General features: G+C 32.3%; 5 protein-coding genes across 7 annotated transcripts; 2 read left to right on the top strand and 3 right to left on the bottom strand.

Moving 5' to 3' along the window:
• The first annotated feature begins 2857 nt into the window (after positions 1-2857).
• On the top strand, positions 2858-4916 carry LOC107025639 (probable glycosyltransferase At5g03795). The gene is made up of 4 exons (XM_015226402.2): positions 2858-3174; positions 3279-3511; positions 3593-3944; positions 4076-4916. Exons 1-4 carry the CDS (start codon positions 2890-2892, stop codon positions 4730-4732), a joined length of 1527 nt encoding a protein of 508 aa, XP_015081888.1. The 5' UTR covers positions 2858-2889; the 3' UTR covers positions 4733-4916.
• A 720-nt stretch (positions 4917-5636) lies between these two features.
• On the bottom strand, positions 5637-7892 carry LOC107024488 (aspartyl protease family protein 2-like). Its single transcript, XM_015225476.2, has one exon. The coding sequence runs from the start codon at positions 7499-7501 to the stop codon at positions 5852-5854; it is 1650 nt and encodes a 549-aa protein (XP_015080962.1). The 5' UTR covers positions 7502-7892; the 3' UTR covers positions 5637-5851.
• A 7237-nt stretch (positions 7893-15129) lies between these two features.
• Positions 15130-16914, bottom strand: LOC107024632 (2-alkenal reductase (NADP(+)-dependent)-like). The gene is made up of 6 exons (XM_015225622.1): positions 16592-16914; positions 16326-16506; positions 16077-16243; positions 15895-15977; positions 15675-15801; positions 15130-15572 (listed from the first exon to the last, which is right to left on the bottom strand). The coding sequence occupies exons 1-6, from the start codon at positions 16811-16813 to the stop codon at positions 15318-15320; spliced, it is 1035 nt and encodes a 344-aa protein (XP_015081108.1). The 5' UTR covers positions 16814-16914; the 3' UTR covers positions 15130-15317.
• Positions 16915-21013: 4099 nt separating this feature from the next.
• Positions 21014-23825, bottom strand: LOC107024475 (2-alkenal reductase (NADP(+)-dependent)-like). Of its 2 annotated transcripts, none has more exons than XR_001457352.2 (6): positions 23496-23814; positions 23226-23396; positions 21949-22115; positions 21771-21853; positions 21551-21677; positions 21014-21446 (listed from the first exon to the last, which is right to left on the bottom strand). XR_001457352.2 is itself a non-coding variant. In XM_015225461.2 (6 exons), exons 1-3 carry the CDS (start codon positions 23730-23732, stop codon positions 22039-22041), a joined length of 495 nt encoding a protein of 164 aa, XP_015080947.1. In that variant the 5' UTR covers positions 23733-23825; the 3' UTR covers positions 21014-21446; positions 21551-21677; positions 21771-21853; positions 21949-22038. The 2 variants fall into 2 exon arrangements, 1 of the variants encoding a protein (XP_015080947.1); XM_015225461.2 differs by having other exon boundaries at positions 23226-23406; positions 23496-23825.
• Positions 23826-26180: 2355 nt separating this feature from the next.
• LOC107026500 (putative methyltransferase NSUN6) lies at positions 26181-46112 on the top strand. Of its 2 annotated transcripts, XM_015227481.2 has the most exons (14): positions 26181-26290; positions 26367-26485; positions 27254-27405; positions 27511-27614; positions 29200-29347; positions 30955-31092; positions 32542-32604; positions 33605-33726; positions 37328-37529; positions 38007-38218; positions 42765-42865; positions 44578-44659; positions 44756-44817; positions 45628-46112. In XM_015227481.2, the coding sequence occupies exons 1-14, from the start codon at positions 26213-26215 to the stop codon at positions 45740-45742; spliced, it is 1698 nt and encodes a 565-aa protein (XP_015082967.1). In that variant the 5' UTR covers positions 26181-26212; the 3' UTR covers positions 45743-46112. The 2 variants fall into 2 exon arrangements, with proteins under 2 accessions (XP_015082967.1, XP_015082966.1); XM_015227480.2 differs by having other exon boundaries at positions 27254-27614.
• Positions 46113-53563: the final 7451 nt, after the last annotated feature.

The raw sequence follows: 53563 nt of genomic DNA, 5'->3' as shown, positions 1-53563 counted from the left end.
AAAAATTTATTCATGCATTTGATAAATTAATTTATTTTTGTTAAATATGTAGCTTTTAAAAGTTTTAAATAAAAGATGAATACAAATGACTAAATAAGTTGATTTGATTTTTAATATATTTTTTAAAAATAAAACACAAAATTTTGTACATAAAAACTTTTCATATGAGTATGATTAAATAAACACAAAATTAAGATTAAAATTTTAAATTATTTTAATATACTAAGTAATGAGTATATATGTTAGGGTGTTCATGTATTAATTTTATATAGAAAGAGGTGCAATCATTTATTTGAGAATGCAAGAAGTATATTTCAAATGAAAATATATTATCAGAGTATTCAATTTAATTAACTTTTGAATTTTATTATTCTATACACATAATATGTAAAGAGGTTTATTATCTATCAAATATTTTTACGTAGTTTATAAGAATCTATTTATCTTTATATTTCATATAAAAGATATAGATTAAAATATAGTAAACGAGTTAATAATTTTTTTTAAAAAAACATATTCTCATTCGAGGTTGAATATATTGAAACTTAATAATAGCATCACATTTTGGATAATATTCTTAAAAAACAAATTTGACAAATGATAACAATTATCTTTGATATAAATGCAACTAAAGAATCTAAGAATTTTTTAAAAAAACTACCCACCAATAAAATGACGACACGTGGATTGATCAATTTTTTTTAAAAAGCTTTATTTAAATAATTTTATAAATATAAAGACTTATTTTTGTTTTTTCTTTTATTTAAGGATTGAGTTCAATTTTTTTTAAAAAGCTCTATTTAAATAATTTTATAAATATAAAAACTTATTTTTGTTTTTTCTTTTATTTAATCCCCCGCCCGACCCATTCCCTCTTCACTGGCGCCGGCGGCAATTACGACGCCAGCAAATCATTGCCTTACCTCTTTCTTCTCCTTCATTCAATTTTATCTCTTTCACTGGCATAAGCAGTGCATCACCTTCGTGGCTTTGGTCGTGAAATGTTTATGATTATAACATTTTCTGGTAACAAATAATTCGCCGGATCAATATTTGAGACGTAGATCTATACAAGAAGAAAAAACAAGAGAAGAACCGTAAAGTGTGAGAGAAAGAGAGAGGGGCGGGTTGTGCATGTGCGTAACAAAATGAAAATGGTGGATAAGGAATTGAGCATAGTTGCAGGGGAAGAAGACTCTTTCTTCCTTTTCTATTTTTGTTAATTATTTCCTTTTAAGAAAATATTAATTTAGGTGTAAAAGTTAATGAAAAAAAGAGAAAAAAAAATTTTTTTTGATACCTTTACGCGCTTAAAAGGGTAAATCACACGTTTTTGGACATGTCAGCTTTGTGTCCAATAGGCATGACTTTTGAACCATTGAGGTGTTCAATAGGAACACCCTGTATTTGAGATATCTAAGTGAAATATGCGGACAACTTTGAGAGGCTGCATATGACTTAAGCCCGAAAAAAAAAAAACTTTAAGGGGTGTATGTGTGTCATCACACAATCATTTGTATGCATGTCACAACTCAAATTTGATTACATTTCTAAACTTAAAAATAATTACAAATATCTATTATACGTGATCTTACTTAGATTTTTGGCAAAAGTATGTCTATGTTTTCCAAGTAACAAGAAAGGGTGATATTAATTTCATTTTTAGCACCTTATGTTCTCATATTACGTACACATTTCATTCATATATTCCTTTTGATTTGCTTATATGAAAATACTTTAATTAGAAAAGAACTTATCACATGAATAAGGTAGGAGATTCAACACCTACTAAGAATATTAAAGTTTGTATTGATACTAATTAATTATTATTGAATTTAATGTCGCTATAAGATTTAGAGATACTTATAACGAGTGTTATGTCTTGCTCTAAATAATATATTTAGCGGTAATTAAACTAGTGTAATTAATTAATTATTATTAAAAAAATTATTTTTTATATAGTGATCCCTTCTACTAAAGGAGTACTCCTTCCATCCCAGCTTGTTGACATTTTTGTCTGTCTTGAACTTTGTAAAATCAAACAATATTACATAAATTAACACTAAATATTTGTAACTAAAATGGTCAAAATGTAATGAAACCTTTATGGAACTAGTACAACAAGCATTTTAAAAGAGTTCATGGATTAAAGAAAATAATAAATGGTCAAAACAGTAAAGTTCATTTAAGGAAAACACCAAATACTCCTTATAAGTTATATCCAATAATTGTGATTTATTATTAATGTTGCACATTTTTTTAAGAAATTATAAATAGAAGGTTAATTTTATTATATTATTATTTAAATATAATAAAAGGAAGTGCTAAATGGCTATAAAATTTAGCCAGAATTTAGCCGAAAAATAAGAAAAATATGATATCTTTTTATTTTAAAAAAAATTAATCTTTTTTTTATTTTTTAGTTAAAATGTATTAAAGTTAAAAGAATAAACATATTTCAAAAGGTAAAATAACATTAAAAATATTATTCTGGCCAAAAAGATTTTTCCTCTGATAAATATGATGTCTTGAAAAATGTAATGAAGGTATCTTAATAACTAAAGTAAAATCATATATTGATTTCATTAAGTGAACAAATATTGTTGGACTATTCAACATAATATAGTGAACAACTATTATTAGACGGAGATAATACTTTGAAAACAATAAAGTACTCAATGGATCAAGATTCAAGACGCAAAAGCCAATACAACTATGAATCTTGACGTTTAAGGAAGCTTAGCAAGACTTGCAATTTCCCATATGACTTTCTTTTCCCAACACTATAGTGAAAAAAAAAATGCAGCAACAATCACTGACCAACAAATCAATGCCTAAGTACTTGGCTTATTTTCCTCTAAAACTTTTGAATCATACTATAGTGATAGGATGTGGTGTCCCAAGAAACTCCAATTGCCTTCATGTTTGTCCTCTTTTTCTTATACTTTGGCTTTCTTGATTTTCATCCCTTTGGTTCTTGTTTTAGTCCTTGTTTGTACATTAGGCCCTCAGAGTTCTTATGTACTATCATTTAGTTCTTCTTCTTGGACATGGAGATCAGTTGGATTATTAAGGTCTTTGACAAGTTATGAAGAGAGAGATCAGCATTTACAAGAAGTTGGTCTACTTACTTTCAACAACTCAGCAAAAGACTCATTTTCTAATCGACCCCTCGCAGTATATATATTTCACTTGTTATTATTTTGTTCTGTTTTCCATATATATAAGGTTACTTATCTGATAATGTTGATTTGTCCTTTGTTTTGCTACCTTATTAGGAAGGAGTTGAAGATACTTGGAAGGATGAAATGAATGAAGGAGAAAAGCATCGCGATGAAACGACTGGAATAGTTAAAAGGTATAACAGGTTGGAAAGGGTTGAGGCCATTTTAGCAAAAGCAAGGTCATCAATAAGAGAAGCTGCTAGAAATGGAAGCATGATATCGAATCATAAAGATCCTGATTATGTTCCTCAAGGTCCTATTTATCGGAACACAAATGCCTTTCACAGGTAATAGTTCTACTATGTGTATGTATAGTAGTAGTATTCGCGTTGATTTTACATTGACATACTTAATATTTGTACTACTAGGAGCTATCTTGAAATGGAAAAGAAGTTCAAGATATATGTGTATGAGGAAGGTGAACTTCCAATATTCCATAATGGTCCATGTAGGAGTATATATTCAACAGAAGGAAGGTTCATTTATGAAATGGAAAAGGGAAATATGTACAGAACAAAAAATCCAGATGAGGCCTTAGTTTATTTCCTCCCATTTAGTGTGGTTGTAATGGTTAGATACCTATATGTCTCTGGTGGCCCTGACAGCAGACATGTCATTGGTAGAACAGTTGCTGATTATATTCATGTCATTTCTTCAAGACATTCCTTCTGGAATACAAGTCTTGGTGCTGATCACTTCATGCTCTCCTGCCATGATTGGGTAAGCAAATTGTAATCGAGTTGAACTACAGGAAACTGTTTAGAATACGCGAGTAAACATTCTTTAGTATGTATAAGTTAAATCCTTCTTATGTGATATCTACCATTGAGATCAAAAATGTCTTTTTTTAGGGACCACACACGACTTCATACGTGCCACATCTCTTCAACAATTCAATAAGAGTTCTATGCAATGCGAATACTACAGAAGGATTTAATCCTCAGAAAGATGTATCATTACCTGAAATTAATCTCAAGACGGATGATACAATAGGAATCATTGGAGGTCCATCTCCATCAAGACGATCAATTCTTGCTTTCTTTGCTGGTGGTTTACATGGTGCCATAAGGAACAACTTGATGCAACAATGGAAAGGAAAAGACCAAGATGTTTTAGTTTACGAAGAACTACCATCAGGAGAATCTTATGAATCTATGTTGAAGAACAGCAAGTTTTGCCTGTGCCCGAGTGGCTATGAGGTTGCAAGCCCAAGAGTTGTTGAAGCAATTTACGCGGAGTGTGTTCCTGTGTTGATTTCAGATGGTTATGTGCCACCATTTAGTGATGTCTTGAACTGGAATGCTTTTTCTGTGAAGGTGGCTGTGGAAGACATACCGAACATCAAGAAGATACTGATGAGTATTTCTCAGACTCAGTATTTGAGAATGCAGAGGAGAGTGAAACAAGTTCAAAGGCATTTTGTGATGAATGGACCTCCAAAAAGATTTGATCTTTTCCACATGATTGTTCATTCTATTTGGCTAAGAAGATTGAATATGAGAGTTTAGGATTAAGCACTTAAATGTAGGTTGACAAGCTGGAAATCCTGCACAAGTGATCAATTTTGACCATTTGTAGTTCACATTTCTGCTTTCTACACACTTGTTTTGCCTTTTGCACTTTATTCTTGTTAAACTACTGCTCTCAACTTTGGATAAGTGTGCCTACTGTTAACTATACTTCATCAATGTATTCCATTATGGCTCATACACAAGCAGCTGGAACAGTAGAACACTTTATACTCTAGAGTTCTTACTGAGCCATCTATTTCAACTTCAGTGTACAGGTTTACTCGACATCTGTGCTCGTGAGCTATAGTAAGCTGCTCGACAGATTAGTACTTAAAGTGAGCAACCTGGCTGGACACTATTGTCTATCGTCATAAAAACAAGTTTTTATGTAATTGGAAAGAGAGTCTAAAAGAATACAAGCAAATAAGTATGGTGGTCCTTCAATATATAATAAGGCCTAAAGTCTTAACAGCTAAATTATGGAGAATTTCGACTTCTCATCAATGAAGTTTCAAGGACTATAGGTTTTTGCCATTGCCTCTAGGTCCAAATACAGCAATGGATATGTTGGAACATGTTCTTTTGGGAAGTTCAGCTGCTACAGAGACTGCAGGTACTCTTAGTGACTTCATACACAACGGGGATGCTGGTTATGGTGGAATAGAGAAACAAAAACTGCTCCTTTTGATGCACATTTATAACGCGATTCATGCCTATTGTTATGAAGTTCTTAGCAAAACAGTCGTGGTCTCGTGGCAGACTGGATCAATAGGTCTATAGAGAAGGGAATGAATTAGCTGATGCTATGAACTTTTTTACTGTAGTACTAGTACCATTAGGAATCAGATAAGCACTTCACACAACCAGATTCAAAGTATAAATTGAACTATAAATGCAAGGATTCAGACTTTCAAAATGTGAATAAATCTTCAATAATAGTTCTGTTACATAGTTGCCAAGCAACATAAAATCATCTACAGTTAAAAAATTTAAGGGGAAGTACAGTTTAATCTACAATGTATTTTTATGTTCAGGAAAGAATGAACACAATATTTTTCCATCCCACTATGTGTACAATTTTCCCACCTTCCACCCCAAGAATTCTAGACAAAAAAATCAAACATCAGCACATCTTGTTGGTGCATATCCCAGTCTGGACCTCTTGGTGTCATATAAGATATGAAAATTCTGCTGTTGATAGTTTCCAATTATCGACAAAGCAGACCGAGGAGTCCCAAGAATTGCCAAACAAACGATATCGGGTTCAAGTTTGATGAAGTAGTTCTCTACTGGAAAATTCCATACAGCTCCATCACCAAACACAATTCCAAACGAGGGAAATTCAACGTTCTTCACTCCGGACACATTGTAACATGGATTCAAAATAGGGAAGTCTTGTACAATGGGATAGCTCTTGACCTTCTTGACAAATGCCTCTTTTATAATCTCATAGGCTGGTTCAGCAAAGTAACTCAATGTGGTTCCTGAATCAATGATTGTACCACCAACACCTTCTGGAGACAAATTCCACGTCTCCTTCGGTATATTCAGTACCTCTCCTCCAACTATGACAGATTTTATCTGCACATAGTAGAAAGTCTCTGCAGGGTTGTCTTTGCCACCAACCAATGAAGTAAAGTTCAATTGTGGATGCTTCAAAAGATCCTTATCTTCACCAAAAATCAATTTGCTGCTTACACTAGAATTGCTATTCCTATCCACAAGGCAGTACGAAAAAGAATGACCGTACAAAGATTGAAGCTGAGAGGCAAAGGAAAGTGGCCCTCTCCCAAGTCCTAACAAACCAGCAGCACCATGAAACAACCCTCTATTCCAATGACCACAACCAAACATCACATCTTCCACCTTCCTAAACTCACTCCCACTCGGGGTCGTGAGGTTAACAGTAAACGTTTCTAGAGCGAAATCGCCAGTCGTATTGGAGCTATCACCATACCAATAGTAATAAGGGCAAGTCTGATTCTCAGACTTACATGGCTGTGGAGGATCAGGGGATGTAACAAATTGACACCTAGGTTCATGACAACTTATATTTCTAAAAGAACTAGAGTCTTTAGGATCATAATGGGGGCCATTTTGTTCAAAACAATCATAACAAGGAACACATTGAAGCCAATTAAGATCACTACCAGTATCAAGAATCAAAGAAAAATGCTTAGGAGGTGTACCCACAAATACATCCATGAAATACTCTCCTGAACCAAGACTCACCCCTGACTCCAAAGTTGCCATGAGCTTCCCAGAGAGCTCATAAGACAGAGATTCCAGTGGCGGCGAGGCGGCGGCTACCGGAGCATGAGCAGGAGCAATCTCATGTTTTTCACTACTTTTTGCAAGTCTTGAATTAGTATTCTGATTTTTCTTCTCAACAATCCTTGTATGCAATGTCTGAATCCTACTCAAATCCCCAAAAACTGAGTCTTTAGCCTCAATTTTTTCTGATCTGTGCCTTAAATGAAACTTCACAGATTCTTCTTTTTGCTGGTTAGAAACATCTGAGACATCTTCAGACCCATCTAGTTCTTGAGCTATTGAATGAGTCGTTGATTTCTCAGAAACCCCATAGTTGCAATCTGAGTTTGCAGAAGAAGAAACACCATTGAAGCTTGGATGCTCAGGTAATACAATCCCAGAAACACTAGAATTCATATTTCTAAAACTGTAAAATCCTCCAGATGCCACCACACAACCAGATGAAAACAAGAACAGAAACAACAAAATGAAAAAATGAAACTTTGTCACCATCACTAATACTCCAAAAATCCTCCCTTTTTTTCACTTCCCTTCAAGTTAATACAACAAAATGAAAAAAACCCCAAGAACCCAGAAACAAAAAATGGATTAGAACTCAGAAAGATGAATAAAACAGGAAAAAAATCCAATCTTTTTCTAACTTTAACACAAAAATACTTCAATTTCTATTGGGGAAATGGAGAAAAGAAAAGGGAGGAGAGACAAAGTTAAGGAAAACATAAGTGAAAAAAAAATACTTATGTACTATACACCAATAAAGAGGGTGATTTGGGTGTTGGTTTATGAGGTTTGTCTGTAGAAAAAAAGTTTTTAACAAATGGAGGAGTTGAAGTTTGAATAACGACTTTGAATGTCGTCTAGCTTTTCATCTACCAGTGTGTCCATTTACGCGCTTTCCACAATCCTCATCTATATTTTAATGATATATTTCTTCGCGCTTCACTCGATCATTAAAATAAGTATAATAAATATAAATATATATTTAAATTTATATAAAATTAAAAAAATTAAACACACATTCTAAATAGCATAGTATGCATCTTACCTGGCATAATATGAAGCATTTCAAGTGTATATTACACGAATTGTTATGTAGCATCTATATTTATTTGTTCAACTTTATCTAAATTTAAGTGTATACCTGTACATACACATTCAAAATTAGAAGACCTAAATATTAGTTGAAATCGAGTTAAATGACACGTTTATGTATTATACCCTTAAAGTAATGAAATTTATTAAAATTCAATTTCAAACATTAAATATTTAAACTTCAACTGAATTTAAACATTAATAATAATATATTATTAGCATTTAGCAAGATGAAACTCTGTTATATAACAAGGTGAAACTTAAGCATTTATGATAAGTCAATTGAAATGGAGATCGAAAGATAAAATTATTTAATTATTTTTTAAGTAAAATTTGGTCTTCAATGGAATAATAAAGTGTATTTGATGTGAGTTCATGGGGAAAAAGATTATTGTAATTAATAAGATTGTTTTTGTACAGACAGCAAACTTGAAAAAAAAAATTAAAAAAAATTCCTAGCTTCTGCATAGCTGTCTTTGACAATGTCAGTCCCTTCTTGTGATGCCATGCAATGCAATGATGCTAATTTTCTTCTAAACTACTATTTTTTCACTTCATTTTGGAGGAAAAATACTTGAATAAAACCCCTATGAACTTGAGTGATATCTAGTTAAAATTATGTAAGTATTATTAATTCAAAAAATAATTATAAGAAAAATTATATATTGTTTTATGTATTACTCTCTCCGTCTCATCTTATGTGGCACCATTTGAATCGACACGGAGTTTAAGAAATAAATGAAGACTTTGAATTGTTTACCAAATTGTCCTTCAAAAGTTGACTCACTTTTCTCTCTCCTCCTAAATGTATTAGAGTATTATTTAAAATTAAGTGGGACCAACAAGGGTAAAAGAGGAATTGTACCTTTAAATACTTATCATATAAGAAAATGTGACATTCTATTTGGGACGGACCAATGGAAAATGATGTCACATAAAATGGGACGGAGGGAGTAATTGTTTCATTTTTATTATAATAGAAACATTTTTAGTGGTAATAAATGTACACATTAACATATCAAAAATCGGTGTTAAAGTCTTTATCGGCATTAGTTAATTGTGATTGAATTCAATTTCGCTAAAGGTTTTAGGGACATATATAAAGAGTGTTAATTCTTGCTAAAAGTACATATTTAGCGACAATTTAGATATTGTCATTGATTAATTGTCGCTAAAGATCATTTTTAATATAGTATTTCTAGTAGATATAAGAAATATTCTTTCATAACTTATACATATATTAATTATGTAGATTTCTAAATTACAAATTAATTATCATGTTAAAAAAAAAAATATACATTAATTAAGTAACTGCTTGTTTACACTAGGAATTGAATTGACTTTTGAGGAAGAAAATGTGGATTATATATATATATATTTATTGTAATAATATGGTGTATATTAGAAATAAAGAAATATAATTTTAATGCAAAGCAATGTGTTTTGGGCACTTGGTCAAATCAAAAGAAAACCAGTTTTTGGTCAATTGTTGGGAACAATTTTTTCTTCTTTTTTTGGTCAAAGATCAGCTTGAGAAATTTAATCTGAGATTTTTCCTTTATAAAGACGAAAAATTAGAATTAGGGATAAAATCAATTTTCATCCTTTAGTTAGTATTAGTAAATTTAATTTTTTTCACCAATATGGATTGTGGTGCAGTGATAAAACTGATTTGTTGAGAGCGGTACACCCAAATAGGTCCTGTGATATTTTTATGGATTCATTACGAAGAAAATATCATATTTATTTATTTATATATAATTATTTAGTGACACCATTTCTATTTTACTTTTATTGGATACATTTAAAACTTTGTTGTGAAGAAAAATCAATTAAAAATAAAAATTAATGAGATTCACTAAAGATAATTTAATAGATATAACATAAACTTTTTTTAAATAGTCACTTGATTATTGAAAAAAAAATCAAAATTCATAATTAGGAAATTGAAAACAAAAAGAAAATGACAGATTTTTTAAAATATTAACATTGGTGGAACTGCAAACCAAGAGTAGAAGTATAAATAGTTAAATACTAATGTTTGTCTGCCATTAACATAGTATTCCCTCACATGTCAATTTTGTATAACATGTTTCATTTTTCAAGATTTAAATAAGATAATTTTTAATTTTTAGTTATTTTAAATTATCAATTATTTTATTTTATAATGTACTGTACTTAATTAATAAATATATTATTTTAGAAAAGTAAAATTTTATATACAAATATTTGATAAAATTTAAATATTTTAACTCTTAAAAAATTAAATTATATCACAAAAATCGAGATACAGAATATACGTCCAGATTTATTCAAAATTCAAAGTTCTATCAAAGCGAGGAATAGGACCGATAGAGGACTATGAGAAAACGACCAACAATTTGCTTTTTATATTTTCAATTCTCTTACCCCAATTATTTTCTATAGTTGTTCCATGATGTTGATCATATGTGGAAAAAAAATATTTGAACCTACCCATTTCTCATTCCATAAATATATATATATATATTGAATTTAAAAATAAATATTCGTACTTGATATTTTGTATCAAATAAATAGTGTTTGATCATGAATATAAAATGAAATTCACTTCAATCAGAGTTGTCAAAGTTGAAATTGTATATGATTATAATTTATGCAATAAATATTTAAAAAATACATGAAATATAATTTAGATGAACTTTTTTATATATATAGAAAATTTTAGGGTAAATTTGAAAAAGAAAAATTGATAAAAGTAAAAAATGGATTCTTGGTGGTTTTGAAAATTTGAAATTATTAATAGTCAAATATTGATTTTTAAATACAATGAAAAGAAAATCTTTTAAAAATTTCATCGTCAAATGGGATCTTAATAATTAATTTATTAAAAAAACTATATTTTTATATTTATTGATTTAATAATAAACATCAAATATGTTTGCAAGCTTTACCCTCCCAACACTTAGCCCGCCCTCGCACGGGTGGAGTTAGGGTAATGGAGGGATGCATTTGAATCTCTTCGTCGAAAGAATACAATATTCATATGATATATAATAAATTTCTTTTTTTAATTTTTTTATTTTTGTATATTATTTTTTTATATTTTTTGAATTCTTTTAGTAAAAAACTTTTACTTGTCACGATAGACTCTTTTGTATGAAGTTTGAATATTTTCCTCAATGGAAATTTTGGAATTATACGAAGTATAAAGAGCGTATAATGGAAACTTTTATGTCAAATTTATGATACAACAATTGAGAATTGAGTGGTAACTTTGATATAACACCCTGGATTTATTTATTTTATCAAGAAATAAGATGAGGTTGTGCTATTATAAAAGAAATTGTGGTGTGACAATTAAAGTTTTTTCTTTTTAAATTAAAAGTATTAGATTTGAATATTGAAATATGAAAAAAAAATATTTGATAGAAAATATTTTTCTTCGATTGAAATTTTAGTATCGAACTTTAATATATATTTCAAACATCAAACGAGAGACAATAGAAGTGTATGCAAATAGTCAATAACTAATCCACTTGGAATTTTTGAGGGCCAACACATTTGAACAAGATTACCTTTGACTGAGGACAACTAAATAATCTTTAATTTTTATTTTTTTGGGATTAAGATTGATGATTGACCCTAAATTAATTAATTCTTATAGGCACACTTCAAGTCATGACACACATCCCACATTTAAGGGAAATTTTATTTTGTCTCCAAATAAAAATTAATATTCGAAATTTCTGTAATTAACGTTTTTTTAATAAACTTTTCTTAAAAGGTCATGTGAAAATCATTTTAAAGTATTTTTTGTAAACTACAACGAAAATGAAGCTATATTGACCACTACAATAGGTTTGACCAAACAAAGAATACGCAGAATACATTATATTTTATTTAGATTATTGTACTTCGTTTTTTATTAAATGTAGGCATTCAAACACTATGATGATGAGAAATAAAAAATAGGTTAAGACTTTAATGATTCTGTTAAAGATATATTTTCTTCGTTTTTTTTAGTTGTTATGAATTTTTTTGAAAATTAAATTATATAAATTTTACTTTATTTAAAGACGTATTTTTTGCATATTGATATTTAAAATTTGTAAATTGTAGTATTTCTTTATAATTTTTGAATAAATAATTTTTTAATTTTAAAATGCTGAGTTAATTAACATGACAACTAAAAATACGGAGGGAGCATGGTCTAAGATAATCGTCATTTTAAAAAATTATGATATTACTAATTAGTATCTCTTTTTCGCTCTTAGTAATAATTATCTTTGAAAGTAATAACGTTGACTAATTAACATAGTAAACAACACATATTGTGACATCATATACTTACTCTGTCCAACAATATTTGTCTATTATTGTCCAACAATATAAGAGTAATTTTACTTTATTTGAATATAATAAATATAATGTCTTGAAAAATATAAATAAAATAATTATAATTAATAATAAAAATAAATTAGAAATTAAAAGTAAAAATTATCCATTAATTTCATTAAGTAAACAAATATTATTATACATTCTAAAATTGTAGTATAACAGACAACTATAATATAGTGATTGCTTCGATTAAATCTCTTTTTATTTATTGTAGATAGATTAACGAGAGAATAATTATTAAACGCGTTAACATTACAAATTATTAAAAATAATAATAAGGGTATGATAGTTAAAACACATTCTTCCTTCATCCCAAAACATTTTTCACAATTTCTTTTTTCTTTTAGTGAAATGATATGAACTTTGATAAATATTAATTTAAGATATTTTTTTGCGTGTTATGAGAAAAATGTTATTTTTACAATACTTTGTTAGCTTTTGAACACCTAAATTTTAATTTTAAAATATGAAATTAATTTAATTCAATTTACTTAACTATTAAATTTAGCCCAATTAACTCTTGTAAGATAAATGTAATAACTATTTTGAAATTGAGGAAGTAATAATTTCTTAAAAAACATATAAATAAAAGAATGTGACAAATAAAGTGATCCGAAGAGAATAGCAATCTTCGGTATTCATGTTTTAAGTGAAAATCTTTATATGACATGAAGTTATTACTCTTTTACAGTGTCAAATTATACTAGAACATGATAAATTTTAATAAACACATACAGTAGAAAAGAGATTATTTAAAATATTTAAAGAAAGAATTTTGTTCTACCTTAATTGGGTATTTTTTTCTTCTTAGTTTAGAAAATAATTGAAGCCAATAAAAAAAAAGGAAGAACTCATTTTGTTTAGAACTAAACCAAGTATATTTTTTGGTAAAACTTACTCGAACTAGGGATTTACACCAAGTCAATACATGCATGTCATGTCCAGTAAATCACATTTTCTAAAATGATCATAACTTAGCTTCAGAGGTTGATATACATATGTAAGCACTCCCAGAATATTTTTTGGTGCAGATCTTTGTAATTGTACAAGGGAATCCTCCCACGAAGGCTTCCTTTTATTCTTTAGCGCACCAGCAACTGTAATAATTGCAAGCGGCAACCCCATGCATTCTTTCACAACATTTTTTTGCTATGTGATTACGAAAAGGACATCAACTGAATTTCCAGTTTTCTGTCTGATAAGATTCCAATTTCTATGATCTTTCGAGCCTCCATTGTTCCACAAACATTTCAGAGACGTGTAGTCAACTTCAAGTGGTGCAGGATAAGAGAAATTAAATGAATGTTACCTTCAATTTGAAGACTAATCGCAACTAGTTTAATTCTCTTAGATCACCTACTCAGCGAATAACATCATTGTGTTTGTTACCAAGCAAAAATGATTTCCTAAAAAAAATTATTTCAAATATATTTATATATTATCTAGCAAAATATTATGAAACCAGAATAGTATAGTATGGGAATGAAATTCCAAAGTGGCAAGGGGTGGGCATTGGGGGATTGCCTGGGTGGCAGCGCAGAGCTATGAAGTTCTCAGAGAAATTACACTCTTAGTCTTGATTTGCAATTGTAAGCTTCCGCATGACGCCCTTACCAATTGCAGTGGTAAGGGTATGCTAAAAACTACGTACACGGCGCACACAATTGATTCCTAGCCTTCACATTTTGTGAGGCTTGAACCGGGTGGGGCTAGACGGACCCTTTTTGACAACTCTATCCAAGTCCATGCCAATATTATTTTCCTAAAATGTTGAAAAGTCTTTGGTAATATACACAACTGATTTTCAGGTAGCAAAAGCAGCAAGATTGGACAAGTTTGAGCTTTCTGACAAGATCAAGTTAATACCAGAGTCTGGACTGGTTGCTGCAGCTCTGAAATTGAAACGGGAACCTCTGAAGGTTGTTCGATACAAGAATGAGTTAAAAAAGTTAATATGAATGAACCATACTTCCTTGTCAAGTTACACTCCATACTACAATAAAATTGTGAATTACATGGGGATTTTCCTGAAAACTCGCGGGAAATTAACTTGCCAGTTAAACATCCAAGTTGTCCGTCCTGTTGAAGTGCAATTACATGTCTCTTTTTTCTGTTGCATTAATGTTGAAGCAGCTGTATGCATCTTTCCATATGGTTGTCCTGTTAAGCAGTGAGGTATAATAGATTTGTTACTCACCTCGCCAGCTTCAGTTATTTATTTTATCGAACTTCACAGATGGAGGAATACAGTTATCCAGAATTAATGGTGCAAATGCTGACAGTAAACTGAAATCAAACAACATACAAGGCATGAAAAATGATCGCTAATTAACCTTTTACATTGTTATATTTCTAAAGCTTATTAGATTCATGCTTTAGTTTCACACAAAAATCAAAATGAAGGCTATTGAATTGTGATCGATTTGTGAGAATGGATGTATCGTAGATTGTATTTGGTTAGTTTTTCACAAATTGTAGAATTTTCATATTTATGAGGAGGGCAAAATACAACTAAGACATCCTAATTGTTCATTCAAACAAAATTTTAAACTGCAAATCAACATAATTCATATTTCAAATCATTATTTGAAATTAAATCATGCACAATACAAACGAATATTCTAAGGGGAAATTAGATACTCAACAAATGTCACAAACATCGATCTTTTCTTTTGATCCGTCACAAATACAATGAAACGTTCTTATATATATATATATCTCCTCTTATAGAAGTCATACAACATTTTCATAAAAAATAATTTAGCAATAGTAAACAAGCATAAATAGATACATATATAATCTATTTTAGCTTGTTTAATCATTCTCATAATAATTTTTAAGGAGTAACTTGGAGAATTACTTTTCCAACATTGGAGCTACTAAATAGAGATGTTAAACTCTCCAAAAAGCTCTCAATTCCATTATAGATTTTGTGCTTAGACTTTATTTTGCCTCCTTTCAAGTGAACTTCCATCTCCTTTATAAATTCCTCAAAGTGATTAAAATAGGAAGGCACCATAAATCCTTTCATCATAACTTCTTTACCCACCATGTTCAATAAATTCCTAACTCCTTCTCTTTCTGTCCAAACCTACAAAGTCCACCGATTTGTTTTTTTAGATATGTCGAGTCAGTATGTAAGTTCTGAATGCTAGATATATATATATAATTATGATATATAGTACAAAAGTACCTTGTTATACTCGGATATCATTCCACAAAGCGCAATACGAGCTCCATGGTTGACGTGATTAAGGACAGCCTCAAGCATTTTACCACCAACATTGTCAAAATATACCTCAATTCCATTCGGAAAATATCTATAAGAAAATAACGTAAATTTTAAGTTATAGTAAGGTATTATTAACCCAAAATAAGGAGAAAAAAAGGATATAAAAATAAAAATAGTTTACTTGGTTAATGCAGCATCATAATCTGTCTCTATACGGTAATTAAAAGCTTCATCATACCCACACTCTTCTTTCAACAACTTCACCTACAAAAATAAAAATAACAATATAGTACTATAATTTGAATATTTATTTTTAGTATAATGGACAAGTAAAAGTGAACAGGTGGAGAGAGTTATATATACCTTATGATCAGAGCCTACACTTCCAACAACTCGACAACCTTTAACTTTAGCTAGCTGTCCAGCTATGATTCCAACTCCTCCGGCTGCAGCCGATATGTAAACATTAGATCCGGCTTTAGCATTTCCAATCTTCTCTATGCCCACCCACGCTGTTATCCCTGGCATTCCTATGTAATAACGTATACAGAATCAGAGTCAAAATTTGAAGTTTATATGTTGAGAAATGCAAAACTTTAAAAATTAGTATACCTAAGCAACTAAGATAATCCGGCAAGGCAACTCCATCGGCATGATTAATTTTCTGAAGCAAATTAGAAGGCAGAACACCAAATTCAGCAACAGGGCAAACACGGCTCATTACTAACTCTCCCTCTGAAAAATTTGTATCCTTAGATCGAACCACCTTCCCGATTCCAAATGCTGTTATCACCTGCAATTTTTCATATATTATAAAAAAAATCATATTCGATCAAACTAAGATACATAAAATGAAACAGAGTGAGTACGTAGTACACCTGGCCGAGAGGGATTTGAGGAAGTGAGAGGCCATCATGGAGGCCACTCAATTGAGTGCGCATGTATGGATCGATAGAGACATAGAGGATTTGGAATGCTACATGATCATCGGGGATCGATAGAGTCAGAGTGCGTAGCTTAATATGGTCAGAATTGGGAACACCAGTTGGTGCATAACTAGCAACATACCACTCTCTGCTCTCCAATTCTGCCGTAGCCATTTTTTTGGGTAGCAACAACAATACTAGTCGTGAAAATTAGATAAATATTACTACGATAACTAAACAAAGAGGCCAGAGGAAATGGAAAAGTAAGTGGATGCAAGAAAGTATTATTTTCAGTTCTTAATTTCACGTATACGAAAGAAGCAATTTATAGAAGGAGGTGTTGGGTATACAGTTAATGGAAAACACAGGAATTTGAAAATTTGAGAATTTGAAGAGTAAAAAATTTAAATTTTTTTAATTTTTAGGCCATTCTTATGCCCCACGCACCTAGACGCCCTCGTCAATTTTTATTTTTATTTTATATTTCAAATTTAATTTTTTTTCATTTTTACGCCATCCTTATCCCCTATTCCACTCACACAGTTTATTTCCGTCAAAAAAATTAAGAAAAAAAATCATTTTTGGGAAGTATTTCATTTTTTAAAAAAGTTATTTCTATGCCACCCCCTACCCGCTCTCCCCCCTCCTTCCTAGGCTACCCTATCATTTAAAAAAAAATATTTTTTCGAAAAATATTTCAAATTTGATTTTTTTTTCATTTTTACGTCACCCCTACTCTTCGCTACCCCCTACCCCACCCCTCACCTAGGCCATTTCCATCAATAAAAAAAAAAATTTAGAAATTATTTCAAATTTAAAAAAAATTCAGTTTTTACGCCACCCCAACCCCGGGCGACTCAGACAATTTTTCTTTAAAACGTATTGTTTTTGAAATATTTTTTTTTGGGTCTGATCAAATTTTGGAACGGTCATCGGGGTCTTGTCCTACTATGAATGTTGTCGTCGGGTCCTAGATCAATTATCGGAGTTGATTTTCAAATTGGAAAATATTTTCTAAAGAGTATTTTTTTAGTCTCAAGTAAAATAAAGATATTTTTAAAAATCTTTTTCATTCACAAATCAAACATTAAAAAATATTTACTACTCTCCAATCAAACATGAAAAATAAGTTGAAAATCCACTTGTTTTTCAAAAAAGAATATTTTCTATGAAATTATTTTTTATTAAGAAATATTTTCCTTCATACCAAACACATGCATAATATAAAATGTAGCAATAAATTGCAAGAAAGAGTAGAAAAAACTAAATGACACAAAAAATGAACAAACTTTTAAAGGATGGGCACCAAGAAAGGAAAGAATGAGAGCAAACGAAAATACATATAATAAGAAAATAGAAAAGGATCAAAATTGCCCCTGAACTATGTCAAATAGATTATTTATACCCTTCGTTATATTTTGGAATAAAAAATATCCCTATAGTTATCCTAAGAGACTACATATACCCTCAAGAGTTAACACCCCACATTTTTATTGACTTCGCAAGCCACGTGGGACTAATCCTTCCACCTAACCATTGCAAACTAAGATTCAATACAAAAGAACTAGACCTTTAGCGGCGATAATAGTCGTCGCAAAAGCCTAGAAAATCGTCACTAAAAGTTTTTAACATTAAATTCTAATTTTGTGTTTTTTTCTTCATTATTTAAAAAACAAAAAAAAAATGATATCAATTAAGTAGGAGTTTGAAGATATTATGTCTTATTTTTATGTCATATGTAAATGTATAAAATGTATAATGATGCATTATATAGTAGGAGATGTGAATCAAGAAGTAATTTTCATGATTTTTCGTAATAATATTTGATGTTTTTAATATTAGTACTGCAAGTTATTTTAGAAAATTAGGTTGCAATCGGAAATTAATTGTCATATTTTTTTGTTGAAAATATAGGTTTTACTAGCGTATGGTTGTTGGAGCCTTAGTCGCCACTAAAAGTCACTCATAACCCTGACAATATTTTGGGATTTTGTGGCGACTTTGTTGCCACTAAAGGTCAAGTTCTCTTGTAGTGAATTTTAGTTGGCATCACTTAGGTGGAGGGATTAGTCCTATATGGCTTGTCACGTCACTGAAAAATTTGGGTGTTAACTCTTGAGAGTATTTGTGGTCTTCTAGGATAACGGCGAAAATATTTTTTATCCTAAAATGTAATGAAGGGTATAAGTGATCTATTTCACATAGTTCATGAATAATTTTAAACCTTTTCTGATAAGAAAATTGAGATACTGATTGCAGAATAAAACTCAATAGAAAAAAAATGAGAATTGTAGTCAAAAGATACAGATAAGTTAGGGAAAGGCCACACGAGGGTTAGTTGGGCTTAGTTCCAGGATCTTCTTGATTAGAAGGCCACTAAATCAAGCACACACACTAATAAGGAGATTGATTTTCGACTTATTTTTTTCATTGTTTTGTAACATCTAAGTATTCTATATAGTGATTAATGATAACTAATTATGAAAGATTTAATTTGTTGACGTTAGATCATAAATTGTGTTCAGTCCAAAAAAAAAAAAAGGAAACAAAACTTAACAAATTGGCTTCAAACTCCATTTGTTTGGCAAATTTTTGGAGCTAAGGGTTGATGTGAAAGGAGCAAGTTATTCTTAATTTGTTCACATATTGGCGCATAATTTTCTTTTTAATTTGTTTAAAAAAGAATTATTTTTTTTTTGGTAATATTTTAACTTTTATTTTTTATGTGACATGTTTAAGAGCACAAGATTAAAGGACAATTTTGTATATTTGACATAACTTTAATCTAGAACCACAAAATTTAAAAAAGAACTTATTTATTTTCTTAAACTTCGTATCATTCAAACTACATCAGGCTTTTTGAAACGAAGGAAGTAGAAGCCTTTAAGCAAACGGCACTTGCATTTTGCAATCAGATAGTCTTCTCTTAAACGGCATTTGCATTTTGCAATTAGATACAATATGTAACAAACATCTATTTTCAAGTATGAGATTGAATATAAAAATGTAGCAATAAATTGTATGAAAGAGTAGAAAACCTAAATGAAGCAAAAATGAACAAAGTTTTAAAGGGATGGGCAGGAAGAAAGGAAAGAATGGGAGCAAACTACAAATACAGAACAAGATAATTGGATTAATTTCAGTTTCAAGGGTCGTCTTGACCATAAAGCTACTAAATCAATCGCTTGGATCTTTAAATTTTTTCTACATATTATGCATCGATAAATTTGAAAAAAACTTTTCAATTAGTAAAAAATACAATAGTAATTGTTTATTTTATTTAATGTGGAACTCCTTGCAATAATTGAAAAATAGAATAATATTTAGTTAATTGTAGAATCGTTTCTAATGTGATCACCTATTTTGTTGACTTGTTTATATCTTGACAATTATGATGAACCCACATTACTAATTCTTACATTTACCTTTTTTATTCCCCTTTCTATCTTTTACTCTCTCCTTATTGAATATTCTAATTTCTAAAGTCTATCAAATAGACAAATCTTTGCATTATACAAAATCTATTATTATGTGCTTATAAAAATATCAAAATTATTTTTTGGTGTATCTTTAAAATTTCAAGTATTATACGAAATAAATATTATTTTATTGTTTACTTATCTTCACTTGTAGGATTACATTAAATATATTATAGTCACTCAATTTATAATGACAATTGACAACTAAAAAGAATAAGGTCTCCCTATAAAATTTAATCTTAGACCCTCCAAACTTATTGAGCTCGATCCTAATTAGGTCTTATGTTTAACCCGCGTGGAAACTTAATGAGCAAGCAAGTGACTATGTTAATAGGTCACCTCAAAAGGAAAATTATGATAGTACCCTTGGTCGTCCTAGGGAACTCCTTATATAGAATGAGGAAAGAGAACTACAAAAAAATAATTTTGTTATATCATTTTCAAACGATTGAGTGATCATATAAACAAGGCCAAATACATATTCCTGTTGTAAATCTCTCAAAATAGATCCCGTCAATCATATTATATATATCTTTTAGAAAAGAAACCTAGGATTTTGGGATTTTTGTTACTTAAGTTTGAGACGTGATTTCTTCAATGTTGTTGCAAAAATTTCAAATGATTTTGTTGATTTAAGACATAATTTTCACGAGATATAGTCCTTGTTCTTGAATGAGGGTGCAGTTGCGTTTGTAGCTTGCTTTAACACATGTTTGATATTATACACATAAAATATACATTTTGTTGAGTTTATGGCTTACCTATAACACATGTTTGATATGTCATATGCATATACATAAGTAGTAACATATACACTTATTGTTTGTTCGATTCAATTATTATTTGAAATCATATTCAGACAAACATTCTAAATAGAGATTAGATATTCAACAAATATCACTAACGTTGATCTTTTAATCTGTCACAAGTATAATCAAACATTATTACATATATCTCCTCTTATAGAAGTCATACAACATTTTCATAAAAAATAATTTAGCAATAGTAAACAAGCATAAATAGATACATACATTGTCTATTTTTTGCTTGTTTAATGATTGTGAGAATCACTTTTAAGGAGTAACATGAAGAATTACTTTTCCAACATTGGAGCTACTAAATAGAGATGTTAAACTCTCCAAAAAGCTCTCAATACCATTATAGATTTTGTGCTTAGACTTTATTTTGCCTTCTTTCAAGTGAACTTCCATCTCCTTTACAAATTCCTCAAAGTGATTATAATATGAACCAACCATAAACCCTTTCATCATAACTTCTTTACCCACCATGTTCAATAAATTCCTAACTCCTTCTCTTTCTGTCCAAACCTACAAAGTCCACCGATTTGTTTTTATAGATATATCGAGTCAGTATGTAAGTTCTGAATGCTATATATATATATATATAATTATGATATATAGTACCAAAATACCTTGTTATACTCGGATATCATTCCACAAAGTGCAATACGAGCTCCATGGTTGACGTGATTAAGGACAGCCTCAAGCATTTTACCACCAACATTGTCAAAATATACATCAATTCCATTCGGAAAATATCTATAAGAAAGTAACGTAAATTTTAAGTTATAGTAAGGTACTATTAACCCAAAATAAGGAGAAAAAAAGGCTGTAAACATAAAAATAGTTTACTTGGTTAATGCAGCATCATAATCTGTCTCTATACGGTAATTAAAAGCTTCATCATACCCACACTCTTCTTTCAACAACTTCACCTACAAAAATAAAATAACAATATACTATAATTTGAATATTTATTTTTAATATAATGAACAAGTAAAAGTGAATAGATGGACAGAGTTATATATACCTTATGATCAGAGCCTACACTTCCGACAACTCGACAACCTTTAACTTTAGCTAGCTGTCCAGCTATGATTCCAACTCCTCCGGCTGCAGCCTATATATAAACATTTGATCCCTCTTTAGCATTTCCAATTTTTTCTATGCCCACCCACGCTGTTATTCCAGGCATTCCTGTGTAATAACGAGTAGGGGTGACAATTTCAGTTCATATACGTGAAATGAAATCATTTTACTCATATTTTCTTTTCTTTTATTAAATGAATTTAATATGATTTTCAACCTATTTAAACTCATATAAATATGGATTAACATGAGAATCCATATCCAGCCCATATAAATAATTTTATTTTTTTTGGAAAACAAAAAATTTTTAGGGATCGGTTGATGGAAGTGTTAGGATCGGAAATAAGCAGGTGTAAATGCGGAAACTAGCAAAGCAAACCTCAAAAGATCACGAGTAAGAAGACAACGGGAAATATACCGAAAGACATAAAGATTTAACGTGGTTCGGTCAATCGACCTACGTCCACAAAGGAGATGAGCAATCCACTATAAATATGAGAGTACAAAATACAGAGGGAAACAACCTCAACCAATTCACTCGGAATACATGGAGGTTCACACAAGTGATAACGTATCAAGTTTGTGACCCACAAATTCTCCCTCTAACCAAAACTCTCAAAGCCCTTTAAGACTACATTGTGAATGCTGATTAAGTTAGAAGGAACATTCCTCTATTTATAGAATCCTAAACCTTTTCCTACAAGAAAAGAATTAGTCAATCAAAAAACCTTTTTCTAAAAGGAAAATCTATTTTATGGTAAGAGATTTAGGGCAAATAAAACCCAACAGGAAGGTCGGCCCGAGCCCGGGGGTTCCTAAGGGAGGGGGCAAATTTTTATTTTTATTTTTGAAAAAATAGATTTTTTTTTTGTTTTTGAAAAAAAAAATTAGGTGTAGATTAGTGGAAGGTGGGTGAGTAGGCAGGGGGTGGGGATAATTTTAAAAAAAATGAAGAATAGATTTATTAAAACAAAAAAATCTGGGAGTCAATTGGTGGAAAGTAGGGGTCCGGCTTTTGGGGTAGGGTAGTGAAAGGTTTGGGGGGGGGGGTCTGTGAGGATGGATAATTTTTTAAAAAAAAATAAAACAAGTTTGTTTAATGGGTTAGAACCATTTTATCTAAAATCATATTTGCAGATATTATATTTGAATGGATTATAATCAAAATCAAAAAACTTTAAAAATTAGAGAAATGTAAAACTTTAAAAAATAGTATACCTAAGCAACTAAGATAATCCGGCAAGGCAACTCCATCGGCATGATTAATTTTCTGAAGCAAATTAGAAGGCAGAACACCAGATTCAGCAACAGGGCAAATACGGCTCATTACTATTTCTCCCTCTGAAAAATTTGTATCCTTAGATCGAATCACCTTCCCGATTCCAAATGCTGTTATCACCTGCAAGTGGCACAATTAAGATTACAAGATATAATATAGCATTTTTCTTAAAGCTAAATCAAATTAGATACGTAAATCGAAATGTAGACCTGGCCGAGTGAAATTTGAGGAAGATGGAGGCCATCGTTGAGACCACTCAATTGAGTGCGGACGTATGGATCAACGGAGACATAAAGGATTTTAAATGCTACATTTCCATGTGGGATGGAATCTGCTTGTAGCGATAAAGTGAGAGTGCGTAGCTTAATATGGTCAGAATTGGGAACACCAATTGGTGCATAACTAGCGACGTACCACTCTCTGCTCTGCACTTCCGCTGTAGCCATTGTTGAGTAATTGAGGGTCAGTCTCTGAAAATAGTAGTGCTGATATTTTTGCGGTCCCCAAATAAGATGTTAGTGGGGTGGTGGTCCTTGTGCTGGATTTTCATAGTCCAAACCAAAAAGGGTCGGTCATATTATGTGGTAACGGAAAAGAGTAGTATCATATTATTTGTCCAATATTAAATACTCTTTACATTAAAGTATAGTAGTTCTAAATTATCATTAACAAGAACAATTTAGTAAATTACATTCTAATATTTTTTTAAAAAAATTATATCAAGTTAATACGAATCAAGTGAACTCCATACTATCGGGCAACAAAGCTTACACTTGTTCACTAATTATGACGGTTCACCAGAAATCTTTTCCACGAGGAGCGGTACGTACGTATGATATCATCATGACCCCTCTTTTCGTATGAAAAGGAGGGAGCAAATGATTTTTGGTCGATAAGTGCATGTGCACGTATTATGGATAGATTTTAGGAATCACATAGTTTTAATATGAAATTATAATTTATCCCTCTTTAGTTTGTAATTACATTAATATCTTAAAAAGTAAACATAAACCAGATACATAATATGTAGTTCGAATACATTATAACATAAATTGAATGCATAAAATGTAGCTCAAATTTCATAAAAAACTAGCTCGAATACGTATTATGCAGCTCAGATACATTATAAAATAAACTAGATACATAATATGTAGCTCAAATACATTAAGTATTGATTCAGATACATTAAGAAAATAAGGAATTTTAGAAATAGAAGAGGATATTGAAAATAAGGGAAAAATAAGACGTGTATTTCAATAATTTTTTCTTTTTAATTTCACGAGAAAATGGCTAAAATGGGCTTTAATGTACAAATAATGCTTTATTTTGATCCTTAATTATTTCATTTGATTAAAATGAACCTTAATGTATGATAAAAATGTTAATTTCCTTAATACATTTTACGATTGAAATAATCCTTTAAATGTGTTCATTCTGATCCTTTATAGTACTTAAATTAATAGATTTATCCAAAAACACATGTTAAGTTTAATTATGGACTCCACTGGCTAGTCTAAAATAGACAACTTACATAAATATATTATAATAAAAAAATATTTATTATTTATAGCAATAACATTTTTTTCACTTAATCACTCTTAATTTATTTATAATACAAGTTTAATACATATTATAAAGAATCATTTATATTCACATATAATACAAGTTTTAATGATGGATAATGCATTTATCACACATTTTAATACACTTATAATACAATGTGACAATATTTTATCAAACAAACATAGGATATCATAATTCACTTTTAATACATATTACAGATTTATCACAGTATTGCTATAAATGGTAATAAACAAAAAGTATCGCTAAAATCAGTAATTATTTTTAAAAATGTATTAATTTATGTAATTTTTTCTAGTAAAATTCAATGCTAATGTCTTCTTTGTTAGTTTCATAGAAAAATCCACGAAATCTAATTCTCTTTTCTTTTCTTTCTCTAACAAAATCTATCATTTTCTCTTGCTTAAAACAAAAATGGGTATTACATTAGCAGAATAATATTTTAGAAAAAGAAAATAATAAATTTTGTTGGAGAAATTAGAGAAAATGATATTAGATTTTATGAAGTTCTTTCTTTGAAGCTAACAAAAAAAGACAACAATGATAAATTTGTTAGCCACATTAATAAAATTAACACTTTTTAAAAAAAAAAATAAATATATTAGGTTGAAGATAAAGGACCAAAATAACACCTTCTATCATACATTAAGAACTATAATATACTAAAGATCAAAATAAACATCTTCGTTATACATTAAGGACTATTCTTATACAATAAAATATATTAAGAACCAAGATAAAACATTAACCATTCATTAAGGCCTATTTTTTTTGGTTCTCAAAATCATAAAGAAAAAATTACTTGAATGGGAGTTTTTTAATAAATAATTATTGATTTTAACGATACTTTTTATTTATTACCATTTATAGCAACATATAACAATACTATATTAAATATGTAATATGTATTAAAAGTGTATTAAGTATGCAATACTATTTTTAAAAATATATTTTGTTTGTTTAGTAAGAAATTGACTCATTGTACTATAAATGTATTAAAATGTGTGATAAATTAATTTTCTATCAATAAAACTTGAATTATATGTTAATAATAAATTGTTCTTTGTAGTATGTATTAAAACTGTATTATAAATATATTAATAAAGTGATCAAGTGAAATAAAATGTTAATGATATAAATGGTAAATATTTTTTTTATTTATAGTATATTTATGTAAGTTCCCAAAAATTAAATACATGCAGTTTGTGCTTGAACATGACCCGAGTTCCTTTTTTATCTTTCCTGGGGTAATTGATGACCCGAGAATACTGGTTTCGGGTTTGTATATAAACATCGCAATGCTTTGGAAAACTCTTCCCCCCTCCTCCGCCTGTAAATTGAATGAATGCTGAAAGGGAGGGACTTCATCAAAGCCATTCGTAGAATCTTCTTCACTCTCCACAGCAACACTTCCATTTCTCAGGTAACAAAACTCTCTTCTCTCTCTGTCTCTGCCGTAATCACACAGTTTAAACGGTTTATGCTGATATTGTGTACAGATGGATCAATCAACGCGTTACCATTACAGTCCAACTTTGAAATGGAACCCTATGGTTGAAGAATACTTCATCAAAGCTTACGGAGCTGATCATTTCTCTCGGATTTCAACTGCTCTCACGTATGCTATTTGCCTCATCTACCTTATACGTATTACTACCATTTTGCAATCTGTCATTTCCACTTTACACGTTTTCTATTGTTATGTATTTGTTAGATAACTTTTACTTTAAATTTAGTAGTTGAGTTCTACTTTGAATTGATAAGAAGTTCTTAGATTTGATGTAATAGAGCTGAGCTCAATATCTGTGTTTGTAGGTCCTGGTATTCAGTATTACAAATCTAATGCTAAGAAATTTTGGCAAAATGAGGTTGAGATAAATAAGAGATTAATAGTAAAGGAATATTAGTAATTATATTCGTTATTCATGTGGATTCAGAGTAGAAGATGCTTGTAAGGAAAGTTGGAGAGTATAGCTGTTGTTAAATTCAAATTTGTGATAAAAATTCATTGTATTAGCACAAAGAAGTTTTCTACTGTGTTGTTTCATGTTATAGACTTGTTGCAATCTTTCACAATCTATACAAGTTTAGACTATTTTACTTTTGTCAATATCATCTTGGTACAGAAAGTTGAACAGAGTGTTTCTATCACCGTTAATAAAATAAGTACTCCCCCTTTTGTTTACGATTTCTTCTTGTTTCCAACTGTATATATAAACATGTTTCTTTGCTTTGTTTGTTATATTTGAACGCCTTAACTGCAGGCACGAAAAGTGTCCCTGATATTTCCTTTATGTTGTAGATGTTTCCTTCATGTGGGATTTCGGTGGTATGTTGTTATTGTATATGTTTCCTTCTAACATTCAAATGGTAATGCTTTTCTTAGGCGCCCATCATGTTACTCTTGTATCCGTGTGAATACGCTCAAATCAACAAGTGATGCTGTTATTGAGAAGCTTTTGGAAATTTTTAAGGAAAGAGGAATGCACGATGTTGCAGTTCAAGAATCTTCTACCACATGGGAGCCAGATAACTGTTGTAAGGCAACCTTAAAATGCACTGGAAGTGTAGAATCTCTTAAGGCCATCAAAAGTATCTCAAAGTGTCAATTTCCTGGCTTGGATTATGTGGTTTTTGTTAAAGGTTCAGGACCGCATGCAATTCATTATGGGGACAATGAAGGCAAACCTCTTAAGGAGGTAATTGTGAGCCGAAAGTGCGCAGAGGCAGTTCTTCGTGGTGCCCAAGTGAGTAATTATTCAGACCTATATAAACCTAGTTAGCTATAGGAATTCACTTTGAGTTGAATGGAGAAGTTCATCGTCTTTCTCCCGTGTAATGTAGATACTAGGTATATTTCAACCTGCAGATAGGAGGAAAAATGCCAAATCATGATGATATTTCTAACTTTTACCATGTGATGTGTTGTGTATGTAGTTGTCTATATTGCTACTTAAGTACGTGCATGCAAATTCATGATGCTGATCTTGATATATGAGAGTGTCTAACACTATGTTTGGATCATTGTTGTCCATTGTATTGTATTGTATCGTTACTATGCCTACAATATTTGTTTTGATTATTACTTAAAATGTATTGTATTGTATTGTTAAATTTCGTTGTTACGTAACAATGAAAAACCCTATTTTATGGAACAACCAATTTGGTGTGTTCTAATTATTACTTAATTTCTTTTTCCAATTATATATTTACATAATATTTCAAAATACTATTTTACCCTTTATCTTAATTATTTAAATTTAGTCAAACCTACTTACCTAGAATAATTAGGATATTTTAGTAAATTTATAAATTACAATACAATACAATAGATCAAACCAAACAATTAAAATATTATTAAACAACAACAAACAATACAGTCTAGCCAAACATTGTATCTACATACAATACAGAACAATAGAGTACAATACAATACAATACATTATGAAAAAATGGGTAACAATGATCCAAACAAAGTGTAAGTGTTGTACATCCTTACCTATTATCTTCTCTATTATGTTAAAACACTTGACTGTTTTCCAGACAACATATATACCTTTGTTTTCAGCAACATTATAGCCCAAAACCTGAGCTAATAAGACAAAGAAATTGAGAGTCTAAAGTCTATGGCTTGAATGAATCAGTAACAACGGATTAGTGGAAAGAGTTATTAAGAGATGCATAGGGAGGGAGTGATCCATCAATCATTAGTTGACCTTCCCGTTGAACCAGTGACGGTGCTTTCAGCGGAGCTGTTTAAGTTTTTGAATTCCATCTCTAGTTCTATTTGGAAGTATTTTCTGAAAGTGCACTGGAAAAGAACTTACAAAGAAGAAGGAAAAATAGAAAAAAAAATCATAATAGAAGAAGGAAATGTACTGTTGCATAAATTGGAGGACTTCTAAGAATTAAGGTTATGCAATCATGTGAGTATCATATTCGACAATTTGTTCTTCTCTTAATTTATACTGTCTTATTCAGGGGTGTAAATTTTGACTGGTACTTCAAGTAGTACTTACCCTTCTTCTCCATCTATGCACATTTTATCTGGAGCTATGTAATAGGTTCATACCTTTGTCAAGATTAGTGACATCTTGACCTTCAATATCACTTGATATTATGCATAAGTTTTTTTGTCTATAGGGGCACAAATATACCAACAGGAGACGCATGTTCCTGCAAGTTGGCAATTACCAAAACAATGGCATTGGAACACCGGGAGATTTTCTTCTTTGATTTGCTAGAAATTTCTTGTAAAGAGTGCATGTGCTTTTGTTAAATTACAAATTAGTACCTGACACAATCTTACCATCTACTCGTCATATTTCCCAGGTGTATGTGCCTGGTGTTTTGGCATGCAGTGCTCATGTTGAAAGAGGTGATGCAGTTGCAGTTTCAGTTGCTGTGGAACAGTATGGTCCAGATGGTGGATGGGGTGTTGCAATGACACGCGGGACTGTTCTACAAGGATCACAGGAAGGTAAACTAACTTCTTGTTTAGCACCTTTTCATATCCAATAAAGGGTACTTTCTGAATTCTTATACTGATTTGACCCCAAAGGCATTAATGTGTTCCTCTGTGGAAAAGTTTGCTGAGGAACTTACTATTTCTTTGACATAAACTTGACATGTACGTGTAACTGCAGTATACATTTTGGTCATGCTTTTGGTGTTTCCTCATTTTCACTTTTGCCCATATATGACAGTGCATCAGTTAATTAATGATTTTGTATGGGTAACATCTGCATCAACTTGTAGTTTTTTAATAAGGTTAAAGCTTATTATTGAATGGGCATCAGGAAGATGTCAAGTTACAAAAGGTGTGACCAGTTAGCTTTAGTACAGAAGGGCAAAAAATAAATGAATTTCAGCACTAGTACAAGTAGCCTAAGCTAAAGCTAAGGAGCTAACAAAATCCAAAAACATGTCAACACTATTGACAAGTGAAAGAAAATTCCAACTGAACAGATAAACTTAACACTTAATCTTTAGAGAGTGGGTCGGAATTGAAATTCCATCAAAGTATCTGCAATTCCTTTCATTCCAGATAACCCAATAATGGATTGCTGGGATCATCCTCCAGACTTTTTTGATGGCTTTGTCAACTCTCCAAGAGATTCAGCTGATGCAGGACTCCTTCATCGACCTGGGCATACTCCAGGAAAGGCCATATAAAGATAAGAAGAAGTTCAAAATATCGTTGTGATAGGGCAGTGCGTGAATAGGCGGCTTACACTCTCAAAATTCTTGTTTGCATATATAACATCTGCTTACTAGAGTAATTTTCCTTCTGCTAAGATTATCTAGTGTCAAGTAAGCATTATTGAGAGCTGCCCAGGCTAAGCATGTAAGTTTGATTGGTATCCTGGTCCTCCAGAGTCCAGAAATGCTTCCATGGCCAATCCTCCAGAATTCCACCCTGTGAACTTATTAGATTATAACTTTCCTGGACTGTGTATTCCCCCTTTTTAGATGTAGCCCAATTGATTTTGTCTACTTGGTAAGCCAGTTGGTTTCCAACTAGAGTTAGAACTGGGTGTAAGCCAGTTGGGTTGATGCAGAAAATGTTTCATTTTCTGGGATGACGGTATGCGCTTAATGCACAAAATTCAGATAGTTATTTCTCAATGAATGAGAATCTCCTTAATGTGATAGTCATTGACTCCTTATTTTGGCGAATTTCTTGCAAATGAAAATCTAGTTTTGCGGTAAGATATTTGAACTATTAGCTTCATCTCACACCAATGTAATCTGGAAGGTTTTTAATGTTTTCAGAAATATCATCCTTCTCAGATGATTATGGTGGGACATACTGCATTTTTATGGTTAAATACCAAGATAATTTTTCATCTAGTCTGATTTTGTGTATACAAGTTTGCTATATTCTTTTTTATTTATTACTTGCAGAAAAGGTATGCTATGGTCTTTCTGAAATATACTCCAGATCTGCTTGATTTGTTGAAATGTTGTCTTCTCTCATACACAATCAAATTTTGCAGTATATAAAATCTATGGCATCTTTTTATTATTTTAAAGTTGTATGACATCCATCCAGTCAATTGAGTGACTAATCTCAGTTTCGATTAGATCCTTATTATTTTGAAAGAGATGGCTTCTACATTGGCCAAGCAACAGCAATGATGTCAAGAGCTGGGATGTTTCGTGTTACTGAGGGGGTTGCGGTGGATATGAAGGAAAGAGTATACAGACTACCCTCCTTTTATGGTATAAGTTTCTCGCCTTCTTCAGTATTTTTTGAAATCATTTACAGGATATTATGTGCATAAATCTTTATGGCATACTCTGGTTTGTCACACTTGATGATGAGAATCTGCTTCAACTTAATAAGTGTTGTTACCTTCTAGTTTTAAAGAATATCTACAGTCCAGCATTTTTTAACTTGCTACTTACTTCTGGTCTGACTGGAGTATCTCTGCCTTCCTATATATGGGATTTTCCCCCATCATGAATGAAATTATTTCTTACTTGATAAAAAAGGGTTTACCTTTTTTCTTTGGGTAACTGTTTCAATTTCAATTCTGTTTCTCATCCCTGTCGAGGATTGCTGTGGCGCATTTACTCTTTTAGCTGATATTTTTAGTCTAAGTCATGGTTCTGAACTGGAAATGAGGAACTTTAACATACTCAAGTTCACGATGACAGAAGTGATGTAAGATGTCTATGAGAATCAGAAAGAACAGAAGTATAGTATGCCAATATGGCGGTCTTTTGTTAGTTTGGTGCATAGATTTTACTTTTTAGAGTATAGTAAAAGTTGATGAACCTCCTTTGTGATGACTGATTAGATGTCATCCATTTATCATGGAGGTTAGAAAAAATAGAGTTTATTTCCGTGTGATTTTACTAATTTTGTATTAGAAGCTTTAATTTTTTTGCCTTTCTAAATTGCAGTAATAAGATTGTGGAGAAATTTTCTGGCCACATCTTGGAAGGCAAATTAAAACCAAATTTCTGGTTAGACCCAGGATTGATTTTACATGAATGATATTTTGCCGTTAGAGACCCTTCCAAGCTCTCTCTAAATGTGTTTATCATGATAGTCAGTTGCTTATTTATTTTCCTGAGAATGGAGAAGGGGTGAATTGGTCCCATTAGTTGTCAAAAAGCAGTGTACATGATGATTTCTGGTCACAAACTCACAGTCACTAAACAATATAAGTTTCCATTTCAAGATTTGGTCACTTTAAGAAGGTAGGCTCTTTGGAGGGATACCATATTTGCAAATTTTCAACTCAATTGGTTAGAGTCCGACAATATTGCAAATCACTAGCTTCCTGCAGTTAGTTTTTGGGTAGATTCTATTGCCACTTCCCTTGTATAAAAAAAATGGAATGTTTTAGTAGTCTAGAGCTGTGAGGGATGCAGAAGGAATGAGCCATACCTTTGTTGTTATCAGTGTACTTAACAGGTCTTTTCTGATCGTTAAAAGTATCTTTATTTATGACAAAGGAAACACTTCGTACACTTGTCATCTCCATGAGTGATTTTGTCAGTGTTGCCTATTGTCTTTTTGCACAGTGGTTTTCTGAATATGAAAAGAAAAAAAGAAGGAAACATTATACACAGGAATATACTTTCAAGTGATTTTGGATTTTCTGTAAATAGCAACTTCTTTTTGCAGTTGTGAGATTGATTATAATATCTTGCTTTCAGATTTGCTTGAGGGCGAGATTTTTCTTCAGAACCTTCCAAGCATAATAACTGCACATGCCTTAGGTATGCCCAATTTCTCAGGCATTTTCTTTTGTATAACAGTGAGTCTATATCATTACATTATATGCACACTATATATTCTTATGGTAACTCATGCATTTTGAACTTTGTTTCTTGGTTACTGACTATATGCTGCAAGTTTGAAGTATTCGTATTGTAAGAACAATGAGTTCACATTAGTTTTAAGTGCCAGTTCAAATTTGAAGAGGAATGGTAAACAATTGATTTGGTTGATTATTATGCGTTAAGATCAAATGATGGAATTGGTAAATTGATTAAATGGATATGCTATTTCCACTTTCCTCTGAAAGATGAACTCTTAAGATTACTTTCTCTGAGAATAAGATTTAATCCTCTAAAAAGTAAAGCGAAATACAGACGTCTTCGTACAATTTATATCTCTCAACTCTGATCCATGGTGATGCTGCATCAGTTTTATCTCCTTGACTTGATACTTGCTTTCTTTGATTCTGATATCAGTATAATGCCCTAACAAACTTCTATAATGCCCTAACAAACTTCACCATCCCTTGTATTAACCTGTTTTTTGCTCTTGTAAATTCTACTATACATGGCTATCATTGATCTTGAGCGATGCTGTCCAACTTAAACATCAGCTTTAACAAGACCACTCGAGAGTAACTACTGAGTGTCGATAAAGTATTGCATGTGCTGGCACTTGCTAGCAAATGCACATTATGTTCTGACTATGGTGATTAAGCTATAGTTTTTGCTGGATATCTCAGTCTATAGCCTAATACATTTTATGGTGTGGAAAATGGAATTTTGGTTTTGTAATAAGGTAACTTGCTCTAAATCCTGCATTTGTGATAACTTGAAGATGTATTCCCCTTTCTTTCTATGCACGAAGTTTCTTCTTCTTTTGTCTATTCTCAACACTCTAATACAACCTATCATGTAACTTCTGCAAAAAATAGCTTGGTTAAGTGAGTATTTTTCTCATTTCCAATGACATGTTTCTTCTTCCAACAAATTGTTCTAGATCCTCAACCAGGAGAGAGAATATTAGACATGTGTGCAGCTCCAGGGGGGAAAACCACAGCAATAGCAAGCCTTATGAAGGACAAAGGGGAGGTTGTTGCTGTTGACAGATCTCATAATAAGGTGCACCTTCTGAACTTGGCAGGTGATTATAAGTGTATTATCGTCTATAATACTTGGACATCTTTAACTTCACAGTATTTTGGATTCCGTGGTGCTAATCGAAATGATTTTACATGGATGGTTGTCACCTGGGTTAAAGGTGTCCTTAAATTGCTGAGACTTGCACCATGGAAGTCTGATCTGCTCGTTGGTTGCATTTTCTTAAGAATAGTGTATCATTTTACTTTGAGTAATAGAAATAATGACATGTAAGCTGACATATCCCTTACTTGAAGCAAATTTATTCAATAACATACACCTTTATAGATGACACTTGTTCAGGTGCTGCTTTGGTGACTTGGAGAAATCCAGGTATTACTAGCCTATGATTGGTAGTTGAAGAATTAGCTTTTATGGAGTGATTTAGGTGCATATTTTATACATCTGTGGAGACGTTAATTTACTTCCCCCATAATGAAGGAACTCATATTCCTCTTCAGATAAAGAAAGCGCCCCTGGTTACCTGCAGTGATGGTTTGAGCAACATGAACATTTTTGGATGGTCGACAATGTAAAGAATATCATAGTTCACAGATGTGTCCAATCCTCTTACAATCGCTACACTTGGGGTTGAGATATTTAAAACGACTTCTCTTCGATTCTACATAAACTGAGATGTATGATTTTTTATTGTTTGAGATACGAGAACAGAGGAGTCAATGGTTGGTGATGAGATCAGCATGTGACTAGATAGCGACAAGGCAAAGTGATTGAGAGAATCCATCCACTGTAGGAACGATATAAGATAAAAAAGAAGGGGGAATGGGCATAAAGAACCTCAAAGTACAGAATCAGAGTCTCCTATTGAAGTGGCTATGGAGGTTTGTCTCAGGGGAACAAGGTTTGTGGAAAGATGCCATAGCATCCAGAATCCAGATACACAACGGAAGACTTATGGATCACTAAGGAAGTTAGAAACCTTTATGGGGTAGGTCTGTGGAGAGCAATCAGGAATCAGTGGCCTAAAATGTGGGGAAATTCAATAATTGTAATAGGAAATGGAGGGAGGACATCATTCTGAAACGATGTGTGGGTTGGTCAATACCCCTTAAAACAATTGTACCCTGTGATCTATAATCTGAACCAACAGGAGGCAACAGTAGCAAATGTCAGGGACAACCAAAGATGGAATCTCTCTTTCAGGATAAGGTTGAATGGCTGGGGGATAGACAACCTAACAAATTTCTGGAATTCTCTGGAGCAGGCCAATAACCTTCACAATAATGAAGATAATCTACACTGGTTGAGGGCCAATAATGGGAATTTCACTGTAAAATCAGTTTACAGACACCTTGATAGGCCAGCTGCAATGCTCTTACCATGGCCTTGGAAGAAAATATGGAAAGTTAGAGTACCTCACAAGGTTGCTTGTTTCACCTGGTTGATAGCCAGGCAAGCAATACTAACTCGGACAATCTAATGAAAAGGGGAAAGCAATTATGTTCCAAGGTGTTTTTTTTTGTGAAAGAGAAATAGAGATTTCTTCTCTTCATCCATTGTAGAGTGACAGAGAAACTGTGGTAAGTGTTTTTCAACTTGAGGGGTATCAGTTAGTCCATGCTAAGGCATACCTCAGAAGCTCTAACATGCTGGAATAGAGAAGGAAATATGTCAGGCCACAACGACGGATGGAATATTGTCCTTGTTTGCATCTGCTGGATAATATAGAAGGAAAGAAACCAAAGATGTTTTCAAAACAAGAGCATTCCTTTTAGAGTTTGAAGTTGAATTGTCTTATAACCTTTTATTTTTGGTGCAACTTCTATGTCCTCCCAAAAAGGTAAAGGATATTACTCATTTTCTAGATAGTTTAGGAGGGATATAGATGATAGAGATTTTTGGTTTTGCTTACTGTAAACTCCTGATGTAATTACTACTAAATACGCTATTGGTGTATTTTGTCTATAAAATATAAACTTCCTCAAAAAAAATAAATAAGGAAGTCCTATAAGTGTAAGAACTAGAAACATTTCCTTTGTTATTAATGTTGTTTTTCAACACTAGTAATGACTGATATCAACTTCTCAAATTCCTCAATGGCTGTCTGTACCAATCCCAAATAAGAAGACATCTAATTTCTGCTTCCTTAAGTTAGTCATCTGAATCACATCATAGAAACGAGATATGCTATTTAGCACCAAACAATTTCTCGACTTTGTTAGCTCTCTAATACTAGTTTGAAGATTGTAAAGGAGCTAACAACTTTTGCTTATTTTCTCTGTGAGGCCTTTTGTCTATTCTGTAATTATGCGTCTGCTTGATGCTTGTTAATGAACTACCTTTCTTCATCAAAAAAAGAAAAAGAAATGTGATATGCAATTAATGTATAAAGTACGAACCTTCTCCCAAATTAAAGGTATCAACTTGCGATCAATAGATTGCCATAAATGACTGAACAACCGAGTATCAACCTTCCCCTTTGACCTCGGGCCTTCTCATCACACTGGCTTCCCTTTTTAGTTTAGTGATCTTGGACACATGACCTTGCACTACAACTCACTAAGGAGCACAAATTAAATAGATAGAACTTCCCATTGAGGGTTCCAAAGTAATCATAAGACTTGGATTCCCGATCCCGTGTATTTGGAACTAAAATGTGAAATCTGACAGACATGGTTGGATTGAAGAGAGTTCTGGGGAAACAAAATAGTAAACAATCAATATTCTGGAAGGGAACAGTATCAGTTCTGTCTAAAAACCCGTCGAAGAGTTGCTTAAACTGCTAGTGCCCTGCGATAAATCTGAAGAGTAAAGCTTGTTCATTCATGCAACACACACAGTAAAAGGAGAAACTAGAGAAGCCGATGGAACTGGAGACAAATGTTTGGAAAGTGAAAATATGACCAGATCTGTAAATCTGGTTATCGGAACTGTTGGAAATGGGTGGGCTCAGTTCAGAATCACCAGTTGTCTCTACCTCAGTTGAGGTGGAGGTCGCCAGAAAAGAATGCTTGGTGACTGTCCCTGACGTCGCTGATTATCGCACGAGGTTTTTTTTACCAAAGATCTGATATCATGTGAGAAATATGGCATAAGAGAAATTATTGAGGGTTTTTTTAAAGTGGGTTACTCTCATCATTGTTTGAATGATGAATTTGTTTTTGTGAATATATAGTTACCTTTATATCAAAAGAAAAAGTATAGGCACGAGAAAAAAATATCATTAAGATGTGTGTTGACAATTGCTTACAGCGAACCTTTTACATTCCATAACCAAGTATGATATATATATTCAAACTACCTAACAGAACTCTTATTGCCAAAGTCTTCCAGCATTGATAGGAAAGCCTACCTAATGCTTGTATTTGAGGTTAAAAATGCATTCATTTTAGGTAAAGTCCTTCTGCTCCAAATACTCTTACCTCATCATTTCATAATTAGTAAATAAAGAACTTTTGAAGTACATAAAAAGAAATTCCTGTGTCTAAGAAGAAGCTGTAAATTTTTGCACTTCTCCAGCTCCGAATTCAAACCTTCTTCCAATTTTTGAATTGTACAGAAGAGGGCCAAATTTTGCTGGTCCACTTCTTTGAAGAGATCTAATTGTGTTACAATTATACAGGTGCTTGGAATTCAGAAATTAGCGGCTGAGATGGGTTTAAGCTGTATAACTACATATAAGCTTGACGCACTGAAGTCTGTTTGCCATGGAGCTGAATCTGATAGTTTGCCTAACACATGCAGTGCTGAGGATGCGCGAACACCAGATTTATTATCCTCTGGTATAGATGGATTTGATGCAAAGTTGCTATTCGAAAAGAATTGTGAGTAGTTCGAAAACTTCCAATTTTATTCCAGTTCGGTGATGTGTTATTAATGTTGTATTCTGTTTGTTGTATATCTATTTAAAAAGAACAATCTTTTGGTGTTTCTTTTAGCTTGTCAAGAGGTTTTGGCATCTACTTGTTTATTTTTTGGGATCTCATAAAACAAGGAGCGTCCCTACTAGTGATTCCACTTGATTGATGTGCGTTGACCATGCCTAACCCATTATCTTGTGGGTGGGTTATAATATTTTGGTGGTCAGTATTGCCAGCTCTACATCTACTGATCTACATGTGTGTATAATAAACAACGGATATTTATTGGTTAAATTTTGTAATATTAATTCAAGAACATTTGTACAAGATCAGGATGCTCTTAATTAAAGAACATTTTTACAAGATCATATTCTGTAAATTCAGTTTAAAAATGTTTACTGAAAGTTCCAGTTAACTAGAGTAACTAAACAAATCTCTCAGTCAATGATTTGCAGCTGAAGGATGGTCAGTACCCTAGTAAAGCTGAATTACGAAAACGTATTAGGCAACTAAAAAATGGGCCAGGAAGGAATCACACTGCTGGTGGGAGGGTTGAAAAGTCTAAAGGGTTTTCTCCCAATAGCTTTGATCGTGTGCTGCTTGATGCTCCTTGCTCTGCATTAGGTTTAAGACCTCGTCTCTTTGCTGGAGAGGTAAGATAGTTTCTGAATTGTCTCATTTCCAAGTATTCTTGCTCCTCTTTTCTTCTCTGAAACTAGTATTCATGCTCTTTTTGCTATGCTAAAAGTTTCTCCACCATTTCTTTTTATTGGATTTGGATGAAATAGCATGTTCTGCTTATGTAGGAATGGTTACAAGGTGCATGGAGATAGTCATATAAAAGTAGATGGAAAAAAGAAGATAAAAGTTGATGTGTATCTTTCCTCTCAGTTTTTTTATGGACTATTGTATGATATATAGAGCGAAAACTGGCTTACGCTATTCTCTTTTAATAGACGAGCACTATTGCTTGTGTTTAGTAATTGAGAATGGGTGTTAGTGTGGAAGACGATTATGAAAGGAAGTGGGAGATGACGAGAAACCACAAGATGAGATCAGGAAAGACACAAGATTTTTAATGATATTTTGTATGGGAAAGTTTTCAAAAAGATACAACCCAACATAAAATGTCACACCATGTAGCCCAATACAACATTATACCTAGGAAACATTATACATGATATATCAACCCATATTTTTGTATAAACACCTTCATAGACTTCTTTTTTTCCTTTGTAAAAAAAAATGTGTTTAGTAGTCTTGAAAGGTGCTTATACACAAATATGGGCTAAACCGAGTAATAAACTAAAAATATGGGCTACATGGTGTAAACATTTTCTCCCAGTAGACATACAACAACATACCAGTGTAGTCCCATAAGTGGGGTCTGGGGAGGTTAGAGTCTACGTAGACCTTACCCCTACCTCAGAGTTGGGGAGGCTATTTTCTCGGCTCAAGGAAAAATAGTCCAAAGCAGTCCAAAAAAGGAAGTAACAGAACCTACGGAGCTTATGACGATCCGTCGAGTCTGTGATGGTCCGTAGGTGGCATCGTAGTGAGGAGAGAAGCTGCTGAAGGAAGATGGGGAAGTCTGACCTAGTGTGGGATTACGGAAGTTCATGACGGACCGTCATAGCCACGACGGTCCGTCCTGCTGGTTCGTCGTAATGATCAGAGAGTTGTCCCAGTACCCAAACTCCAAGAAGTTAAATTATTATGGAACGGAGACCCTCGACGGACCGCCGTGCTTGGAACGGTCCGTCATACCTGTTCGTTGAATCAACCATAGAAACTCCGACCAATAGAAAGGAGATTTTGGGATTTGGGGAAGTGATGTGGATCAGTTGACAGAGAAGAGGATGAGAAAGGCAGGAAGTTGGAAATGGGAGAAAGAGGAAAAGAAAACGGTTTAAATGAAGGGGTGGGTAGTTTAAAAGGTTGGAAACTTTTAAAATTCCCCAGCCGGGTCGGGTCGGGTTGCTGGTTAATGACGCAACGAGTCCCCGACGACGGTCCGTCGCAGATGCGACGGTCCGTCATGGGTTCCTCGCGGATGCCCTAATTTTGAAAATAAATGAAAAACGTACCTGGCACGACGGATTCATGCGACGGTCAGTCGCAAGCGTGACGGTCCGTCGATGTATCCGTCAGTGAATGTTGCGGAGTGATTTTCAGCAGAATTTCCTGGTGATGTGCTACCTGCAAATTTAAAACCCATTAGTAGAAAACGCTACCATTACTAGAAAGAAAACTATAGTTGGGTTAGAGGATACGTATTGGGTTGCCTCCCAACTAGCGCCTGATTTAACGTCGCGGCACGACTGAAGACACTTGATTACTCAGACTTCATCAAGATGGTATGCCTCGATCACTTCATTCGCCGATTCAGCATGCCCGAAATAGATTTTTATTCATTGTCCATTCACCTTAAACCGCACACTCTCCTTGGTTTCCAACTCAACTGCTCCATGAGAGAATAGTTGGGTAATCAAGTAAGGGCCAGTCCATTTGGACTTGAGCTTGCCCGGAAACAAGCGCAACCTAAAATTGTATAAAAAACACCAAATTCCCAACCATAAACTCTCGTTTTTCAATTTTTAGGTCATGGTACTTCTTCATCTTTTCTTAGTAGAGGGCTGAGCTTTTAATAAGCTTTCAGGCGATATTCATCGAGATCATTCAACCTAGTTAACCGTTGTTCTGCAGCTTCGTTCCAATCCATTTTCAACTTCTTCATAGCCCACATGGCTTTATGGTCTAATTCAACCGAAAGATGACAAGCTTTCCCATATACAAGTTGGTACGGGGACATACCTATGGGAGTCTTATACGCTGTCTGGTAGGCCCAAAGAGCATCATCAAGCCTCCTTGACCAATCCGTTCTACTAGCGTTCACTGTTTTTGACAATATCTGTTTGATCTCCCTGTTTGACACTTCAACTTGCCCACTAGTTTGAGGATGGTAAGGAGTGGCCACATTATGGCGAACCCCATATTTCTCCAATAATCCCTTGAACAATTTGTTGCAAAAGTGGGATCCCCTATCACTAATAATTGCCCTTGGGGTACCAAATCGAGAGAATATATTCTTTTTCAAGAATGCAGTGACACTCTTCCCTTCATTGTTTGCGAGGGCGATAGCTTCCACCTATTTAGATACATAATCAATCGCCACTAAAATATACTTCATTCCATGAGAACTCACAAAAGGACCCATAAAGTCAATACCCCAAACAACAAATAACTCAATCACAAGAATGGGGTTTAGAGGGAGCTCTTGCTTTCTTGAAATGCCGCCATCTCTTTGGCATCTATCACATGATTTGGCAAACTCATGAGCATCTTGATGAATAGTTGGCCAATAGTAACCACATTGTAATATCTTATGAGTGGTTCGGATACCACTATAATGTCCACCAACGGGTGAGGAATGGCATGCCTCTAAAACACTCATTACCCTCAACGAACAGGTATGACGGACCGTTCCAAGCATGGCGGTCCGTCGAGGGTCTCCGTTCCATAATATTTTAACTCTTGGGATTTGGGTACTGGGACTACTCTCTGATCATTACGACGAACCAGCAGGACGGACCGTCGTGGCTATGACGGTCCGTCATGGACTTCCGTAATCCCACACCTAGGTCAGACTTCCCCATCTTTCTTCAGCAGCTTCTCTCCTCACTACGATTCCACCTACGGACCGTCACAGACTCGACGGACCGTCATAAGCTTCTTAGGTGGTCTCTACTGCATTTCTCGCTTAAAAACTTTCGCGTTCATCTTTGGACAGATTTCCTGCAAATAAGGAGAAACTTACATGAAAATCAATATAAAAAGGCTTTTGGACACGCACTAAACTTATGGAAAAAGCATTAAAAATACCGTGAAACCGCGGTACATCAAGTACAAGAATCAACAAATAATACAAAGCAACAACTAGTAGCTGAACAAAAACTACAACAAAACAATACGATAATCAAAGTAGAAGGATTCAACAAATAGTAATTGAAATCGAAGGACAAGAAACTACATTGTAGTAGTATGACTACTAATATGAACGAACAACAAGACAACACATTCTACCTACTAACCTAATTCAGTTCCTCCACACCCTCCTATCTAAGGTCATGTCGTTGGCAAGCTACTATCGCGCATGTCCACTCTAATCACCTGACCCCAATACTTCTTTCATTTACCTCTACCTCTCTTGAAACCATCCATAGCCAGCCTCTCCGTATTAGGGCATCCATGCATTTCCTCTTCACATGCCCAAAGTGCCCGAACCATCTCATTCTAGCTTTCCACATCTTGTCGACCACTGAAACTACTCCCACCTTGTCCAGATTATCATCATTTCTAATCCTATGTTTCCTAATATGCCCACACATCCATTGCAACATCCTCATTTCCGCAACTTCCATCACAACAGTCTCTTCTCCTAATAGGCATAGAGCGTAATTTTACCTCTTGTATATGCCTAATATATCAAATTTTGTTTGGGTATGCCTTGTTTTATTTTAAGTTTACATTTTCTTCGATAGGAAAAAGGTCGAATTTTATCAAAGAGAATAAAGGCATACCCAGTAAAAAGATGACTAAGTTGAAGTACCCAATTCAAATGATGCATTCCCCGTATTTTTTTTTTAAATTAGTAATGTTGAAAATTCATTCCATAAATTTTATGAAGGGTGGATTAGTACCTTTAAATTCCCCTCTTTCCTTTCATATTCCATGTCTATCTGAATAATTAGTCGTAAAAGATGAGCAACTCTCAAATAATAGCTCGTCAAACCTTTTATCTTCTTGGGATGTGATATCGTGTCAAGCAATTTAGACATGAAAGTGGATCAGTGATACCTTCTTTAGGTAAGAAATTCATTAATCCAATGTCATGCAGATATTCTTTGACATCCTATTTTCTATTTGACAATGAAACTGAAAGTTTTTTTTGCTTGTCCAGAGGTTTCTGATGGGTTGGGGGGTGATGTTCTGATCATCTACATCGATTCTGATCAAAATAAGTTTATTCCTATTTCATGCTTCATATTTCAACACAACTACTCTAAAGTGTATATTCGTACATTGTTAATCTGAAGAATACACCATTACCATTTTCAAAAAAAATAAAATTGAGAAGAGAATACCATTGTTATATGCAGGACAACTAATTTATAAGATGTTTCTCTTTGTTATATCCAGGACACAGTTGATTCCTTGAGGAGTAATGCCAAATATCAGAGACGAATGTTTGACCAAGCTGTCCAGCTTGTTCGCCCAGGTGGAGTCATTGTCTATTCCACGTAAGTACAAACATGCATCTGGACTTTCTTTAATAAAACTTGAGACAAATTTCCTTATTGAGATTATTATAGCACATTTGTATTTTTTTTTATTTTTTTTTAATTTTATTTTTATTTTATTTTTTTTTTATTTTTTTTTTATTTTTTTCATCACTGCTTTTGTTCATTCAGAATTATCATTCCATCTGTCCTTTTTCTTACTGAGTGACCTATATACCAGCTAACATCTCTTTATCTTAATCTTAACTTCTCTCCTTTTAGATTGTTCAAATGTCTAACTCCCTGTTATGCAGTCTTCTCAACATTGTTCCTTTGTTCCATGAATGACTTAGCACCAGATCCTAATTCTTTCATGTTGGAGATTGTGGCTTTGTAAAGTATTGATGTGGCCTGTGATCCAAATGCATATGGATAACAAGATTCTTAGTTTTCCTTTACTCTAGATATGGCTGTTTATACAAAATCCATGTGGGAGTTGTTGCACAAAATGCCTTCCAATATGTGGACTCATGTCCTGATGTTCAAATGCAGAGCACATACCATATTTCAATGAGACATTAAGGTGGACTTGTGTCCTAGTGTGAAATACATGAACACAGACTAGATTTCAATGAGACATTAAGGTGGACTTATGTCCTAGTTTTAAATACATGAACACAGACTAGATTTCAATGAGACATTGAAGTGTGGAATTCATCGTACAAATTAATAATTAGGACAGAAGAAGTTATAATATAAGGAATCATATTCACAGATATTCTGAATGTGATGCATGAATCTAATACAAAATTTTCGCTCTTCTTTCTGAATCCTGCATGGAAGAGATTGAAAGAATGTCTAGTTGTGTGATAGTCATCCCATGGATTATTAACTAGAAGCTAAATTCTCTGTGAACGGAACATGCAGATTGTGTTGCTACTTCTTTTTCCTCTCCGGAGAAAATTCAGTGGGTTCGTGTGCACTTGCTATACCTCCATCCCCAAAAGAGAAGACTCTTATTATCTAGAGAAATCTTGAGTGTGGTATTGCATGTATTAGTGAATGACATTCTTAGTTTCTGACAGCAGTACCTCCCTATTCCTCCTATTCTTTTGCTCATTATTCAAGTAGTGTTGTCAAAGGCTCATTTTAGGCGTGCTTAAGCCCTGAAGCTCAGGCTAGGCGCGTCGCTTCACTTCTCTTAGGCTGCGGTTCAGTTTAAGGCACTAAGGCATGCTCCTCATTGTGCATAATTTCTATCTTGAATAGAGTGATACTAAACAATAATATGATTAGCAGAAAGATATATTAATTGTTAAGGAAACACTATATATATATTTTTATTTTTTCCTTGTTGCACCTTTTCTTTACTAAAGCCCACATTTCCGATTTCCGTTGCACTTAAAGATCAATGGACCTGGAATACTTTTTAATGTTTTCGCCTTTGACAACACTGTATTCAAGACAACCATTTAATGTCACACGTTTTAATTATGTTAAACTTTATGGAGTGTGTTAAGACATAATATAATTAAGTAAATTGAAATGTATTCTTTCCTAAAACTTGAACTTTTTCATGAGATGGTCACATGTTTCAGCAGATTGGTCGACTGACTCTTCCAATACTTAGTCATATGTTTAATAGCATGGACAATGGATGTTAGTTGTTCCAACTTCAATACCTTGTCATGTTTAATAGTATGAACAACTGATGGTACTTGTTCCAACTTCAGATGTACGATAAACCCTGGTGAGAATGAAGCATTGGTTCGATATGCATTGGACAAATATGAGTTTCTCTCTTTGGCATCTCAGGTTAGCTTAAAAGCTTGCATATTCATGTAAAAGAAAATTTTTTTGTAGCTTAGCCATTGGTCTTACATATTTTTCTAACCCTTGTATGTCTTTCAGCATCCAAAAATTGGAGGACCTGGCCTTACTGGTAGTTGTCAATTGTCTGATGGATTTGTTGAGTAAGCATCTTGCGATTTCATAATATTTACTTGGCAAAACTTTTTGTCAATTGTGTGTTGAAAAGCTGAATAAATAGTTTATACCTGTGACAGGTGCTTTAGCTATGTTAAGCTTATTTTTTCCGTTCTGCAGTTGATTTCATATGTTCTTATAAGATGGACGTGTTAGTGTCTATTGAGTAATTTCTAAAACAAATATGATGAACTTGAAGGTCGATTTCTTTTGAACTTGTCCTGTCAATGGAGAAATCGGTGTCTTGGTTCTGTGAGCGAGGCACTCTTTCCTTAGCTTGATGGTATAGGATGAGTTACAATTCAAATTTTTGGATAGTATAGGAGAGTGTGTCTAATTGTTTCTTGCTTTCGTACAGTTTCTATTTGTCAACATTTGTCTGTATTCTTCCATCTGTCCTACCTTTGGCAGACGTAGTTACTTGGTACTTGTTGGTGGGAGGTAGCAGGTATCCCGTGGAATTAGTCAACGTGGCCCCAGACACCACAGTTATCAAAAAAATAAATAAATGAAGTGTGTGCACGCCCATAAAAAGCTAACAACAAAAAGATCAAGAGAGAACCTTTGAGTTATCTCTATTTTTCTAAATTTTAACTGCAAAGACTATTGGCAGAAGGAGATCAAATCTAGAAACAGAATTTTCGCAAAATATGTACATTTATTTAAAAAGTAGTGTATTTTTATCTCCATTCTAAGAAGTGCTTCCTATAAACATCATTGTTAGATGCTGTTTCTGTACCAGTGTTGCATTAATCACTAGTGACGGTATTGATCTCTCTTGCTTCTAAATTCTCCAGGGAATGGTTAAAGCCCGGTGAAGAAGATCTTGTTCAGAGATTTGATCCATCATCCGACCTTGATACAATAGGATTTTTCATAGCCAAGTTCAGTGTTGGACCCAAAAACATCTGAATGTGACGCGAAGTCTGGGAACAGGTGATTCGGCAATGAAATTACATTATCTTCGATGATATTAGTTCAGGCCTCTCCTTGTTGTCAATGACATGCTGGAATATGGGTTGCAGAATCAGTTAATGTAACTGTGAATGTACGATAGAGTATTAAAGATATTTCAACCTTGCATATTGGTCATGATTTTATTTTATTTTACCCCCTGTACTGATTTTATTTTTAATCTCTCTTTAATTATTTGTTTATTTAGCTGGAGTATCAATTTACATAGCCTAGATTCTGGAAGGCCATGTATGTGATGTTCCATTGGTCTTTTTTAGTACTTGAATTTATTTAGGAAAACATATCCTAAATCAGACTCATTTCCTAACTTTAGAGTTCACGCAAGTCATGTACTGATACTACTGTTTGAATTTTATCTTTAACCCTAAAGCATCAATAATTTCCATATGACACCTCAATGATTGCAAAAAAATGTTTTACCAATTTTGATCAATGATTTTGTCGGTTGAAAATTGGGTTGGATCCTAAACTAATTCATGTATTATTTTTCGTTTATTTTCTTAAAAGCTATAACTTTTACGTCATTAACTATGTGGTTCAAGCTAAAATGACTATAGAAGCTAACTAGACAAAAATTAGTTAAACTTTTTGGAAGACGAATAAAATGATCAATTATTATAAATTGAGTGATCAATCAAATAATCAATTCCTAAATGTATCATATTGACTGATCATATTCTATAGATAATTAGTCAGAAAAATAATTCTTTAATTCGTAAAATATATCATAGTAGAACACATTTTGTTATGTAATAACATATAAATTAATCTAACATTACATATTAAGAATATATGTAACAAATCTATGGTTTGAGACTTTTCAAAATCAAGTCATAGGTATGTCAACATCTCACTTAGATCTCAAATTATTATGATATTCAATGAGAATTATGATTCTTGAAAAAAAAAGAGTTCAATAGAATGTTAAAGAAATAATATCGTAAAAAAAAAAGGTTGTCAGTATAAATATTTTATGAGTATGATAAATTCGAATCTATTTCATTGAAGAGTTTTTTCTCAATGTAAGAATTACTAAGTAGGTGCGACAAGTAAGAAGTAAGAATGTATTTTGTGAGACCAAGTACTAAATACCATTTTGGAGGAGGGCATTATATTTCTACTATATAGAAGCATGAAGAGGCAGGACGATCACAATTTAATCGTATTGCACATTTCGCAGCAAAAGTTAAACAAATTTCACTTTTTAGTTATTTAAAACAAAAGTGAGGGTATTTTCGTGTTATAACGATCTTTTGTTCTTCACACTTTTGGATTATTCTTTCCCTTTCTTTTCTTTCTTCTTGATTTCTCTCTGATTTCTTTTCTTTACGGTCTAAGTTAAGAGACAAATGTTCTATTCTTTATTCCAAAAGAGCATACTTGATGAGGTTTCCCAATCGAGAAGCTTGACGGAAGCTTCTTAGCACTTATCTAAGCTTGGAGCAGTTTGCCTTTTTGTTCTAATTTTTTTTTCCGGAAAAAAGCTATTTATTCGTGAAAGAGGAAATTCTCCAAGAATATATTTTTTGGTGACTCTTTTATTAAGCTATGGGCCTATGTTCCAGCCAAAGGTCCATGACCTAATCTAGATGAAAAATGATTGGAATTATTCTCTTTATTTGGTTTCCAAATCTATCATGAAAATGATAGAATTGTAATCCTATTTGTAGTTGGTTTTGTTTGTAAGGATATACACAACAAGGGGTGTACATGACCGAGTTAGTTCGGTTTTTTCAAATATCAAACCAAACTATTGGAATAAAATTTTTAAATTTATAACCAAACCAAACTAATAAAATTCGGACTTTTTGGTTTTTTCAACCACGGGTTGCTTCGAATTTTTCAAATACCAAACCAAACTATTTTGTCGAATTTTTAAATTTATAAATCAAACCAAATAATAAACCTCAAATTTTTAAAGATTTTTGGATTTTTTCGGTAAAATTTGCATATAAACATATAACTAACTTGTGCTTCAAATATTTCATTAGTCCAACCAAAATATAATTATCTAAGGTGTTTCTTAAAAAAATAACACAAAATATGAGATGAATATTGATGACATAAAAATATTCAATTAAAATTAATAATGAAATCATCATATAAAATAAATATTGTAAAGTCATAATGAAAATGATCATAATTTAAAAGTACTAAATCATGCTAAAATAAGTTTTATAAGTATTAGTTACATTACTAAATATTTATGTAAAATTAAAATTAGATTATGCATTTCAATTATCTAAACCAATGTAAAACTAAACAACAAATATTCAATATTATTGTCATTCTTAGTGTTGAATTGATTTTCTTTTTTGCATTAGTATTAGGTTGATTTTAAATTAAGTTTTATTATAATTACCAACATCTATGAACTAAAATCTCTATCGGCACATTCCGAATTCTAAGTTTTAAATTTGAAATAATATATTAAAAGATAAAACTATGAAATTGTATAAGAAATATTTCAAAATTATATCAAAGTAAATATTTTTATGTATAAAATAAATTTTAAAATAACATATATAATGTCGGGTTGATTTGGTCTCGGGTTAATTTTTTTAGTTAAAACCAAACCAACCCAAATATAGTCAAATTTTTTTCCCGATACCAAACCAAGTCAAACTAAATCACTAGTCGGATTTTTTTTCGGTTGACTCGATTTGTGGTTTGGTTCAATTTTCTGTTCGATTTCGTACACCCCTATACACAACTCTATAAATATAGGATGGTCTTGAGAGAATAATTCAATTGCTCTAGTATTGTCTTTGAAAGACATTTGAACATAAGATAGGTTTTTTAAGAGACCTTTCAACAAGAGAGAAAGAGAGAAGAAAAAAGGTTTATTGCTGCAATTTTTTTCTCCAACCAACGACCTTCAGATCGTCTGTCTTGATTAACTAACTTGGATCGGGCTAAAATTTGGACTGGGTGTTCTTGACATCTTGGGTGGTTGATTTGAACGGTTGAGATCATATTCAAAGGTCATAAAGATCCTATTTTATGTCCCAAACAACAGCTCCATTAAGACCCTCTGTTTGTTCTCTTTTAGCACTTGTTGTGCAACCATTAAAAGAATATTTGTAACTCTCTTATTATTACAGTGAAGCAATTCGGATCTTGTCGATCCCGTGGTGGTTACCTTCGATTTGAAGGATTCTTCCACGTTAAATTTGGTGTTCTTTATTATTAGCTTTCGTTTTCATCTTTTCGTAACAACAATTGATATCAGAGCTAGGTTCTCTATTGTTCGTGAAGAAGATGCATCTTCCCATTTTTCGCTGCTCATAAACTTGAGACTATGACCGATGAAAATTGAAAATTTGAGCACCAACAAGTATATGGATAAACAAGACAATGAGTTGATGATAACGTTCGTAACCGATATTGTGAATGAGACACATGCTAGAACATTATAGAAAAAGTTGAAGACGCTTTACACTTCAAAACTGGCAAACAAGTTGTTCTTGCTAAAACAATTGATGATCTTTAAATATAAGGAGGGAAGTCCTATTCTTGATCACATAAATGATTTTCAAGATATTCCTAATCAGCTATTACAAATGGGTGTTAATTTTGATGATAAAATACAAGAACTTCGGCATGTTGTTGTTGTAATGTCTTCCAATGTGGAAGCATATTTATCACGAATTTAAGTCTATGTATTCAACAGAAACTTTATTAGTAATATGTAAGTATTTCTGACTTAAAAGAGGGTGTTTGTTTGTTTTTCTTTTTTATTTTGGATACAACTACACCACATCGTTTAATGGAAATTTGATGACTTTATTTGACAAGAAGTGAGGTGATTAAGAGCCTATAATTAAGATTGACATTAGACTAATTATTTTGTAACTTCTACGTAAAAAGCATGTGGGGGTAGCTATGCTATCAACTTGGACCATTAATTCAAGAGAGCTGTTGTAGTTTATTGGTTTAGCGCTTTCTGTTTCACAATATTTAATCTATTATTCTCTTTTTAGAATAGGAAAGCAACTCTTTGAAAAGTAAAAAGCAGCGAAATATTGTGGCCATGGACAATATTTTCAATATCTCCATGTGATTTTATGAGTTCATAGTGCAAACTATGAAGTATAAATACTGGTAGAAAAGTGAGATACATTGTGTTAGTCATATAGCATAGGATGGTGGATAGTTAGTAATGAGCCAATGACACATACACTTGGGTTTGATTTTGCAAAGTATTGTAAAGGAAGTAATACAAAAATAGTCATTTCAGTAATAGGGGTGTAGAATGAATATAAAAAAATTGACTTAACCAATCGAAGAATTGTGTCGAACCGATTTATTTAACAAATATTACTGATTTATTAAATAAATATTTAATAAAATCGTGAATATTTGTTTAAGTGTATACTGTGCCAAACAATTGGGATGACTTTTTCATTTTGTAAAAGAAAATCGAAAGTTTTTTAATCGAACAATCTTACATGTACGCCAATGTATTTATATATAAACATTAACAATATGTAGGTTCTAGATCTCTGGTGACAATTCAAATAAAACGCAAATAAATGACATCATAACTCATGTTGTTAGGCCCGTGCTATGCTCATCTAGTTATTATATATAGAAATGAAGTTCAGGTGATGTAGTAGAGGTGAATACAAATTTAGGTTCCGTTGAGCTGAGCGTCAATAGTAGTTTAGATTTAAGTTGGTTTATTGAGGGCGAGAATGGCTCAAATACCGAAGCTTTTTGTGCTTTTATTGGATTGGTTTTCGAATAGGATAGATGGATAACACCATCTTTGGAGTGGTAATTACTAGAAAAAAGCCATGGATTTAGAGTCGAATCAAAGATAAACTAACAAGAACTACCAAAGTAAGATTATAAACTTACTAATAATATACACTTGGTCACTAGAACATAGAGAAATGTTAAAACTATTTCAACAATATAATTTGGTCATTGAAAGATAGGTATAAACGGAAAGTGTTAAACATGTTTCAACAATATAAAAGGTGAATAATTTTCTAGATTGGTTATGAACTTCTCGATTTGAATTTAAATCATAAAAATATGATATAATCTCATTTTTGGAATTCATAGAAAACAACCATATAAATTTGCTTAAGTTATCAATGAAAAAAAGAACATGATAACAAATTTATTATTACTAACCGAAAAATTATAACTATTATTACAAGCCAATGGTGGAGTAGGACCCCATTTAATATAATTCAAGATGATAAATAGAACTAGAACAAGAAATAAAAATAGTAAATTGTTACTTGTGCATTATATTTGAGTTGGGTTTACGTTGGTGCACCCTATTTTTATTTTAAGCTGTTTTTATTTTAAGTTTAGCTTAGACCTTATATTTAAGTCATGTCTATATTGGTGCACCCAGGTTTTATTTTAAGTTTAGCTTATTGGTGCACCCTGTTTTATTGTTTATTTTAAATTTACCTTAGACCTTATATTTGAGCTATGTTTATATTGGTGTATCCAAAGTCTTCAAATTCTGAGTTTGCCTCTGATTAAATAGATGAAGATCAACTAATGAAATTAATTTTGCCCCATCAGTAACCGAAACAACCACGAAATCTTGTTATTGGTCAAGTCCTGCGAAAATACATATATTGCCTTTAATAACTAGTTCATTAATATTGTCTTACTCATCATCTCATTTTCTGATGATGATTTCATATTAATAAGGCACGGAGCTAGTAAGGGCTGAGGGGTTCATATGAATTCTTTTCATCATTTATATATGGCTAAATTACTTTTTACATATGATAGATATAACCTCTTTGATCTCTTCTTTATATTTGCAACCCTCTTAGTGAAAATCCTGACTGCATATGAAGCATTATCTTCAAATCCAATACTAGAAATTAGAAGGAAAAATCGAAGTCTTAGAACTTAGAAGTGAAATTCATTATTCACTTAAAATATGTATATCACTTACATAAAGATAAGGGCTAACTAAGATATCTAGATATACATATATCATATATGACATAAAGGGCTAAAATTCCTTATTATTAGATAGTAAACTCTATGTTCTAGGATGTCTACTAGTTGATATTACATGTTCAAGCAATATTCTCTTGAATAAATCAACAATCTATAATCTCTAACAATCTACGCCTTGTCACTCAGATAACAAAGTTTAATTTTGTAGACTCGAGATCTCCCCTTAAAAGCAAGTCACTTACTTTTGGAGATTGTATGTAGAATTCTTTTGAATTGTTCAACTTGACAATGAATCCTTAAGGTTCCTGGTTGATTGTAACCAAGCTCATGAGCAGACATTTCAAGTAGGGTTACAATACATGGATCATTCATCAACTTCATTGGTATCATCACTCTCTCCAATTCTTGATCTTCATGTCCTACAATCACGGGGATGTACCCTTTTCGAATATTCACATGATCATCGTCACTCCTTCTCACATAATCAATCGATAATTTCTTCTCTTTCGATCCAAATGATCTCATCCTTGATATTATTTTCACCATTTTGATGAAGAGAAAAAATTACTATAACTATAGGTTATAAAAATTAGTTACAACTTGCTAGGTTAAGATACACACTTTGAATGTACTTATATATACGAAAGCAAATGCGCTTTAAAGAAAGTTAAGTGATTAAACAAATATGTATATAATCTTTTCTAAGATATCGTTTAATTAATTATTGGATGAAACTATTTATTATTCCATGTTTATGTCATCACCCTAAAGACTTTTATAAATTATATTGTTATATATTTATTAAGCAAGGAAATGATCATGTAATCAGTTGCAATAGGAATAGGAGAAACTATATTTATTGTGTTTTTGTTGGCTTTTGTTCGGATCTGCCCACATTGGAGCCTCGACTAAACTCGAATCGTGTACTGCAGGAATATTAACTTATTGTGTTATGTCTTGTCATTTTTCACATTAGAACCTCGACTAAATTTGAATTGTACACTACAGGAATATTGACTTATTTTGTGCTATATCTTGCCATTTTCTTATGAATATACTCTTATGCCTCAATTTATACGATATTTTACACTTTTCAAGATTTAAATTATGTAAACTTTGATCAATTTTTTTAAAATATTTTTCCTGAAATTGACATGAATCTAATTTAACATTAAATATTGGTCAACTTAACTCTTAAAAAGTAAAAACGGTCACACAAATTGAAATACAAAAAAAAAAGGGGGTAGTTATATAAGTAAACTACATTTATAAAATACACAAAATGAATATTCCTTTTTGTAGGAAAAAAAAACTAATTTCCTATACCACTTACAATTTAAATAGAAAAAAAAAGGGATTATTCAAAGATCTCTTATGCCTCGACCATGCTTATATTTTCAATTTCAAATCTTATTGATTATTTTTTTTTTAATTGCTTTGAGTGTTGACCCCGTATGTATTATATAAATAATAAATGAAAGTCATGTCGGAAAATACTACAAAGATTTCAATCATTAAAGAAAACGATTTTGGATGAATCATGCATCAAGTAATTAGGTGATATGTATTTCTTTTTTGCCAGTAATTGAAGTAATTTATATTTGAGATTTTTATAATTACAGTTTATTTATAGTAATAATAGTTTTCTTTAGACTATTGACAAATGACAATGACATATGACAGTGACATATGGCCTAGAATAGGGCTATCAAAATGGACCATGGTTAAACTTCAAAATTTCATTTTTTTTCCATCTTCTATTCTCGATTCCCCACTCCACCTCACTAGCCCTTTACCCCCCCCCCCCCCCCCCCC

The sequence above is a fragment of the Solanum pennellii genome, chromosome 7 (genome assembly GCF_001406875.1).
Source record: "Solanum pennellii chromosome 7, SPENNV200".
NCBI lineage: Eukaryota > Viridiplantae > Streptophyta > Magnoliopsida > Solanales > Solanaceae > Solanum > Solanum pennellii.
This window is presented reverse-complemented; position numbering and strand designations above follow the sequence as displayed.

Excerpts from the sequence above, each read along its gene's own strand:
- LOC107025639 (XM_015226402.2), top strand. The coding sequence starts at position 2,890 with ATGTGGTGTCCCAAGAAACTCCAATTGCCTTCATGTTTGTCCTCTTTT. Across the intron at positions 3,175-3,278 it reads CATTTTCTAATCGACCCCTC|GAAGGAGTTGAAGATACTTG; the intron begins GCAGTATATATA and ends CTACCTTATTAG. Across the intron at positions 3,512-3,592 it reads AACACAAATGCCTTTCACAG|GAGCTATCTTGAAATGGAAA; the intron begins GTAATAGTTCTA and ends TTGTACTACTAG.
- LOC107024488 (XM_015225476.2), bottom strand. The coding sequence starts at position 7,501 with ATGGTGACAAAGTTTCATTTTTTCATTTTGTTGTTTCTGTTCTTGTTT.
- LOC107024632 (XM_015225622.1), bottom strand. The coding sequence starts at position 16,813 with ATGGCTACGGCAGAATTGGAGAGCAGAGAGTGGTATGTTGCTAGTTAT. Across the intron at positions 15,978-16,076 it reads GTGTAGGCTCTGATCATAAG|GTGAAGTTGTTGAAAGAAGA; the intron begins GTATATATAACT and ends TTATTTTTGTAG. Across the intron at positions 15,802-15,894 it reads TATGATGCTGCATTAACCAA|ATATTTTCCGAATGGAATTG; the intron begins GTAAACTATTTT and ends ATTTTCTTATAG.
- LOC107024475 (XM_015225461.2), bottom strand. The coding sequence starts at position 23,732 with ATGGCTACAGCGGAAGTGCAGAGCAGAGAGTGGTACGTCGCTAGTTAT. Across the intron at positions 23,407-23,495 it reads CTCAAATTTCACTCGGCCAG|GTGATAACAGCATTTGGAAT; the intron begins GTCTACATTTCG and ends TGCCACTTGCAG. Across the intron at positions 22,116-23,225 it reads GGATTATCTTAGTTGCTTAG|GAATGCCTGGAATAACAGCG; the intron begins GTATACTATTTT and ends GTTATTACACAG.
- LOC107026500 (XM_015227480.2), top strand. The coding sequence starts at position 26,213 with ATGCTGAAAGGGAGGGACTTCATCAAAGCCATTCGTAGAATCTTCTTC. Across the intron at positions 29,348-30,954 it reads TCTACAAGGATCACAGGAAG|ATCCTTATTATTTTGAAAGA; the intron begins GTAAACTAACTT and ends AGTTTCGATTAG. Across the intron at positions 31,093-32,541 it reads CAGACTACCCTCCTTTTATG|ATTTGCTTGAGGGCGAGATT; the intron begins GTATAAGTTTCT and ends TCTTGCTTTCAG.